General features: G+C 41.4%; 1 long non-coding RNA gene across 1 annotated transcript; it reads left to right on the plus strand.

The window, feature by feature from the left end:
- The first annotated feature begins 25,622 nt into the window (after window positions 1–25,622).
- On the plus strand, window positions 25,623–60,465 carry LOC139203296 (uncharacterized). The gene is made up of 3 exons (XR_011584384.1): window positions 25,623–25,728; window positions 39,346–39,435; window positions 59,949–60,465. It is a non-coding gene; the product is annotated as an uncharacterized lncRNA (long non-coding RNA).
- Window positions 60,466–70,943: the final 10,478 nt, after the last annotated feature.

Below are 70,943 nucleotides of genomic sequence, written 5' to 3' on the forward strand. Positions count from 1 at the left end.
CTCCACCCCACCATTGTAAACCATTGTCCATCATTTGCCAGTTATTTTGCGTGAGCGTGAAACTGACAATTACTCGCTCTGTCCCCCAGTCTTGCAGTGAATCATTTGCCTGTCATTTTCCCATATGCGCTTTTTGAAATATGAAACCGTGTGACACACTGTGGCTTCAGCCTTGCAACCCCGCCTCCCTATACACAAATGGACACCTAAAGAGAATCTCAGTGCTTCTTGAGTCCTGCAGCTTTTAAAGCCAGCTTAGACAGACTCGGCTGCTTCTGAAAGACCGTCTTCCACCGGAGCCGAGGACAGACACACTTGAGAGGAAAAAGGGGGTAGAAGAAAGAGCAGTGGCATGTCTGGGTACTTGCTTACAACATCCTCCACCTTTTTTCCTTTCTGTCTTCCCCAGACTCTGCTTGCATCATTTCACCATTTCCAAAAACAATGGGGTTGTGTATAGTTGTACAACTTCCATCAATCCCAGTTGGTGGATATAGTATAGTACATCCATCAAAAGAATGACGAAAGAAGAAACGCAAGGCATTTCTAACTCAAACTAGTTCAAAACCACTTCCATTTAAAAACAACTTTGCGTTGTCCTACTGGGGTGATTTGGACAGAGGTTTGAAATGTGAGCAATACCAAAAACTTGAAAGAGATTATTACTGGCATTAGACAATCCTTTGGAGAATAGTTTCCCAATGTTTTTAAAATGGTTGCTCAAAACCCTCCCCCAACCCCCCTAATCTCTTTCATCATCATCTCCTGTATTCTAAAATTATGGAATACCCTTTTTTTGGTAAAAGGATTGAGCCATGCAAAAGAAATGTATGTGTGTGTGTGCGGGGGGGGGGGGGGGGGGGGGGGGGCGTTGGGTGAAGGAGGCAGGGTTATGAACCTGTGGTCGCTCAAGAGAGACAGAACCGAAGGGAGTTGAAAATGTGACAAGATTGCATGGCTCAGGCAGACGGAAAATAAGTGAGCGAGACTGACATAAAGAGCTAGAAGAGAGAATTGAGTTCGACTGGACTCGGTTGATATGAAATGAGTTGAGTTGAACTGAAATGAGCTGAATTGAATTCGTTCTGTCTCCTGTAAAGTCATTGTGGGGTACAGTTCATGTTGTAGTATTGCGCTGAGAGGCGGACAGAGGAAAAAAAAAAAAAGGAGTGATGGAAAAAGGACATTTGTACTGGCAGGACATGCCAGCAAGGCAGTAAGTATTAGGTCATGTAATAGAAGAGTCACAGGTGTGTTTCCTCAGTGTTTCTGGAAAAGTGCCTTGAGCATTGAGCCCTATATTCTAATTTATTGTACATTCCTAGTTTGACCTTTTATGACCAACTGGTGTGTGGTGATAATATTTTAACCTACATCCACTGCATGGAAGTCTTTACATTTGGTGTTCAAAGGAAAGAAGGAAGGAACAACGTCAGCTTTCATAAACTCATAGAGTCTGCAACAACAACACAATATGAAGAATATACACTTATGGAAGAATTAGGGGGGTGAAGGAGGAATGACAGTAAGAGAGACTCGTCATTGTTGAGGATATGACAGGATCTGAGAAAAGCAACATCTTCTTTTCCTCTCATTGCCTCTCCTCTTTAACCATCCCCCTATCTATCTATGTACGATGGCAGCCATTCTGGCCATGCCTGCACAGTACAAAATGATTTACTGCTGCTTTTAGCCCCACGCAGAGAGAGGGACTCTCTGAGAAACTGCTCACTTTGGGAACAGCTGAAACACAGTTAAGACAATAATGTGGCTCTTTTCCCAGATTCACTCCTGTGTTTTACCTTTTGGCTATGCTGTTCTCCAAGGTAATGCTTTATTTTTGACTCCCTGTATCCCTGAAATGTTGAACGTGAAATTCTAGCAGATGCTAGAGAGAAAAGATCACATCCTCTCGCCATGAAATGGGTTCTCAGTGTTCTGACACTAAACAGGAACGGTTAAACATATGTGCAGTAATGATTAGGATATGGGTTCAATAAGATTAATACTGATCATCTTGTATGAAATACAAAGATTGAGTGTTATCCTTAGAATTTCCTCTCTTTTGATTTTTTATAGGTTTAATGGCTCCTTAATGCAAAGTGACGTTCATTACCTATTTAATATTAATGGAAACTAAGTAACATTCTTCATAAATTCAGAATTACAAGTATAAAACACCTAATTATTTCATTTGAATACTGACATGTGCAAAGAAATGTAATTTCTGACTGTCCTTCAGCAGCTGTGAGCAGTGAGAAAACCCTTATCTTACTGAAAGTGAAAACATCAGACCAGTGTATGATATTTAATAAAAGGTGTCATCCGTTTGTAAGCCACAGTCACACTTATTAGTCCCTGTTAACCAGTTACACTTCCTCAATTTCCAAGAGACCTAATCAAATAAAATAAGGAAATATCTCAACATACATAGAAATGAGAATTGCTGGTGGGTTCTTCGGCCGTACCGAGAAGTTGAATGTGTGTTAAACAGAGAAAAAGACTGAGACGTAAAAAAGAATAGAAAAAGTTGAGGATGCAGGAGATGCAGGAGGTGACTCGGACAAGGATGATCGTTCTTCACCTGGCAGTTGTGGCTCCATGCCAGGGACACGCACCAAAACAAGCACAGACACGCTCAAACACATAACAAAAACACACACACACATGCATGCAAACAGCGAAAACACCCCAGGTACACAGCTGACTCAGGCAATCAGGTGGAAGGGTAACAGAGGACAGACAGACACACACACGCACGAGACGATGTACACCCCTGGGGCAAACTGAGCTCTCTTACTTCTTTCATCCCTCTTGTCTTTTCCTCGTTGCGCTCTGCTTCCCTCTTCCCTTCCCTCTGCGGTTGAAGGCTAACGCTGCTAACGCTTGTTCTGCTTCTTCTTCTGCTTCTGCCAGCTACTTTCATGACCTGAAACCGAAAGAGACCGAAAGGGGAAACAAACCATTAAGAAACTGTTTGAGTGGAATAGGGATATCTCTACCAGCACTTCACGTCAAGAAAAATAAATTAAAAAAAAAAACTCCATTCACATGCTATGGGATTCCGTTTATTGCCTCTAAAACTCAGTTATTTTTCAAAGCAGTGTCTCGCTTGGTGTGTAGACAGAATGTATGAACTTGACAGGCGCAGAGATTACAAATCAATACCGTTCATGACCTAAAGAAGCAGTTTAAAGCATTCATTCAATGTTGAGTAACACACGGCTGAAACTCTGACAATGCTGAGATATCCTGAGTGACAATAACAGTGCTGTATTTGCAGAGTAGAGCGAGATTGCTTAAGGTTAAGGAGGAACGAGGTTCAAGCTGCGGTCAGGGAGCACTGACTGGCAACCAGTGACAGAGGAGCCATGGGATGATGATTATGTTCTTTCTATATGGCTGCATGATTGCCGTTTCTAGTTTGTATACCTGCGTTGGCTTGTTACTGTGACCGTTTCATCGTTCAATTTTTGTTTGCCGAGACTAAGTTAACGCATAATTGTGCTGCTCTGAGAATGATGTTATCGTGGCCATACTGTTTCGTAAAATGACAGGGTTTGTGTGTGTATGTGTGTGTGTGTGTACATGGAGTCTTACAGTGCACTAATGAAATTGCTAACAGCTGTGACAGCCGCCATCGCACACACACATACACACTCTTCTCCCATCTCATTTGTAGCATACAGCTGCACAGATAAAGCACCAGGGTTAAGCAAATATTGTACAATGGCCAGGAAACAATGAACCATCCCCATCCCTCCCGTATCTCTCACACTCACACACGGTCACACTATCTGCAGCAGTGTGTGGAAACTGTGTGTGTGTGTCTGGGTGCGTGCGAAAAAATGACTGGCACTGCTTGTCCTCTTTATTACTGTGAACAGAACAGACACCCCTACTCCCCTCCCATTCATTTTAATCTCCATTCTTAATGATAAACCTCCTCAGTCACACTCTCGCTCCGTCTGTACCACTCCACCCGCACCCCTCCAGCCTGGTGTCGACCCTCCCCAAAACCCCAGCGAGACAGCAACAGTGCTCCTTTGTTGTGTCACCCCCCCCCCGCCCCCCTCTTTTTGCCCCCTCGCCCTGCCTCGGACGATGCTGGTTGGCGGGGAGGGAGGCATGCCTTGACAGGAACGCCGGAGGAGAGGAAGGGAGGGGGACGAAGGATGGAAAGAGGGAGAGGGACAGGAGAAAAATATGTAGGTGGAGGGGAGGGGAGGAGGGGGGCTTACTTTGGGGGAAAAAAAGAGTAGGGGTCTTATAGTCACTCTGTCTCTCTTTTTCACTCCCGTACTTTTCTGTCCATTCAGCATTACATGTGAGGGGTTTCTCAGAGTATGTTTGTGCGGGCGGAGGGAGGTGTGTTTCAGGGGTCTACACCCTCATTGAACCCACCGACTCCAGTTGAAGTTGAAGAAAGCTGTTTGCTGACGACTATTTCTGGTTTGGACTGGGAAGCTAATTTTAAACACCAAAGCAAAGATGGAGAAGAAAAAAAAAAAAAAGTCTTTAAAAAAAGTTCTTATTTCTGCTCTGACAGAACAAACATAAAAAAGAGCTCTATTCCTTTGGCTTTTACATTTACATGGCTCAGAAAAAAATGTGCGTGATATGCCAACAGGCGATTTGTAAAAATAGCCTCTAAGTACACAACTTGTAATTTCTCATTTATGCAAAGAAAATAGTGGACCTGCCCATTGAGGTTAGTCAAGACATAATTTTAGCTGTTTGGTTCTGGTACCACTGCTAGCGCAGCAAACCCAGTTCTCTAATAGCATAAATACTGCTCTTGTAATGGTGCCTGGGGCATGTCTCATTTAGAAATGAGGGAGACAGCACAGTAGAGCAGTTCCTTTTCTCCTTAGCCAAAAACACACATGTGCACACAAACACACACGCCGAGCCGGCTCCGAGGCAATCGGATCATTAACCCCAACTAATCTACAAACATTATGTTTATAGAAAACGCCTGTCCAGCTTGGGCACCAGCACAGCCAAGCCATGCTAATTCATTCTGTCTGTGTGTGTGTGTGTGTGTGTGTGTGTGTGTGCATGTTTAAGTGTGTATGGTCTATTTGTGAGCTATGACAGCGTGTGTGTCAGCACTGCTGTGTGTGTCATGTCTCTCAGTATGCATGTGTGTGTATACTTGTGTGTCATGGCTGCCTGTGTCTACAGTGTCTTCTGTGACAGACATAGAGAGAACATGACAGAGACAGTGAAAGAGTGTGTGAGCGTGTCCGTGTGTGCGTGTGAGTGAATGTGTGAGCGTGTGTGTGTGTGTGTGAGCGAATGTGTGAGCATGTGTGTGTGTGTGGTGTGAGTCCCAGTGATGCAGCGCACAGCCTTGATCTAGACTTCTGCCTCTCTCGGACACCCCACTGAGCCTGCTTCATCAATCAATAGGACAGATGAAGACAGACTCCTGCCGTGTTGTGAGGAAAAACGGTAACTTACGTGCGTGTGCGCAAGTGTGTGTGTGTTTCTGCATGCAAGGAGGCTGGAATGCCCTCGGGGAGTGCGTGGCAGACATGATGCAAACCTCCGAAGCTTCCTGCCCACACAGAGATCATCCACGCCAGATTTGCTTTCTTGTACCAAACAGAAAAAAGCCAGACTCCATTTGATAGATGATTTGCATGGACTGATATATTTGCCAGTGTATTAACCCTAACCTCCTACAAGCTCTTCCACATCTCAAAAAGACCTAAGAAAGAAACCCATTGGAGTTTTTAAATGTTTGTTCAATTCAATAATCACCTCACCTTTAGAGGAATCTGGGTAGTGGCATTTGGTGCAACTAATTTCGGAGGCGGTTAATATCCACTAAAATCACACCGACATTAAACCTGCTTTGATACCACAACTATTCTCCCTTTTTTTTATAATCTAACACCAGGCTAAAAGAAAATTAGTAAATGAATAAGAAATGTACCAAGGAGCACATTTTCGCTGGTCAGAGGAGACTTTCACCCTGAATCCAGGAAAACTCAATTACACACAGCTGTAATTATTTGTAGTCTCACCCTCAACACACAAACAGCCACTGATGTGTCTATCTAGACTCCTTAAAACCCTGGCTATAAAAAAAATGTCTCAAGGGCTTATTCAAGAATCTTTATGAAAATGGTTTTAAATTACCTTCAGGCACAGTCAAATGAAGTGGAAAATACTTAGAGGCTAAAAAAAAAAAAAAGCACCTTCCACAAGCGAGGCAGATCAAGTGAATTGTTTGAAATATTTTCTGTCAGTTAAAAAGCCTGTGAGACTCTGAACGCAGCTATGCGAGAAACACCTGAAACTGCCACAGAGAGGATGTGAAGGCTAAAGTGATCAAAAATAGCTTGTTGGGTGCCATCAAAACTCATCTACCTAGTGTATTTACTCATCTGGAAAGTAGGAGGTTACGCCATTGGAGACTTTTATGAGCAGTAGCACGCTGTGACAAGGGAATGTGATACTATTAGTCTATTATTTGCAGTATGTGAATCAGAACTAGCTACAAGTTCAACTTGGAAAAAAGTTGAGACTAAAAAGTATAGTGTCCCATAAGTAACAACCCCACCCCAAAAAAGTTCTTAATAAACTCTTAAAATAAAAGTTTACAAGCCTTTTCATGAATATTGTTGACAAGGCTTTGTCTCAGTATGGATGTAATGAGTGTGTGCGTGTGTGTGTGTGTGTTTGATCAAGTATTCAGCAAACACTCTATGCCTAAATAATATGTGCATTTTATTTTTTTCATGACAAGTAATTAGAATGAACCACTGGCATGCTGTTGTTTAAGAAACCTTTAATTCTAATCAAATGGTCCAATGTATTTAAGGCCAGATTTTGATAAAAATCACAAATCAATTTCACGATATCTAGTGAAGTAACTAATATTGAAATTGTACATATAGTGAAGAAATAGTAGGAAGCTTGATTTTGGTTTATTTTGTTACTGGGAGGGAGGAATGCGTGTCATTTCCTGGTGCTACAAATGGCAAAGTGGCTTGAATGCAAAGCCACAGAACCCATTTCTCCTACAGCACCTAAATTCTCCAGAACTGCTATCAGTCATTGGGAGGTTTTGCCTCCTCAGTATGCAGCAAGACCATTTTGTTTGTTTTCTATGTAACTTGTGATATTTGGCCAGGGCTCAGTGCCCTCTTTGTTAGCCATTGTGTGGAGATGAATGAATCTTTCTTTCAAATTTCATACAAAGATGCACTGTGTGAAGCCATAGAAACACCTCTGAGACCATTAAACCAAATTAGACCGTGAAGACACCAGGAATTGGTCACTATATATAAAATGATGTAAAGCAATTATCAACCATTGATTGGGGCCAATTCTATCATACCTTCTTTATCAAGGCCATTTAGTTTAGTGTTGCAAATACTGTCATTTCTTCTTTTAGTGGTATTCTGCATGTTTCGAGATGCTTTTCAAGAGCCTTCACATATGGAGAAGAGTATATTCGTGATACCAGTGTGAGACTGGGGGACAGACAATGTCATAGAGCCGTTATTCAAATAGAAAAAAGCTGTTAAAGAGTTTGATAGAATTTCTCACACTAGTAATCAAAGATTAGCAAAGATGCAAGCTGTGGCTGCGAAGCATTCGGATTTATTGATACGTCTGTAGAGAAATGAGGATCGCTTCCCTTTGTCTGATTGATTTTTCTCTGCATGAGTGTTGAACATCAGTGCAAAATGGCAGAGCTCTTGTTAAGATTTTGAGTGACTCATAACAAAATCCATTGTAAAATCTGCATCTACCTTATAATGTTCTAGAGATTATGGCCATTCTTCGTCACATTTACGTCGCGCAAAGTAATTCGTGGAAATGATGGGATGTGACGCTGTAGCTGGTTTTATATAGCTCTAATCTGTATGTATGTTAGGATTAGGGTTAAAATATGCATAAATATGCAATTACCATCAAAATAAAACTTCCTCTAATAGCGTATGGGGTAAATTGGCTGCAGTAATTCTAAACCCTAAAATTAAGTTTTTGAAAAAAAAGGCAAATCCAGACATGAAATCCTGTGTCAGTTCCTAACCCGAGATGCCCTGATTGCATAGGAACATTGTGTGATTTGACATTGCACCGACGCCTGACGCTCAGACAAAGGAGCCGGTGCAGGCCTCGAGGGGGCAGATGACAAACACTCCTAAACCATGGCCAGACATAATCCCCCCCACCTCCCGTCAAACCCTACAACAAACGCACAGCGGAGGGGGACTTATTCAGAGCATATTAGGGAGGTGAAGGAGGCCAGGCACTGAGGGACTCTCCCCACTTGGCTGTCCTAATCATCTGAGACAACCCCTCCAGGAGCAGACCCCCGCCCCAATCCCCTTCCCGCCTGCAAACCCTACTCCACCCCCTAACGCATGACCCAGACACATCCAGGAGCGTTTACAAGGGCGGACGGCCATGAAGTGGGGAAGCTGACCAAAATGAACAGCCCCCCCGGGAGCTGTAGTTTAATTGTCCATCTTCTTGGTCCAAATTAAACAAGCTCGAGCGCATTCAAGTATCCATACAGACACACACCCCTCCCACCATCACCACCCCACTTTTAACAGACTGGCACGTTCCATAGAGCATGCCATTGATGCAGAATGATGAACGAGACCCCATTGTCTCATTATATTGTCTTCAATTAGGAAAGAGATGATGGGAGACAATGAGAAGAGCATTTGTAATCATGAGCCTCCCAAAACCATGCTGGGAAACAGAACTTCATTATGCCCAATGGTCCCTCATCGACAGTAAAAGCCAGAATATGTGTAGTTCATCCTTAGGAAGTTTTCAAGCATAAATGGCTCGGAAATAAGTGAGTCACCAGGAAATACTGTGGGGGGTTCTGAAACTGAAGACAACAGATATGGGTAGAAACAAATCTTCTATCTGCACTGCAAGTCGACAGCAGGTTTCAATGTGAGAAATCGCATTCGTGCTCTTGTTACATCTCCTGTGCACTTACCTGAGCTCTAATCCTATGCAAGTCTAACACCCTGGTATTTAAAGTTTTCAAAGTCAGAAACAGGAAGGTTTAAGAAAAGGGAAATGCGATGAAATTAGAAAAAAAAAATCACTGATAATACTTAAAGAACGGGAAACTCTTAAAGAAACTAGCTTTGCAGGGATGAATTTACAGGCGTAAAGTGTAGCCATGATGTCTTTTCATCTTCACCACATAAATGTTGTACAAGCTTAGCTCTGAGAACAGAAGCTCTGGCAGCGCTGGTGTCAGCTCAGAGCCATCTGTAGAAATTATACTTCTTTAAGAAAGAGAAAGAAAAACTCAAGAGCGCATTATCTGCATTTACCTGGAGAGCGTTCAGCTGAGAAATGACTCTAACCCGACATCTTGCCGGCTTTGTAGCTCACCCGTCATTTAAATCACGTTCCACCGTGGCTGTTAGGCTTTGATAGAACCATCCGACCGGACAAATACAGCTTTCATAAAATTGTGCAAATTATTTCTTTCAACTGGGATCACGGAGGTATTGTTCCCCCATCCCTGACCCCCCCACCCCACCTTTCTTCTCTCCTCACGGCACAAAGAGCTAATCTGAGACGAACACTCGCACCAGCTCTGACACATTGTCAAACCAAAACCAGGGTGATTTTATTTTCTTTAAATCATGTAAGTGAAGCATGAGGTAAAAGCCATCATCCATAGAGGACAACAGAAGGTTTAGAGAAATAGCTGCGTATTTTCTCCCCATACACGCTGTGGGGATTATATATTATGCTCTTTTTTACCCATCTATCCATTCAGCTGTTCCTCCACGTGTACATTATCAGAGAGGAACCAGATAGATGCAGAAATGTTTTGGTTCGTCCCATTTGCAGATGAAATCAGTCTGCAAAAGGTGCCAGTAGAAGGGATAACTGTCAAGTCGAGCAGCCCTGGGGCCGAACAACCTTTCCTGCAAGGCCCCGCTCCCTTATCTGATTCCAGCAGACAGGGCGAGATGACGGCCATGCAAGCCAGTGCCTTTGATTTTTTTTTAAGTATATCCCTCTGCTTTCACACTGCTTTATTGATCGCCCTCAGACCTCGTTGTGTTCCTCTGCTAAAACAGTGCTCCGAGAATGCCCTATTTGTAATGTGATCACCCAGATGAGGAAGGCAGAGAGGTGATAGACACTAATCCCCTTCTTCCTCCAGTCCTCAGCATCGTCCATGGCGATTCTTGTGGATCGCCCCTGTCAAGTTTCTCATTGTCTGAGGCGCAGATGACTCCCCTCTCCCTGGCATTTTTTATGTATTCTTTTAATGGGGTCAGGGCATAACACACTTGAGCATCACTTTCTGTTAAGAACAACAGCTAAGGCGAGAGACCTTCAGCGGCAGTCAGTTTGATAGCTACCACGTTTAATTTCATCAAACAGATCGTACAGAAGCAGTGCGGTTGTTTTTTGCTGAATTTCTTCAGGACTGTTCAGAAGCACCAATTTTCAGTTCATTCGTGGCTGTTTTTGCCCACAGGCTTAATGTAAAACGTGCTCAACGACCTCTGTGGACTGGACACATTCCTCTATGTTGAACAGCACAACGCAACAGTCCAGAATAGGGAGCATCTGCCTCGTCACTCCATCCAGATGGCAGCAGAAAGTATGTAAATTGGTTCATTAACCTTACAGTGCTTTAACCAGTGGGCCATGCAGAGGGCTCGTTCCATCCGGGTTTTCTTGAATTTTATTAACACCCATTAATAGCATCGGGAAACTTTCGCTAATGGCCTGAGGTGGTTTGCTATGGTACTATCAAACACTGTAGTAATTATACATGACATCCCTCTGATTAACACTCCTGTGATTATTGCACCATGTCAGATCATCTTTTTTCCCAGGTTTAAAGACAGTCATTCATTTTCTTGGCAAGAAAATATTTCAGGGGAAGAAAAAAAAAAAAAAAAAAGAGGCCAGATATTATCACAACACTCCCCCACCCCAGCGAGCAGGCTTGGATCTTTAACCCCTGACAATAGAATGGCATGAAGAAAGAGAAGCAGGGGGGTGAAAATGTGAAAAGGATCTGCGTTTTCATATGGCGTTTCCCCCCAGTGCTTACAGAGTGTGTGAAAAATTAGCTTGCAGTGTGTGTGTGTGTGTGTGTGTGTGTGTGTGTGAGCTGCTAGCAGTGAGGGCTTGCACCTGGAGCAGGGAGGAGCATGCAAGGGGTCAAGGGTCACCTTGCGGGCTAAACAGGATTGGAGTTCTCCCTCTTCCTAAGAGGGCAAGACGACCCCTGCGGCTGCATCGCACAACATGGGCCTTTCACACACACACACACACACACACACCCCTTCCTTCCCTTTCCTTCTCTCCTTCATCTCTCGTTCACCTCCTTTTCTTTTCTCCTTTGGAAAGGCACAGTAATCCATAATCCACTCAACTATCAGCGGCTCAATTATCCCTCCCGTTCGCCCATTTTCTCCCCTCAGATGGAGATTCAAAAAACAATTAACCTCTTCACGGCTGGGGACTTTTCCCAGGAAAGGGCATGGTGGTAATTGAATGACTCTGCCATTTACATTCCTGACCATGACTTCACTCCTTCACGCAGAAATCTGGTTACCGAAAATCCTAATCTGTGGCTTTGTGATTGTCCAATATCATTATCATGGATGTTGCATTATCACGCCATGAAAACAGTATTTTACTTCAAGCTGGATTTAACAGGACAATTTGTTAATGTTTACATAACACCCTTTTGACCTACTTAAACCATAATAGATTTACATACTTTGTACTCAAACATGTTGACAGATTAGTGATTTCGAATATTATGGCTACATAGAACCTAAAATAATCATTATTTCTGTGCCAAACTCAGTAGGCAGTGCTTAACCTGTAAACTGGTACAACTGGACTATTTCACACCAAGTGTCTATAAGCTATGGTTCATCCCCCCACATCCTCAGCCTTCAATAAAATGTTCTCTTCACCCCCTTCGTTATGGAGGGGCCTCCTATTCATCTCCAGGTAGAAAGCCTCAAAGTGTAGGAGAGAAGAACAGCTTGTTGCACCCATTGAGCTTTTTATTACTTCCTTCTTCAAAGGGTGGTGGCAGAGGAAGAGACATCCTCAATCTCCTTGATGCCATGATACACAGAGTCAGCTTTCAAAAAAAAAAACACACACACAAACAAGAGGCAGGATTCCGGCTGAAGCCCTGTGTACATTTTACCAACACTTGTTCTTCAAAACAACATATCTGAGAAGATTATATGGTTGAGGGTACAGAGAGAGACCGTTCCAGCTGTTGGGGGATAATCCTCTAACAAACAAGTTTATCAAAAAATGGACATCGTTGAGAAAAACAACTCAATGTGCACAATGAAAACGATAAGGCGCATTCGACTGGAGACAGAAAAACATTACGTGCCGCTCGACTTGTTCAGATTTTCACCGTGTTGTCAAGCAAAGATGCCAAACAAAGACTCCAGTCCAACCAGCCATTTTCCATAAAGCAAGCTAGCTTATTATCCAGCTAACCCAGCAGCAGCCAAATGATGTAACCCCCAACCAACACATCGAGAAAACAAAGACATGTTCTCCTCAAAAGGAAGGCGCTCTTGAAGACGAATATGTCTGTCAAAGAAATACACATATCGAAGCAACTCCCACCTTTAATGAGTGTTTTGTATTTCCTTTTGCTCAACTTCAAAAGCCACCTCGGCTTAAGCCCCAACTCAAAGACACCCGCCATCAGAGTCGAGATGTGACAGACAGCGTCTGAGGGCCTCATTTAAAACCTCTGGTACAAACAAAAAGGAATCTTCAAAATGGAATTGTATTTTGATTTTTGAACCTCAAAAGATCAAACTCCTGTTCATTAACAATGGGGTAATGTTTTATTGACTCTATCCTTTCGCACACTAAGATCAAGACTCCAAAAACAAGGAGAACATGAAGGTTCAGAGCCTCCTGCATATGGTACAGACAAAATCTAAACGCCGATATCGTACAATTAATTTAAAGATTTTAAAAAGAGCCGAGTATCACAGCGCATTCAACCGCAGGCACTTGAACAAAATAGAAAAAAAAAAAAAAAAAGAACTAACTACAGGCACCACACCATTCTTATATTCTTGCAGACGCGCGTCAGAAAAGCTGAAATCTCTCTCTCACACACACACTGACACACACACACACACACACACAGAAGAAGTCTTTGATGTTTCCTCATGATTGTGTGTATTGCAGCTGTGTGAGTCACCCACAGTCCATCCAAGATCCATATAGGCTACACAGCGCCAGCAACAGTAGCAGTAGCGATGAAACTGCAACCCTGTACCACACGCACACACACACACACACACACACACACACAAACTCACTAACAACATAACGCGTCTTGATTGTGGATGGAGGGAAAGGGAAAAGAGGCAGAGGCACCAGGAGGGCCAGCCAGGACAGCATGAGGACAAAAAGGGGAAGAAGTAGGAGGAGGAGACGGAGAAAAGAGGAAGAAAACCTAAAACAACTAGTTGTGCTCCAGACAGACAGGAACTTCTCTTGATCATTATGTCTAGTGTTCAGGTGTCTGGGCTCAGGTCGAATGTAGGCGGTAGTTAGGTTGAGGGTGGTGGTAGGATGGGGGGGGGGGGGTGAGTGTAGATAACACAGCAGCCAGACAAAGAGGGAATAAGAGGGCTGCCTACATACCACCAGCATCAAGGAAGGGAGGGTGGGAGGCAAGGGAGGGGGCAACGGGAAGAAAAAAAAGGAGGGTTATAAAATTTTGATTAGACAATCCTTTGCCGAAGTGACTTTCTGTATCGGTTTGCTTTTTCCTTCTCTATTTCTTTTCTTTTAGTCAGTTCCCCTCCCTTCTCGCTCCTCCAGAGCGCCGCCTCAGAGAGTGGGGCAGACAGATTTTATAGGTCCTAATTAAAGCCATCTGAAGCCTTTCAAAACATCAAATGGCCCTGGTCCCCGCTCTTTCCCTCTGATTGTGCAGAAATTACGGAAAATCAGAGGGCACCCATTTGTGCTTTGACTCTCAAATGTACGTACATTTTCATCACCACCACCCCCCCCACCACCACCACCACCTCCTGCCATCATCTTTCAACCCCCTAATTTCCAATCAATAAAAGGGTTCAGTGAATGACATGACCTCATGGCGTGTCTGTCAAATTCATTGGAACGCTTGTTTGGCGGAGCAACTCATTTCTGAAAAAATGAATGATGAATAAAACAAGGTTTTCAATTCAACCCACTTTCTCTGAATCTAAATTCAGACATTTTCTCTTCTTTCTTTCTTTTTTCTTTTTGTCATATCCTGCATTGGAAATGTCACATAAGGTTATTGGAGATCCACCCTTATCCTGCCTGGAGAGTTGAAGTGAAGTGCAGCTCTGTTTTAGTGCGCTTCAAGTACTCCATTTTCTCTCTCTCTCTCTCTCTCTCTCTCTCTCTCTCTCGCTCTCTCTCTCTCTGCACCCCCCTAATTGTCCTCATTGAGCCGTGTGGACCGGTTGCACAGGCTGCCTGGCTGGGGTCAGCGGGTTTACCGTGTGCTTTCTATCTATATTTCATGCTATGGCGCTGCACACGCAGACAGCCGCACATCCACGATGAGAAAATTCACAGAGACGCACAAAGACAGTCGACAGGACAAGATGAACTCAAGTCAAGCACCAAGTTAAGTCAAATTCTAGTAGCGATAAAAGCCTGTAAAGCTTTTTTTTTTTTTTTTTTTTTTTTTTTTAAATGTTTAATTCTCATTTGAGTGTAAACACAAAAGGAAAGAAAGCATACGGCGCAAAAGTGACACATGCAGTCGTACATTTAAAACTGAAGTCGTGGTAAAAAAAAAAAAATAATAATAGTCGCTAAATATGACGAGCGCTTTCCAGAATGGTTGCGTTAAATACGCGATTAGAAAGGAGGAAAAAAAAATAAAACGTAGAGCTACTTACGATTCAATTCAATAACTTCTGGGCGTTATTGTCTCGCCCCTGCGCCTCTCCGGCCGTTTGGAGACGGAAAAAAAAAGTCTGTTCCTCCGGCGAAGCTGGGTCATTCTGATCGACAGGGACGGTCAGACTCGTTTAATGGAGATGCGGTTTGCATATAAAATAACACCTGGTTAATTCTGCAGAGGACAGTGGACGTCCGATTCCGCCGGTGTCGGGTCTTCAGTGATGCCTGCACTCGCCGGGATTGAGCGCTGAGAGGAGAGGGAGCGTACAGAAAGGCGTCATGTGAGCCGGTGAGAGGTGCGCCATTGGCCAGCCGGGGATAAGTATGATAAGGCTGCTCCGTGCGCCATTGGTCCAGGACCGGAGCGGAGGCGCCTCCTCACTTGGCTGTGCGCAAGAATGTGAGTGCGGCTCACTGTTCATAATTTTCAGCAGCCAGAGGGGGGGGGGGTGGGGGGGGTAGGAGGTGGTGGTGGTGGTGGTGGTGGGGGGCAGTAAGTAACAAATTGTTCCAAAGATCCTCAGTTTTTTGTCATCTACAACACAGAGTTCCACACAAAGGAAGCTGGGAGAATTGCACACATTCTGTTTCCTTTCTGTTGACTAGAGGAGTGAGTGGAAATGTCTGGTGAGTCGAGTTGAACTTTTTAGTGGGTGTCAACCTGACGATATGGACACTTGAACCTAATTTAGGTGTGTGTGGGTGTGTGTGTGTGTGTGGGGGGGGGGTTCCAGCAATATAGTGAAGAGAAGAGAATATAAAATGAAAATAAAAAAAAAATAAAATCATCACATCAAAAAAAAAAGGCAACAAAGGAGCACTAACTACAATAACCATCAAGTTAACAGTTTGATACATGGTCCAGATGATAATATCTTGTCAGGCAGTTGACCGTCTACCCTTACATGCCATTGATAGAAAGCTCCTTTTAGTGGATTGATTTTCGACTGATGTTGCACTGACAAAGTGACAAAACACAGTTGTAGTGTTTTACAGTGACTTAAACACATCCCTGTATCTGACTTCAATGTGATGTAACAGACTTACAGCTGACGTTATGTACACGATCGCGAGAACAGCGACAATGAAATTGTCTCATTTGCGGCTGGTGTCGTTTGATTTGTTACACTGTGGTCCTGGATAATGTGCTGGATAATGAAGCGATGCAGGTGGATCAGGAACTGAATTAATAAGACACTTAACAAAGCAATCATCGTGGCTCAAATGCAAGGAATAGGAATCGTGTCATTTTCACACACTGATGATATCAAACCGATATAAAAAGAAAAGGAAGTGAAAATGCAAAAAGGGGAGAGAAAGCTCCACAAAACAGGGAAAACTATCTTTGGCATTAAAATGACTCTACTACGAGAACAACATATGCAGTGACTATATGTTTTTCTTGGTGTTTTCCTACAATAGTGTAGTTAGTGGGGCTTTGACCTAAACCAACCTTTACAACCATTTTTTTGATCCTAATAAGTTCTGAAGCTAATTCATTATTTAGTAGATGGAGCTTATTGAAAGGAAGGGGTACAATCTATAGCAGCTGTGGTGCAAGGTTACAGCAAAAAGCTCCCTTGATATTATCTTTTATCATATAGGGAGCATGATATGTTTTACATATTTATGCTGTCCTCCCTTCTTGATTCTCTACACAGTTGGACTTCGCAGAGGGCACATAGCACATAAAAGAACATCCTCTCTCTGTCTCTCTCTGGTTCTCTGGAGTATGGAGGCAGAGGAACTCAAGGTTCTGTATGGGTGGGAAATAGAGCGCATGTAATCTGGAGCGCGCATCTTCCCCTGCCCAGGCTGCGGCATTAAATCAATATTCCGCAAAGCTTTCTCTTGTTTTCACATTCACTTGACTGCTGCCGTGATGCGCCGCGAGGGTCGAGCAGCCGCTCCCCGATTTTTGTGGCACTTGTCCCCCTCCCTCTTCCTCCTCCTCCTCCTCCTCACTTCACTTCACTTCACTTCACGGCAGACACCCTCATTTGGATGGCTCTAAGGCGATGCGCCTATTCCATTTGTCTCGTGCGTTAACGGGAGGCGGCAGGAATAAGGCAACGCGTTATCTCGACACAAAACATTATCTCCGCCTCACTCCTCCAACACCGTGAAACAATGATTATTAACTGCTTGAGGAGCATGTTCAGGGGTTTCGAGGCTTGTCGCCACACTTAAGGAACATGAAATATATTTCACAACACACCCCCTGAACTAGATTTTTGATTTTTTTTTTTTTTGACACAAGATAACGCTTCCCCTTTTCTTGCCACTTGTGAGTACTTTCAGTACTGGTTTGCCTGTCGCCCCAGGGGAGTATGGCTAACGGCATTATGACTGGACGTGTGACAGAGGCATTTTTACCAGAAACCAGCCTAGCACTTCCTTTTCAAGATTTAAAAGCCTGTCGTGCTGCATCATCCCGGTGTAAGATACTGGTTATGCATTCATACGCACACACGCTCACTCACACCCCATCGTTATGAAAGTAAAACCCTGCCTCTGCAAAATGGGTCATACACTGCAGTCACTTTATCTCAGCAAATGTATTGTGCTTGTGTGAGTGGTAGACATGCGCATATGTGATTATACATCAAAGGCAAGACTTCAGTATTAGACCATGGGTGTCTTCGCTGAAACAGGACTTGAGCAAGTCTACCCATTCAGTGTTTTCAGGGGTTGCGCGCCTGTATGATATAGTTAGCCCCAAGAGCTGAAGTGTCAGTCTTTCTTTAATGCCTCTTAACAGCCCAGAGGAAGGTACTCTCGCTCTAAAATAAACTCTGGTAGCGTCATTTTCATTCTACCGCAGTGCCCTGCATGCCTTGTACGTAAGCGATTTCAAGCAAACATTTGAGCACATAGGATTTGCTCCACACACAGAAAAATCATTCACCTCTGCTTTCGTGTACGAGTATACGCAGACAAGCTAATAGGTTGACACACACACACGCACGCATACACACTTGTAGATATTTATCCACTGTGGGGTGAATTTGAGCAGTGGGGTTCAAAGCTGTGCCAGTCAAAAAGGGAAGACAGCTCTGTGCTGCCGTCTTATAGACCCATCACTGTGCAAGCTAATCTGCGGCGTGTTCCAGCCCTATATTTAGACCAATGTTGTGCGAACACTTAGCATAATTCGCTGAGACGAAAGGAGCTTTTCGAAGCTGTTAACCTCGTCTCTTTAAAATTCATTTCATTTTTCCGCCGCGCATTCCAAAAAACACCTGTTCCCGCCTTTGTCGTTCTATGAAATACTCTCCATTTCAACGAGGAAATAGTTTGTTATGAATGGAGGTTTTGCTGCTCTGTGACTGTGAGAACACGCTGGATGCGAGGAGGTGGTTGATTCTCTCAGTTGCTCACATGAGAATTGCTATTATCTGAAATTTGTTTAAAAATCATGTGAGGGTTTAAAAAGTGCCTTAATTGTCTGATACTGCATCGCCCGATTTATATCTGCGGTCTTCAGCTTTAGTACACTCATCTTCATCATCACATGATCTAACGCTACATCCCACTGATCATGTAAAGGAAGCAAATACTCCTGGAATAACAGTACACCTGGTTATAATTCAGTCCCATTTATTATTATCCAGGGAGTACAGCCGGTTTAAGTCCATGTGTGAAAGCGTGTGTGGGTGTGTGTGCACGTGTGTGTGTGTGTGTGTGTGTGTGTCAGACTACCAAATGCTCTGATCTGGTCCAGGTGGGCCAGAGGGGGTTGGTCATACTAAAAGCCTTTACCTCCATCTGCTGTGTGGCCTGCACAAACACTCACATTTACACACAAACATTCAGGCAAGATAGACTGTCTGGTTCAAAAGCCTGTCCCTTAAGCATTTAACGCTATACGCTTTGGCCACAGAAACACGCCACACTGGGGGCCTGCATGGCATCTGCCTCCCAGCTCCTGGAGCCAAGGCATGGGGCCGAGGGAGGGGCCTGGGGCCGAGATAAGCCCTTCCTCCCCTGGTCACCGCTACGCCGTGGGGACCGGACAGGCCTGGAGCCTCAGCTGAGCACCGCTGATAATATCCACATGAGTGTCTGTGTGTATGTGTGGTTGGACGGATGGGTGTGTGTTGAGAAGGAGAGGCTCGATTATGGGGATACGAGCGTGTGTGTGTGTGGGTGGAGTGGGAGCATGCAGGGATGCACACACTTGCTGGTTTGCCCAAATAGTCAAATATCACAACTCACTACTACAACAAAAATGCCTCTCCCTTAAGTATTAAAAGTTGAGCAGTTCGGTGCCAAATGTTCACAGACGTCCGTACAGATATGTTTCCTCATGAGCATGAGCAATTTGCTCTCAGGGATCATAAGTGGTACAACACAAAAACTAAACTTACAAAGACACAAATAAATTGCAATTCTGCAAAAACGTCTGCGTGACTAAATGATTTAATCAAGAACTGAACTCTGACATCTTGATTTTTCAAAGAAAGTAGCCCTGTTTGAAAAAACATATTGTAAAGTGAGTGACTTTATGCTAACTTAGCATCTGTCTCATTTTAGTGTTGATACTCTAACAAAAACCTGCACAATAACAAATGAATTTATCTTTATTCGCAGATTGTCGTACATCTTTTAAGGAAATACATGTTTAATACAACAGAGTATGAAACCCCTGTTAGGCAGAGTTAAAAAGTACAGCACATAACATTCACTACATTTGACAAAGACATGAAACAATGCTGCTTTCACAATGGTGCTGATTGTAGTTTTTTCATTCTTTGTATTTTTTTCGGTACCCTCATTTGCAGTGTAAGATTAATTGCCGTGCTGCTAACAGCAAATCAATCTGTTCTCGTTCACTCGCTCTAATTCATTGTTTATTTAACATGAGTGTAATCTAGTCCTTTGGCGAATGACAAAAAAAATGGTCCCTCTTTGTTCAGCAGCACTGACCTTATCATTTTAACTTGTCATATTGGAATACTCATTTACTCATCATGTTAAGAGTCGCCTCACGTAACGAGTCAGTGAGGCAAATTAAATTAATTCTGGGCTACTTTTAATCGGGTTGATGTTTCAAATAACAGTACATGACAAAAGGTCCAGATGATGATAGAAAGACTAATTGGTTAAAAAAAAAAAAAAGTTTTTTGAGATGGGAAGAATAATTTTTTATATTAGAATACAATAATATTACAATATTGCACAAGATGAGGACCAGGAGATGGTCTCATGCACCATGTGATATCTTGCAGTCTCTTTAACCACCACACCATATTAACTGTATCTTTTAAATGTGTTATGTGTTAGCAATCATTCAGTCACATAATCATTGATTTTGAGAGGTAAATCTACTTTCAGTTTATTAGCTACACCTAGTTAAAACCAATACAGTCTAATGCAACAGCTCTACAATAAATCCTCCCTTTATGAAGGTCTGTAATGTTTGTTGAAACTATTATGTAGATCCAACTGTGTGGTCATTTTTGAGGATGTACTTTGCGGTGATGCTGCACTGTACTATGTTATACTGGCAGGTGTTTCTATTATTTTGTCCATGCAGTTTAGTGAGGTGAGGGCCGGCTAAATGATAGAAACACTTCTCTTTGTGAAGCCAAAGGGACATAAACATCAACTGGGGAGGCTCTTTTCTCTTTGTGATAAGAAGCAACAACAGAGTTTATTGGAGATGTGGTTTTAATTTTGAGAAACCATCAATCAATACCAAAAAAAACAATCAATACCAGTGTTGTGAGAAATACAGAAGTATTAATTTAGTTTGTGGGTCCTCTATTAAACCTCACATCATGTTATTATCTATCAGGTTTATGTCTCGGCTGCAATTGCATGCAGCTGAATTCCTGCACATTGATTACATTCAGTGACTTCCTGGTGTCTAGTCTGGAGGGCCAAGTCATTTAATTACAATGTCCTGTCTGTGTGTGTGTGTGTGTGTGTGTGTGAATCCAGCCAAAGACCTTTTTCATGTCATCCTATATTTCCTGTTGCTCACCATTGTCAACCAAGGCAAAAATTAAAGGAAGTCTCTCTGTTTTTGCTCAGACGGTTGCTTTCACGAGCGAGACAGATCTAACCGCTGTAGAGGGCCCACTTTTCATTACTGTGGATGCTTGCTGCTGAGTTGTGTTTGATCTTTAGAGGAATTGCTTTGGTGAAAAAATAAAAAATGTTTTACTCACTTCCTCTTGTGGAAAGCTAACTGCCTTGTGAAGAGTCGCTGTACTCTGCTGTGCACCTCTACTGTCTATCAGTGAAGTGATGATAATTATCTGCTACAAGTTGTACGATGGATGCATGAAGACAGACTTTTCCAGTGTTTAGCAAAGGGTGCTAGTTTTTTAACTTTTGTGCGATGAGTTGTGGCTGTGCTGCAGCCTCGTTGGGAGACTTGCCATATGAAATGAAGAGCAGCGAACATGGTGTAACATGGCATAGCTTGTCGTGTGTGTAACCCTCCAAGTTAATGCATGTGTTTTGAAGGGGGGGGGAGTGAGAGAGAGACAGAGAGATGTAGAGAGAAGTATCCAGAGATCCAGGTCAGCTGTGAGGCCTCAGCTGGAGTGGAGGGCTACACCTGTCGGCGCCCGGGGGCCTCTCTCTCTCTCTCTTGCTCTCTCTGTCGTCTTTCTGACTCTCTCTTTCTGTCCAGCTGGACGTGCAGAAGCCTCTCAACCCCCCACCCAGCCTCCACCTCCCGGATCCAGGCCAGTTCAGCCCAGCCATGCGTGGCCATCTCTGGGAATTCATTCCGGATGCTTCCTGTTCATTGCATCCACTCCTCTCTCTTTCTCTATCTGTCACTCCACCCACACAACCCCCCATCTGCATGTCTACCTCTTTACTCTCTGCCTGTCCCATAAACCATCCCTGTTTTCTCACGCACATGCTGAAACACCTCATTTTCTCTCATATTTGACTAATTTTTAATATCTACGTCTGTCTGGAATTTAGCAGAACAAACTAAGTCCAAATTTAAAAACACAATTCAAATCAAAGTGTAAACACCATAAAAAAACATGGTGTATGATTTTCATGTGGTATTTAATCACATAAAATTCCCACTGCTAATGTCTGACCTGGATTGAAACACCTAGAGTGGAGTTATATCCCCCGTACCATTGATGAGGTAACACGTCTTTCCTGTCACTAGTTGGCACCTTACTTGTTGAGAAAGATGGTGGCACGAATATCCAAAGTTTTCAGATTCATTTTAAAGTTTCAGCGGGAACCACCGCAGAGTGCAGAACACATTCCCACCACCCCTGACTCCTGCTGTGCATCCAAAGCCTGCTTTCAACACAATCAGCGGAGACAGCAGCTGGAAATATTAAAATGCTACTACAGGCATCCTCTTTATTCTGATATTGTGTCTGTAACCTATTTTTCAAATAGTGCCTGTACTGTAAAATTGTAACAGTATAGTATTGCTACAGTGTTGACTGCGTTTACTCTGTCGGCTTAGCAAGCAGTTTATCCCTTGCATGTTCACTGACACCATCTGCGCATGAGAAGTTGTCACATGCAAGACCTTACTAAAGCCAAGGTATTGAACAACAGCAAACTAAACATTATTTGAAGGGGATGCGTGCTGCTATGGGTATATCAATAATAATTTGCATAAATATGTATCTACACCATTTGGGTCAAAGGTCATATCTGATTTCGTGTTTCTCTCAATAACTGTGCCTCAAATGTCCAAAAATCGGACAAATTATTAAATAGCTTTAGCTCAGACACATTGCTAAATGTTTAACAATTCATTCTTTCACTCAGTCAACTCATAGCAACTCAGAACCAGTTGCAACTGATGCAAACACATGAGATCATACTTTACTTCAAGTACAGGACTTCACAAAGAGTAACGAGTATGAAAATGAAAGAAACAGCTGTCTGTCCGGTCTAACTTGGGCACGCTGGTCAAAAACATTGGTTTTTAATTACAGTCCCTCTAAATACATTGTGTTTCTTATGTAATTGCCTGCCTTTCTTTTCATAAAATGTCTGTTCTCAATAATATTCATCGTCTTTCATGATATATAGAGGACGCACGGGGATTTGCAATTCCATTCAGGTCATTCCAGAGTCCATTAATTCCTGCTGTAAAGAGAAATTCAAAAATGAGTGTCGTCTCTCCCTCCTTGTAACCGCGCTAAGATCTCTTTTTATTTATAGCTCCACCTGCAATTTGCTTTCTCATAATGGGGCATGTGTAAAAATATATTGGGCACAGGATAATAGAAAGATAACACTAATGGGTTTGGTTGGACATGATAGCAATCCACTGCCAACTTGCAATAAACTGTGCCGTGTAAAAACGTGATTCTGGATTAATGCTCTCCAACTTGTTCTGCGTTACAATTGATTTTCAGATAAATGGCTTGCCAATGACTTACACGGGCGTTAAAAATAAAACAGCAGCAGCTAGCTGCTGTCAGTCTCTCGTAAACTATAACATTGGTATTTTTCTCTTTGATACCTAAAAGGTCTCTTGGCTGGTTTAAGCCTTGCACCGGCTTGTAAAAATCTGCCATTTAACCTCACTGAATCTCCATTTTGTCCCGCAGCAAGATGGAGCTGAGAGTTGAGTAACAGTAAGCTTATTCTCCTGCTGCACTCACACCACATCCTATCCTACACGCCGGCTACTGAATTATTCAACTGTTTGTACCTGTGAGGCAGGCAGGCCCTGTTAAGGGCTGCCCCGGTATGATCTATAATTAAATATAATGCTACATGAAAGTGCATAAGACATGAGACTAGGGTTTGGACAAGTCACTCAGTCTTCCTCCTAGTTATTCATTTTGTGTGGGTTCATATGCTGACTGCAGCTGTTTGAGCTTTTTTTTTTTTTTTGGAGTATTTTTTTAGAAGCTTTTTCAGCCTCGTGCACAATGTAATGTTTTCTCTTTTGCCTGGCTACTCACTGAGTCGTTGGACGTGAATGTTTGCTATCAGCAGTTGACATTTGAGGGGGCAATGAGATCATGTCATGTTTGATTATGCTCTTATTGTCTCATTGAGTACACAGTATTAGGCCCAATAGGGCCACTGTCTCTTGCAGTATGTTTGTTTTGTTCCCCCTTGCTGCTCCATCATAAAGCCTTTCAAAGCTCACACTGAGAAATAATCATGCTGTGGGTTTAGAAATATAGCCTTAGCAAAACCGTTTACAAGCAATCTAAATTGACCATTTGGGATAAGTAAAACCCAGCATCTGTCCATTCTTCCCTGCAAACATCTATCTCCCCCAGAGGTAGATGCAAACAGTTACCTCAACCACAACCGCACAGAAATTGACGTTCTTCCCAAAGTTCAGAACAAAGGACACGTCTTCAGATTTTCTTTGAATCAGTGCCAAAATCACGGTTGTCTTAGACTGTGAGTTGAAAAAGATGTTACGTAGCAAAAATCAAACTCAACATCATCTACTAAATGAGGAAATCTCAGTGACAGTTGCAGGCCTTAACCTTGTATACACACACAAATGCACACACACATACACACCACACTGGGATCCTCGCATCTGTCCAAATGTGAACGGTAATATCTCCACCTTGCAGGCGGCTGCGGGGTGGGAAGGCTTAGCGGCTCGCTCACTTTCTTCCTTCACTGGCTGTGAAGTGGAGTCTGAGGTGTCAGGAGTTTTTTTTTCCATCCCCCCTCTCTCTCTCGCTCTCTCTCTCTCTCTCTCTCTCTCTCTCTCTCTCTCTCTCGCTGTCTTTTCACAGTGAGTGCGACTCTATAGTGGTTGAGTCTGTGCTTTACAGGGAACACTGTGAGCGCCTGATAAGAGGCTGAAAGCAGATATATACATCCTGGAGTGAGCTGCAGATACACAGTCAGGGAGACAGTAAACAGATCACATACATTATGTTTCTAGGATTTACATGTGGCATATGATACAGAGGTGTTAGCGTAGGGTGATTTTAAAAGGCTGGCTAACTTCTATCTTTGCACCTAAAAGCATAGTGAATGTACACTGTGTTAACAAGGATACATTTTAGCATTTAACATTTTTGCTGCCTGCCAAATTGAATTGACCCTTCCGTCACTGTTGTGCCAGAAAAAAATTGTAAAAATAATTTCCGTCAACAGGCAATATAAACAGAGTGAGTGTTTATTCCCTTCAGCCATGTGCTGGGAGTATTTAGAGAGTTACACCCCCCAGACAAGCTTTTACCTCTTCCCCTTTATAAAGACCCAGCAATTACTCTGGTTTGCTGACACCCTGAATACCAACACAACAATACCTCTTCTTTCTCTGGCCCCCCACCAACCCCCCACTACACACACACACACATCTTGCTACCACCCTCCCCACATAAACACCCTTCTCACCCCCCTTATTCCCCTCCTCAAATACAAAGTTGCCCACGGTTGCCATGGCTACCTCAGGAGTTCATAAATCCAAGCGCTGAGGGACTCTTCATTCCTTGAAATTATCAGGAGGATTTTTTTTTTTTGGGAGGAGGGTGAGGGGTGGTGGTGAGGAGTGGAGGGGGGGGGTGATCTACGGGACATAAGATGAAGGATTTGGATGAGGGAAGTAGAGGGGATAGAGAGGGTGAGACAGGGAGGAAGCCCGTCCCTCTCCTCCACCACGTGCCCCGCTGAAGCAGATGGTGCCGTGTGGCTCAGCCATGCCATCGCGGTCGCCTTCTGAGGACTGCTGCCATAAGGAGGCAGGTTAGTAGGAGATTTGGGGTGACAGTGTTTGGCATGGGCTACAAAGTGAAGATGTAGGGAGGGAGAGAGCGCTCGGTGCCTTGGGCTGACACAAAGGTAAGCTGCTGTTATGTTCCTGTCTCTGTGATTTAGTGCCCATGTGGAGCAAGAAGTGGAAGGCAAAGGTAGCTTTCAGGTTTGGGGTTTCAGCACCATGCCGTGCTGCATCACACTGTGCATTTTAGTTTTGATGATAAACTACTTCAGTGGTTATGTCATTCAAGTGATCAAAGCCTGTGCATCCACAGTTTTACCCCTTACTATATTTTTCCACATGAACCAAAAATGCATCTTATAAATAGCTGTTTTACATCTGAGCTCAACTCTTGAACTCTGGAGTTAAATTTAGTCTCTGTTGCGTTTATGATCAAAAATGAATGCCTTGTCAAGGAGTCAGCTGTACATTGTGTGCATCTGAATCCCATTTGGTTGTAAATCAACTCCAGTGCTTTACAGCACATAGGCCAATTTGTTTGTGGCACAAAACACAAATGGAACTCAGCTTTTTTCCATTTCCGCCATGTTAGCATTATAGCTTCCCTGTGCAGTTACAAGAGGGAGTGTAATAGTTATCCTCTTATCAGAACTTGTTTTGCCTGAATCAAGAGTTCTTCTTCTGTATCATCAAAGTAATGCCAAGTCACAGTAATGAGATGTGTTTTCTCTTACGTTTTAGGAACACAAAATGTCACATTTAGTACCTACAACTCAAAATTAAAATTGTTATTTGACAAAGTGTATGTGTGTGAAACTGTGGGCATGTTTTTTTTTTTTTTTTATAATACACAATACACATTTCATATAGTTCACATTGCCACTATCCCTGTTCAAATCCAATCCCTCCATGTGAACTAATAAAGTTGTGTCATAATACTTTGTCATCATTCAGATTTATAGGTGAAAACATTATTTGAGACTGACCCTGACCAATGACATCCACTCTGCAATCCTATGCCAGTAGGTGACAGGCCAGCCTCAGTGAGAACATTGTACAGGCCTCAGCATGGCTGGGTGGAGATATGGGTGGGGTGGATGGGTTCGTGGGGGGGTAGTAACAGGGTGGAGGGATGGCGAGTTAGATTGGGGGGTGTAGGGGGTCATCTGCCTGAATACTCTGCACACATCCTGAGATGCTGTATCCATCTGTCTCCCTCCCTCATGCTGTCACATGCAAACACTCGTGCACACATTAGCCTCCCACATGCATTAAACCCATCTGCAGTCTGTGCCTTGTGCACACACGTTAACAGCATAACCGCTGCAAAAAACATGAAACACACACAACTGTAGCCTTTGATGCACGGCCTCACGCAAGCACACATATACACTGGCCTTCCAGCACACTCTATGCACTGTATGAACCAATACACATTTAAACACACACACAAATGCACACACAGACACACCAGCCCCCTGGAAGAATGGAGCCAGTGTGCAGCGAGGCAGCCAGCAGACAAGGGCAGGGCCGGGGTTTTGCAGGGGCATGTGTGTGTGTGTGTGTGTGTGTGTGTGTGTGTGTGTGTGTGTGTGTTGGGGATGCATAGGGCTTGGAAAAGTGGGTTTTGGGAGGTGCCCTGACATATACGTCTGAAATGCGTTCAGTAAATAGAGTCACAAATAGAATCTGAGATGTTCTGGCAGTCTAATTATGACAAACTAGGAGATCTGTGGTCGCATCTACTGTACAAAGCCCATGAAGAATGTGAGAGTTGATCTATACAGGCCAGTTTGCGAATACATTATTAAAATCATGGATGTTTCCATGCTAAATTTAGCAGCTTGTCTAAAAGCAGCACTCAGCGGACTCGAGCCAAAAACTGCCTTTAAAGAAATACTGAATGCAATATGAATATTCTGTCATTGTGGCTCACCTTCTTGTCGAACCAGCGAACCAGCGCACACGGCACGTTAATACCCACAGGTCTATCTCAGCTTTAGCGAAAATATAGGAAATGCATAATTATTGGATTTCTGGGCATATACTGCCTAAAACCTACTGTCTAGATCATCTGGACAATGTTACTTTGGATGACTGTACTCTTCTTTGGTAGCTGTACAAAGACGAACCCTTTAATAACATACTAAAGGAACAAAAGCAACTTATTGAAAGATATATATATATATATATATATATATATATATATATACACACATATATATATATATATATATAGTGATAGAGATTAGATTATAAAAGCTAATTGTATTGAAATCTTACAAACTTAAATTGAGTATATAATGAAATTTCAGTTTTGGTGAACTATGCCTTTAAAATCTCTTTTTTTCCCCTTTGCTCTAATTTTTGAAGGTACTTTAGAGTCAGCCTCTTAACCTGTCACAGTCATACTTCTACTCCAACATTTAACTGTGATTAAGATTATGAAACTAAATCTGACTTCACTATGTCAGTGTGCCTTTTAACTTTTAAGCCATTTAGCTGACATTCTTATCCGAAGCTGCTTACACTGAGTGAGCAGGTAGGATGTTACTGTGCTTCGCTCAACGATGCTTCAGCAGGACACTCTGCGCTTCGTATGGGTTAAAAATGTGATGTTTACAGGATTATATCTCTGACCCCTTTCCATCCAGGTGTCTGTATGTTATTTTTGACTCTATAGCTCTAATTCCTTCAGGCAATTTGTTGTATTTGGAATTTCTACGTTACATCTTCCTCTCTTCTGCATGAATGCATTATTGGAAAATTATTGCAGCCGTTGATCAAACCACAACAATGATGTTTTACAGGGTCGATGAAATGCAACCACACTACATTTTCCTGCATAGTAAAGTATAGTGGGGGTTTATACAGTGGGCTGTAGTACAAAGCTTCAAAGTTCATGAAACCCAGGTTTTAATTCAAGAAAGAAAACTACCAAACTGCAGGTGCTCTCTAGCTGTGTAGTTCAACATGTTTACAAATTCTAAGCTCGTTGAATTTTATCATCATCCATGTTCATATTTCATCGCTAGATCGAGATTTTACGAGGAATGAAGACACTCAAAGTCTGTGGAAGGCAGTTGTTTCCTCAAAGGGAAGGGGCAGGACTGTCTGTGTGGGAAAATTCTGGGTCAACCAATAAACCCTGATTTTCCAACTTGTACCAACCACTTGGAGAATGATGTGGTTAGTTTTTTTCCAAATAGTGTGTACCATCACTCCCATAGCAGCACGGCAGCATGTTGCCAGAAGAGTTTGTTGTTTGAAAGGATTTGACTAAAACTCGCAGATGTGTCTTTGTGTTACTTTCAGACAAAAGGAAAAGGAATAATGTTTATCCAGGGTAAAATTATTTTTACTGTGTGGTTAATGTGTCATTAACAGTGAATTTGTTTTTAGACATAAATATAAACTCCAGCGCTCCTTACTACTTATGTTTTATGACTTTGAATGCACACCTTTGTAAGAGGGCTGATGTCAGATCAATTTGCGCTGCGGCTTCCAATCATTCAGCCATTATGCCTCATCATTTCACTCACTGCTCTTTTCTCTTCTTCCTTTTCACTCACCATTTTCTTTTCAGAGAAGCAGATGTGAATGAGTCTTTGTGTGTGCATACCGTGTTTGCGGTTGAAAGCGTGTGTGTGTGTGCGCTCGCGCATGTGTGTTTGTGTGTGTGCATGTGTATGACACAGAGAGAGCGAGAGCGAGAGAGAGAGAGAGAGAGAGAGAGAGAGAGAGAGAGAGAGAGAGGGAAACTTAGCAAACTAGCCTTCCCTTTTGAAACCCAGAGGGCTTGACTGACTCCAGTCTCCAACATGGCTGCCGTAAATCAGTGAGAGAAGGAGCTAAGTTAATTGCACAGGCGTTTATGAAGGAGAAAGCTATGATTTACTCCAAAAGCTTTACATCTCCCCTGTGGATGTAGAGTGATGAAAGGAATGGAGCAAGGGAAGAGGGGAGGAGGGGTGTGGTGGTGGTGACAAGGATAGCACATGCATGGTTTGAACAAAGTTCACTTGCAGCATATTAGATAAGCTGATTGGTAAACTAGATTGTGGACAGATATGCATCTATTGCCCTGGGAATAATTATTAAAATTTGATAGAAGTCAGGATGACTTTGGTTTAGAAGGGAAATTTCCATTATGGAGCCAAATAAAGAAACAGCACAGAGAATTGCATGTAGAATATACAAATTAGCATATATCTAGATAATGTAAATACTGTGAAACAAACTCCAGGCATGTAACAGTTAGGTGAAGTGTATGTATCTAGCCCTCCAGCAGCACAAAGGTTTATGTTTGAACTGCTCAAGGAAAAGTAGATCCTCACGCACCAGAGGTGGACGGTATTGTACATTTTCTGATAATGGCACTAGTACTGGTATTACTACTTGTTGAGAGTTTGAACAATTTTAGTAGACTACATTTAAGAGGGACATTTTTCTTTTTTTCATGTAAAGCGACAGTAATCTTGCAATAAAACGATAACACAGTATACCAGTTTAATTCACAGAGCCCTAGTGCTGCCTGGTCCACCTGCATTATTGCAGTATGTCAGTCGGATTCTGTAAGGGCAGACATCTACACACTGATGATTTAAACTATAAACTCTGTCTACACAGGAGATATGTTGACATGACATCAAATTGATGGTGAGTTTTCAGCAGGAATAAGAAGAATCCACCATCAAACAACTCTCAGATGTAAGGTATCACCGAAAGCTGCAAATGTTTAGGGTATATGTTTTTTTTTAAGACTCTGGCTGTAACTTCATCTTTTTCTCTTTTGGTTGTACATATGCCTTGTGTGCATCCATCTTAGCTAATTAGTAGTGGTAACAAACTTTGGATAAGGACACGGTGCCATCCTGAAATCCACAAAGTAGCCACAGTGAAGCAGTTTGAAAAGTTCCCATGCTTTCTGAACATCTGTTTTATCCACAGCGAGACAGATTAGCACTTAACCCCACTTCTCCCCTTTCCTCCACTTTTAGCAGCGCCAGTTAGTGTTTAGCTCATGAACGTCTTTCCTGTTTGATGATGCTATCAAGTTTTTGACTGCTTTTTTGGCAGCTGTGTGCTGTGTGCCTACAGCTCTCTCTCATTCTCTGTCTCTGTCTCTCTCTCTGTCTGTCTGTCAGACACACACACACACAGTGAACGAGGAGGTGGAAGTGGTGAGGAACCGTTGAGGCCGTGGTTTTGAAGGTAGGGCTGTGTGGCTGATGATGGGAAACATTCGTTACAGTAGGGGAGAGGAGCTGTAGCCACCACATAGGAAGATAGAGAAAAGGAGAATCATGAAGACACTGGATATTTAGTGCAAAGACAGAGGAAGAAGAGCAAAAGAAGTTGTATTTTTAGCACGTTTAACTTGTGGTTTTTAAATCAACAACAAAGGATGGTTCAACGATTCAACATTATACATCATGAGTAAAATGAGTAACCTTACACGTGTTTCCTTTAGCATTCATATCACAATTCAGCCACATAAGCATATTTTACGTTTTACAGGGTTCACAAAAAGTTAGGGATATTCGACTTTCAGGTGAAATTTATGGAAAATGTAAAAAGTGAATGCTACAGTGATATTATATCATGAAAGTAGGACATTTAAGTATCAGCATGCAATGGTAGTTTCTTCATCTTAAACAATTTATTGAAAGAAAATCTAACAACAGTGGAGGGTAAACGAGGGTAAACGTAAAATTGGGACGTGGCCAAAGGACGTCCACTCCTCTCCTTTCTGTGACTCTTCCAGTCTCTGTATCTCTGTTACAACCTCCTGATGACACTCTGTGACCCTCTAAGCTCAGTGAAAACTTCTGTCTGAGGACCTGTTTGAAGCCTCCAGTGCTGAGGTGCTGCTGATCAATAGTTAGGTGTCGTCTTGGTCTCATGATGTCAGAATGTGAACAGCATGATGAGGAGGACTGTTTAAATACCAATTCTAACTGAACCAGGAAATATATTGGTGGTGGTTCATCCTGAAATTTCACCTGAAAGCTGAATATCCCTAACTTTTTGTGAGTAGAGTACATTGCGTGACACAGTACACTCATTTCTTATTAGCTGGAGCTCAACTTTATGAGAACGTCACTCATCAGCAGCCTTTACAGACAGTTTTAGCATTCACTATGACTGCAACAGTGCCCATTCTGCAGTTAGTAGTGTTCATCTAACTGAACTTGGAAAATATATTACAGAAAAAAATTAAACATTCTGTTTAAAAAGTAAGCACTTTTGATAGAGATTTTGGCTGATAATAGAGAAGTTAAAAATGCCAGCAAATAAACAATTGATGCTAACGCCAAAATGTGGAAAGAAACCCATCAACAAACCTGAAACACCCCACGTGAATGTATTTCTGCATTGGCCCTTAATATGTTGCCAATGCAACATATTAACATATTAAGAAGAGTAATCGTTCAGTTAAATTTTAGAGTGTTTAAAAATGTATCATTTATGAATTCATAATGCTGTTCCTCTCTGGAGTTTTTCTTTTCCATTTCACCACTGGTCTCCAGCAGTGTTGCCACACACGGTGAGCGGAAAAACCTATCGGGATCCAGCCTGCAGTCTGAATATAGACTCTATACATATAGGAGACCAACTGTATTTGTGAAGGCTTAAAACACCTTCCTCACTTAACTAATTAAACCCAACCAGTGACCTTCTCTGTGTCCAATGCACCAGAGGAAAATAAATCACATCTCTATTTGCAGAAAGCTACAGAAACTTTGAAATCCTGCAAATAAAGCATTTTAATATTTCAGAAAGCAATTCATTTTCAAGTTTTATTTTCCTATTTTTAAGTATTTCAAAAAATCTGATGACTGTTGAATGATTATTATTTTTGTCAAAGCAAAGTCTCACGTCACCTCAAATCATTTTAAAGGTAACTTGATTGGTTCTCATTATGCACAATCAATCACTCTATGGGAAGATGTGTCACTTTCTTGCCATGGTGAATATCTCATTGTGGAATAAAACTCTTCAAATGCCTCTTTTATACAGTGCTGTGACCTCAATAGAGAAATCTGGAATCCTTTCTCCTCCGCTAAGCGCTACATGTTCTCAGGTGCTTGAATCCCTTTAGTTTTACTCCAGAGGGGATTTGAACAGCATGAATATGGATGTGACGATGATGAACTCGATGATGAAGGTAGTTTGGTCTTCCTTCAGATAAGCGCTAATCGCATTTGGAGACCGTGGCGGCAGAGCTAGGTGTAAACTTGGCTGGCGGCATTATATGGATGGGGGGGGGGCAGGGTATGAGCGAAGGTGCTTTTGTGTGTGTGTGTGTGTGTGTGTGTGTGCGTGTTTGTGTGTGGAGATGGTAAGGGAATCACTGCATCAGTGCAGTCTTGAAACACTCACCCTGAAAGGAAGCGGTGGGTGGGGTGGAGGATGTTATCTGAGCACACGTAATCCCAAACTAGGGATTGATCTCTTGACTCCTCCCTCCTCTCTTCCTCTCTCATCTTCCTTCCTCCTCCTCCTCGTCTCATCCCTGAGTTTTTTTTTACTCCACTGAATGTCGCTTAGTGCTGACGAGGCAGGAGGATGGGGGGGGGGTTATAATTAGCCCAGATATCCTTGTTCATATTCAAATTTCACATCTAATCTCGCCACAGATTTCTAGCGAAGAAACAGGATTGGCTTGCCTTTCCCATCAAAAGATGTGAAAGGTCACATCACCCAGCAACAGAGAAAATCACATCTACCTCAATGTGTTTAATTCGATTGTTGGCGCTGTGGCTTCTGCATCAGTAAAGGTACTTCAACCTGCCCTGGTACACTCTTGGTGCTCCAAACTGATTCAAATATTTTCTCTGGCTTTATGTTATAGTACTTCACAGCCCACATTATTGTTATATTACGTTTAGAAAATTTTATTTCAAGTTGAGTGGTCCACTTTTTGGAGTTAGACCTGTGAGCCTTGCACTATGGTTAGCCACGGGTAAAACTGAACTGAGTTCTTCTACCCTGGTGTGTAAATGAATAAACACAATAATGATAATGTGGCTATGGTGCATATTTCAAAAGAAAATATAACTGTTTTAGACATATTTTTGGAAACATCCAAGTTTCGAGCCTCTGGATGAGTTTTTTTTTCCGATGCTGACAGGACAGACAGACTGTGGTGTGTTACTGACTGAAGCATCATTTTAACACAAGACTTCAACAAGCCCATATAGTGCTAAGTTAGTACACACCCCTGAAAGAGGAAGCCAGTTAGCTTTTCAGCTTTAGCACTGACTCACACTTAGGGTGACTAGATTTCAACAAACCAAATGTGTGACAAAGAATACATTTGTATGAGACAATGTTAGACACGATACCACTGCGGAGAGGTAGTGCACACTTTTGCTCAAGGTGTAGTATTCTAATTAGCATCTAGTCAAGATACAATAGTGATGATTAATGATGACGATATGGTAAATGTGTGCGAAATACACTCCAATGTGCATCATATTAATTAAAAGAGCTGTATAACAATATTCAGTATGTTTCGAGGTTACAGGGATGACTTTTTCTTGGACCGAGCCGCCTGATGGTGAGATAACAGCATGAGAAAGACACAATTAGCACCTTGATCTTGTACTGGCTTTCCTGTTGACAGTGGAAGGGCACAGAAGGCGTCAGGAGTGCATCGCACTCTGCTGAGGCTGCCATTTCCAAACGCTTCATGCTTCAGGATATCTAACAATTAAGTATACAGCAGCCTTCCCTGCTTTCTTCACAGCTGCTGGATAAGCATCAGGTTTTTAGAAAAGCATCTGTCCTGCAGTGGTTTTTGACTTTTGAACTCAAGAGCCAATCAGAATTTGGGACATTGTCTCCATATGTGGGATGAAGGATAAAGGATGAAAATGCTGTGTAGTCCTATATATAAAGCAGAAAATCTGGTCACCTTGTTCCCGCTAGACGTTACTGTTTTGTTAATGATAGTTGAACACCTGCTGATGCACCTCCTGCATACTCAGTGCCGTGATCGTCCTGTATTATACAATAGAGGTGGTCTCTAATTAGCGTTAGTTGTGGTGACTGTAAATGACTAGATGAAAACTCATAGGAACAGATTGTCCTGTAACCTCTGCACGTGCTGCACTTTCCATTACCACGTGATTTTAGTCACAGAGTAACGTAGTGGATGCTGAAAGAATAATTATTTATTTTTGATACCAGCCTTTAGCAACCAACCGTTATTTACACGGCAGTACATCTTTGTAGATAATAAGTCGTTTCCTACCATCCTACCATTTCACTCGTCAAAATTAGTGACCATGATTTCTGGAAGTTTTATCAAACACAGTTTTTGGCATATTGAATAAATCTACAACACTTCATCTGTTTCTCCAATGTCATGATTTGGCGTCACTGCTGGTGTGGTGTGGTCTCTAGTTTTAATTTAGGTGTGACTTTTATTATGATGGATCACATCTTATTTAACTCCTTGCTCTTCCCTTGTTGCAAGTCACTTCCACTAATACGCTGTGTAATGATGTCCTTGAATAATTTCACAAATATGTTTCAGAAAACAATGAAATCCCAACATAATCAATCATAAGTAGTTTCAAAATTGTCCACTAACGTACTTCAGGGTTATTTACGGACACATTGCACACTTGAAATTTGTCAAAATAAAATCATATCAGCACAAAGATCTCCACTTCTCAGTTTATCTTGATCCTAAACAATTCACCATATTCCGTGCTGTTATCAGGCCTACTTTATTCAGCACAGGGCTGACTCCTTTCTGAGGCAGGGGCTATGTCACAAGGATGCAGTGAAGCTTGCTTGACGTGTATATAAAAAAAAAACGCTCTGCTCCACTCACCTCAGGGTGTGTGGTGCATCCATGGCGTATGGCCTACATGCTCGCTCAAGCATAAGCCGATGTAGCCTCTGCCTCCCTGGCGCTGCAACTCAGAGTTTGTCATTTATCTCAGATGGGTTTTATAATGCGCTGGAAGAAAATTCAATGTTTTCAGACTGAGGGTCACACAGTGGCAGTCTCAACAGATATTTGTATGCATTACATGTATTGGAGTTAACCACTGTGTTATGCATTTAGATTCAACGACTTAAGTTGAGGCTGTTAACTAGAGCAACTTTGGATGAGTGCTACATTAGAATGAGCTTTATTTGTAGCTCTCCAACCCAACCGCCACTGAGGAGTGTCAGAGTCACAGGCAGCCAGACAATGAATTTAATTACACATCTGTGTTGCTTGAATTTCAATTTATAATACGGAAGTGGGAGGTAAGAAAAGAAAAGCTTTAAATAAAGGTAGGCAGGTGTATTTTTTAGTCCAACACGAGCAAGTAGGGAAGGAACATGTGGAGGAGAGGGGTGGGATTCAAGGGAGGAAAAGGGAGCACAGGGCATGAATTATTTCTTGAAAAGCTGAGGCTTCTGGTTGTGATGAAAAATAAGCAGTAAGAATTTTTAATTACCTTGTTGTCACTTGTTTAATTCTTTATTAGCATTTCTGTACACAAGACGTCTTTTTCTTTTTACTGCAATTGATTTTTTGATTAATTTTTTTTCACTTATTATACTTGGACACAAGATGGACAAAGATTTCCACAGAAGACAATTAAGTATGGGAAGATTTTACGAACATTGGTGTTCAGCTTTTAAGGTAAAAGGGGGCCATTTTTCCCCCTTGATCTGATTTTTAGAAGCATTTTTATCCCTTCTGAGGCTGTTCAAATACACCATGAAACAATATTAAATCTTCACATACTGACAAATATGCAGTTTATTTGAACAGCTAAGATCTATTTTGCTTTAATTTACCACACATCCCACACTTCTTTGCAGCACTGGGAAACTATTGCAGCAGACCAAAGAGAGGATGAAGGTGGTTGTCGCTCTGTCCCAATTTTATTAAATCAGCTTATGACTTACTAAATACAACTCTTAATACTCCAAACCATCAAGGATGATTTTCGCCTTCTCAGTTTTTTTTTTTTTTTTAATTCACAGCCATTGTTTATCAACATTCAATGCCATTTTTATTCTGTACCCATTTTCTGATCATGCTGTAGGCCATCAGGCTATCCTGATGCAAATCTCCACCCATCCAGTCCTCCAAGTAGGTCACACCATCCACTAAGAATGATTTACAAATGCTAATTGGCCAATGTGTGATGAAAGCCTGACAGCATGTTGGCATAGCTTAATTGGTATAGAAGTTTTTCTTTAATCACAAGGTCACGTGTTAATCTTTCATCATCAACTCCAGCTTATTTGCCCAAAAGAACCCTGCACCTGCACAAGCACCTACAAGTCACTTTGGAGAACAACATTACTTTAACTCCTTGCATACAAAAAGACACATCATACTGGCGTGATTCCTTTAACAGCATCTCATATATCTAGTGTGTCACGTTCACCAAAACAAATTTGAGCGATTGCTATTTGAACCCTATAGTCTGTCACAATGTTCACAATTTGTTCCTGTTTGGAGTAGCAGGATGAAAAGTCCACATAAACAGAAGCCACCTTGTGACATGGCCGATGCCAGCTTAGATCTTGTTCACCCACTGATTGACAGCAACGACATTTCATGGTTGTGAGGCATTCATTCTGAGCGCTTTGTCTCAAGCTTGACCTATCACCATGTCCTTCCCCCATGAAGTGTTTGAACATTTTTCTTGATGTTTTATGTCATCTGTGAGTTTAGATTTGAGACATTCTTTCTTTATGCCAATTTTTTGACTGTCCATCACTGGAATAGGTCAGAAAATACACAAAGGTAGTTGGCACCACAAACTGATATGTCAGTGGCTTTACTTCCAGTTGACCTTCAAGTCGTATAGCATCGCACACAGCCATTGTTTGTTGTGTCCTCTTGTTAGCTTGTTAGCTCACATTCTCAAACCATAAATGTGTCCCTTTTCAGTTATACGGTTACTTCAACCAAACCATCACTGATAGTAAGTGGTGAAAGTAGATTTAATTACTTGAAAGTTTTTCACCTTATTGACCATTCTTTGTCTCACAAACACAATGAGCAGCAGAGTCCACATAATCTATTGTCTAAAGTCATGTAACTTTCTTGGAAAGAAATAGCCTATTATTAATACTGTACTTCCTAGTTTTAAGATAGACATGTATTTTTCTAATGCTGAAAAAAGCAATCCTCGGTGGTAACAATTTAGTTGGTCATCAGCTTCGGTGTAACGCTGAGCTGTATACAGGTACTAAATGTCCTGATGATATGCAGTCTGTACTTTATGGCTTATTCTCAGATACGTCAATGATGTGACAGCTACTTGTGTCACAGCTCCATGGCTTCGTGGAGTCTTAAGCATGAATGGTCACAGTTGTAATTGACTGTTAAGTAACTGCTGATGCACTACAGTGGATTAAGTCACGTAAGCACGCACTTGTTGTCAGTGAATTCTTTTTCTGTGCTGAATTTTGTTGTGGCCTTTTAAAAAGGGATGCAAACAATTGCCCATCTTTATATATATATATATATATATATATATACATATATATATATATATATATATATATATATATATATATATATATATATTTGCTATTCTGCCAGTTGCGGTGCCCTATTTTATCCAAACAGTTTGACCTGCCAGCGTCACATCTGTGATTCATACCCGAGGCTTCCTGATTAGAGATTCGTTTTCAGGCAGCTCGTCAGATATTCTTGTACACGGATCACAGGATAATTGGGCACTGCCAATTATTTTGATGCATCGCATGTGATGAGGAAGAGGTTGATTCTGCCTCTGTCCCTCCTGCAAAATAGGAGAAATCAATATCCACACAGCTCTGGTCATTATTAAGATACTGTGTTTACTCCGGCGTGACAATATGAGTTCAAAACACACCAAGGAAACGGTGTCTGTGAAGTGGAAGGATTAGGAACTTATGTAGGTTAGATCAAATTTATATTTCTGTTCATTTATTTACATATTTAAAGGGTAAGAAAGGAGCTTTTGTCAACCTCATAGAAGTTTCGTGACAACAAAATGGCATGTAGTTTATTTAACTTTTTAACAGTGCACAGGCCACAATAATGCAATTAGCTACAGAGATGGGTGATGCCAAGCCTTCAGTCAGAATTAGAGGATAAATCTCATCACTTCACTCTAAGAAACCAAAATAAGCAACCAATGCTTCTACGCTGATGTGAAATATCGTTGGATTTCCTCATACTGTAGATAGAAGATTTTGTAACTGGCTGTCAGTGTTTGTCATAATGTTCAAATATGCAAATTTAAATGTAACATGTCTTCAGTAAGTCCTGGTCTTATGCATTTGAACTATTCTGGTGGAATACACAACTCAAAAAAGAATGGCTGCATTACTCTTTTCTTTTTCTCTCAACACATGCGGTACATCTTCTGTATTTGATACTCTGCATGCATACACACTCTCACACTCTCACACCTTCCCTGTCTGCCTGTCCATCAACAAGCCATACCTACCTTGTCATGATCTGTCTTTCCTCTGTATCGACAGTTCAGTACATATTGGCAGAGGCATCTGCACACTCACATACATTCATAGTGATAATTGAGTGTTGTGTTTAAGCTGTATATAAACACAGCACAAGTCCATATCAAAAAAGACAGTGTAGTGTATTTCCTTTGAGCTGGGTTTTTTCTCTCTCACTCTCTTTTTGTTTCTCGTCATGTATCTGAGCTGTGTCTGGGTCCTGTAGGAGACTTAATGGAGTGTGTCTTTTCCAGGCTTTGGGAGACGACTCCCTGCTGTTAATGCAGTGAGAGAGGAGCAGAGGAGCGACCGGGCGAGCAAAGACAGCCGCCGCCTCACACCAGGTGACTGACTGAACGAACTCCATCCTGTGCAGTAATAACACAGCATCAGCGGCTCTAGGTGCTGGGCTTGCAGAACGGTGGCATTTGTAATGCTATTTTGTGTTCAGAATCGTATTTCTAATCTGAAGAACTTGAATGTCCTATTTTATTACTCCTTTGCTTGCTTGAGCTATTGCTGCACTTTGCCTCTGTCTCTCGAGTGAATCTGTCTGCTTTGCTCTCTTTTCAGTGATGATTGTAAAGAATAGTTTGAAGTCTGTCTGGTTGAGATACAGTAAAGGTTTGTTATAAAATGCACTAGATTGGTTTAATTGTGTAACATTTCCTAAAGATGTGTCCACATACAGATGCAGAGGAATGTATAAAAGAGGGCATTGGTCTCCAGATTACTTTCCCAGTGTCTTAATATCAGTAAGATAAACATATACTCCAGATGATATATGTACATTTCTCTTGATAAAAGTCTTCGAATGTTATTTTTAGATTGGAAAGCAAAAATGATTTCAAATCTAATTGTCATGAAAAGAACTCAGGTTTTCGAATCAACTCGGACTAAACTGGTCTTCATTACAGTTATAATTAAAACGATAAGGAAACATGAAACATGCTCTTTACAAGGTGACGCTACATGTATTGACAGACAAGTCAGACTGTATAAAAAAGAATATCGATAATGTTGGTAACGCTGATAGATACAATCATATATTATTAGCTAAATTGTTAAATACAAGGCATACTGGTAAGCATACTGTAGCTCTAGGGAAAGACTGTCCTCACCAGGAAAACTTCAGCACTGGTCATTTGTTGAAGTGGCTTAAAGTGATTCGCTCATAATGTTTACCTTGTGGTCATGTGAATGAAGGCTGTACTCTGCAAAAAAACAACATAGGTAAATAGACATATGTCTGCATTCAGAAGCAAAGACGGCAGCACTGTGACCATTACACATGGGTTACTTTACTAGAAATGTTCTTGATGATAAGAAAATATAACCTCAGCTTCAGACACACAATGTGAGTCCCTAAGATGAAATTGGGTAGGACAAATATAATACATTAAAAAATCATTTAAAAAAATAAATGGGTGAAAAAAAAGATACATTCCTGTGTGTTTTCAAGAGCAAAATTTTGCATTATCTCACAAATTGTCTGCATTCTCTTGCATAACTTTTTGTTAAAGTCAATGTACTTCAGGATCAGGTCAGCACCATGGAAAGAGGGAACAACCACAACAAGACATTTGTGAAAGAACGCAAACATTTTGTGGGAGAACACAAAAGTTTATCTGGCAAATCTCAAAATTTTGCAAGAGAATGCAAAGGTTACTTGGCAGAATGCAAAAGTATTTTCCCCCCATTTCCCATTTAGTTCTTAGACTTAGAGACTTTGATGAATACAAAAATCAGAATTTAACCTACAGAGGAATAAAGAGTAAGAAATTGTTTTCCTAACACCAGCAAATGATAGAGCTTGCTCGAAGGGAGCTTTTTGACTTTGTTTTAAGTTTGTCAACAGTTACATTTTGGTTTGTGGCAAACAATGTTTGACTCTATGTGTTATTCCATAAACGCACGTCATCACATTGTTTGTCATTTTATGGTGGTCTTATTGGCTATAAGTAGACCAGTACAAGCTACTAAAACATTGTGTTTGAGGAAGATTGCCAATTTTGAGAAACCAACAAGATTTTTTTGGCTGAAATCCAAGCCTTGTTATAACTTTATGGAAACATCAAATGAAATTCTTTGCATGCTACGGTAAGCTCTGGCCACAGAAAATGTATGGAATTTATTTATAGTCTCAACCCGCTTTCCACACAAGCTGGGCTGTGCCTTGTCTTTCCAGATGTTTAACTAAAGCCCCATCAGTTCCCATGTAAAGTTTTTCATTTGAGTCGACAGTTTCAGGCTGTGGGAGCGAATTAAGGAAAAATAAAAATTGCCTACACATGAAGACTCTATCAAAGACGAGATATAGCACAACGCCTCTGGGATGATCACTGTCTGAATTAGACAGAGGTACATTCTCTGAAAACGCACAGCCTAATTCCAATCCAGTCCTCAGCCACCATTTCAAATCTCAAAGTTGATTTGATATCGCTGATTTCAAAAGGCTAGAAAGAGATGGGAGGACAAAACCAGTTAACCAAGAGGCTAAAAAAAAAAATAAACAATGGATTTAGCTCATCCAAACTCCAGCCCCTGCACAGCAATTGGAAGTCAACAAGGCCCAAGGGAAAAGAGTCTTGGGATCCATTTGGACGTGAGCCCACGGTACCTTTGTATCTCGTTGGCGGGGAGAAGTTGCCCTCCGGCTACGAGCGAAACCACTCTTGCCTTTCCTTTGAGATGCTGCCTGTTGTTGCTGTCTATTTGTGTGGGTAGGGGAGCATGCTAGTGACTCAGACAGACAGCTGTAATTAAGGCCAGCTTCTCAGCCGGATGAGCAGCAAGAGATAATACGAATGTGTACAAACTACCAAGCCCCCCTCCTTTACTTGTGCACACACCCATACCAAGCACGGACAACTTTTGTGACACACAAGGTTTGTAGTCACACACGGAGGCATGTGCACAAGATGAAAGCGTCAGAAAATCTCTGTAATGAACTGAACAAGTAGGACACTACTCATTAGAGATGCATTTGTGTACGTGAGGCATAGGCAATTCATTATTTTCAGCCTTACAAATTCTAGTGCAAGTCGGCAGAATCAGAAAGATATTTTAATATGTTCTCAGCTCAGAAAATCTGTTTAGCAGTTAGTCAGGATGGGTGCACACCCAAACTGGATAATAAACATTTGCTTTAAATGGCTTCTGCTGTCTTCATTTTTATTTTCATTTATATATATATATATATTTTTATTTATTTTTCTTGCAGTGGCACGCAAACATGAAAAGAACTTAAAATGTGTTGTGTTTAAATGTCAAGGATGAGGTTGAGGGCAGAAAAAATGCACATCTGTCCCTGTTGAGTTCAAAGTCAGAGGAGATATAAATGGCTCGTGGTGTAAATATGAATTATGACAGCAGAGAATAAAGTGAAACTGTGGTGCCAAATACGTATTTTGAATTTTTGAACGAATGTCAGTCTCAGCCATGTCCGATTCTGTATTCGTTTATATGTTTGTTTATATCTACTGTAAGCACACCGGTAAGAGTCAGACATTTGTAATGTTAATAGGTAGCCTAAACAAATGTGGGAGCACTTCAGTCAGCTGTACTCTAAAACAACCCCAAAAGCCTCTATGCTGTAAACCCGTCATAACTCAGTTCATCCTCTGCTGCCACCTTCCAGCTGCTAAAGCCCAGTCCACCCTAGTGCCCACATTGCATCGTTGCTTGGCTGCCTGAGGCTTCAATGAATAGACACTTCCTGTAGTTTAGGGCCATGATTAACCAGCCCCTTTATGCTCCCAAGCACCCGTCGCTTTTGTCATCAGTACGCCTCACTTCCCCCTCACCGGAAGAGCAGGAGAAAAGGCAACAGGGAGCTCCCAGGCCTAGTCAAACACACAAGCACAATCATGTTAACACACCATTGTTTCCCACTCTCCACCATTGTGGTTTTTAAAGACTAGTAGACTGACGACCTCATTGCAATAAAGCTCTCAACATGTTTAGAGCCCCATGGCCCCTTTCTGGACTGGGGCGTTGCCTCCAATTACGATGCTATTGAGACCCCTCTTCTGTAATTACGCACAAGCCTTCTTCCACATGGCTCTGAAAGAGGGCCTTCTGTTTTGCATGTGAATAACCCGTGCCACGTTGTTAAAGTAAGCTTTTGTTTAGCTATATGAACCAAATGAGCTGCGGTCCCTCTAAATATTAGATGAATGCAAAATAAATTGGCCACATTGCTTTTAGCTCCTTGAAGGCGCCTGTTCTAAGACTCAAGGACATGTAAATAAAGACCGCACAGCAGACATTTCTAATCTTGGTTTCAATTAATTTTTGTTAATATTATGATTTGCAGTTTTTTTCCATGTCACATTTGCAAGTTAGAATTTTTTTTTTACAGAAGCAGGACATCTTGTTCTCTTTTAAATACAGCTGGTTAACAAGAGAAGAATATAGATTACTGCATTGAATGAATGCATGTCCTATTTTGTGATTGCCAGGCATAATCGTGACAAAACAACCAACCACATAGAATTATCATAGATATCATACCATAGTCAGTGAAGGTGCCTTTCAAATAGTTATGCATTTTCATATAAACTTGAAAAGGTCGAATGGGTGTAAACTGCATTCTGTTTTACGCTTGTGAGTCAGTTTACACACAGTTTCTCAGAAGTGTTACGTAAGTTGATGTTACTCAACAAAAATGGTACATGCAGTTTCTGTGAAAGATCATGACAGTTTACATTCTGAGAACGACATCTACTGTATCTTGCATCAGCGTACTGTATATGGCGTCAGTGAGGCCCGATGCCATATTCGCAATCCAGTGACCGTACAGTAATATGAACTCTGGCCTCAACTTCTCCAACTGTGTTCAGTTTGCTTCAGCTGTTTTAGAAAACCTGTTGTTGACTTTGTATCACCCTGCCCTCTTAAAATTACTGTCCTGCCATGACGTTTAGGAGACAGGTGGGAGGCTCAAAGCTATTTTTCACATATTGTCTGGTTTCCTCTGCTTGGGGGGCATGACACACTCTACCCACCGCGCTACTATGTATGCCACAAGCACCCTCAGATGTGACTTCCAAAAGCTATAAAATGTCTGAGGGTGGACTGCAGTGGAAATAAGCCTCAGCTTTATTGTGTGTTTTATGGCTTTCAAAACTGTATGTGAGTAAAGTTTTCTCTCTGAATCATTGTCATTATCTTGATGATTATTCTATAAATAATTATCAATCTACTAAGCAAACCCTTATGCATATGAGTAGGAGTCACTGTAGTGTGTCCGTCTCTGTGGTTTAACTTTTAGTTGTACTGTATGACTCAAGTAGTGTGTCTTTGTGAAACCAGTGTGATTCATCAATCCCTTCTTTCTCAAAATACAACACTACTAATCCCATTGCTGTTTTACCTAATGCCTTAAATGGTTCACAAAGACATTCAGTTGAACACTAACCTCTGATATGACTTCCAGTGAAGTCTCGGCTCAGCAGGTGTGTCAGTGTGAAAGCCTCTTCTAAAAAAAAAAAAACACCACTCATGTTCTACCAAAAAAAAAAACTCCTGCTGTCTGGGAGGCTGGCGGTTTTGTGTTGGTTAAGGTTAGTCTCATGGTGAGTCTCATTTCCCAGAGGAGCTGCCTCAACAAAATTTCTGCTTTTCACATTTTTATGTTTAAATAGAATATTTTAGACGTCCGTTATTTTAAAAAAGAATGTTTCGAAATATCGAAAATAACATCATATCAAGGACCAAACCCCTTTGCATTTGTGGTCTCTATTCTAAGGCTGGTATGATCCATGCAAACTTTTAGCCAAAATCATATTTTAACTTTAAAAAAAATCCTTAGTTCTGCTTTAAGGAAGAAAAAAAATCCATTTTAAATGTATTTCTGGAGCCTTTCCCTCGATTTTCAGGAATGTCCAAATGTAGTATATCAATATGAAAATGCAGTGTTCACCCCAAAAGCCAGGGAGCCCCTAGTCAGCTCCCTTGGGCACCTCACTTGATGCTGCACACACACGCATGCACGCACACACACACAGACGCACAGACACACACAGTCACAAGAATGAAAAGGGTTTGAGCAAGGACAGAGAATCAGAAGAACAAAGATGATAGGAGGCGACTGGTGTGTATGTGTGTGTGTGTGTTTGTGTGTGTGCAAGGAGATGAGGGTGCTCCTTCCTCACACCTCCCTTTGTCTTGGACTAATTCCACAATCTTGTCCCCAAGAAAAGGGCTCCCACTCAGCATGTTTACAAAGGGCCCCTCAAGCGTGACCCCTCATTATGTACGGCCCCTCCCCTTACAACTGACAGGGCCCCTCGGGGCATCAAGCACCAGCAACAGAAAAAAAATTCACACAAACCACATTTGCATTTGATTTGATTATCCTTCATGGTTGATTCATGGACCTGTGAGCTTATTTTAAGGGACCGTTTAGACAAGCCGTCAGCCTGACACACTAACTTGCTCATCACTTTTTTTTTTTCTCTCTCTAAAGAACCCAAATTCCCTCAGTCTCAGCAAAGAAAGAGTGATTTTTTTTCAGCAGGTACTTTTTGAAAATACTTACTGAGTTCACTCTATTTTGTAGGGTAGAGAAAAATTACCTATAATCTAAAACCTACCTTATCCTCAGTTCCACTAGCTTTCAGTTCTTTGCCATCTATTTTCATACTTTGAAACAATGAAACATTGTACTGTACTGTATTTCTATCCACAGTCCAAGCTAAATAGTAATGGGCTGTAAAATTTGAAGACCATATCATTTTAATCAAGATAAAACAAGTTATTTTGTGTATCAAGACCTCAATTTATGTTTTATGCTGAAGCTATCTGAACTTCTCTTGCCCAATACCCCCCCCCCCCCCCCCCCCCCCCCCTCACCCCTTCCTTTGAATATGTGAGAAGGGAAAAATGAGAGAAAATAAATGGCTGAAGTTTGACTGAGTTTCAATCTAAACCACTTGAACACTGGTTATCATCCAATGTTTTAAATGACTATTAGAAATTGTTTCAGCCTTGAATAACAGTACTTTGGATAATTCTATGTTTTGTAATACAGTAGGAAGTACAATTATGATTTGAATGTGTTCACTCCAAGTTTCACATCCAAATTAGATGAAGTGAATTAACAGTTTAGACACTGTTTAAATATGTACCTTCTGTTCCTCCACCTTACCACAAAAGCCCCCCATGTACAGTACATGACACTTTGTATGAGACAGAACCCAATTTCACTCTGAGCCTTTCTCTATCAGATACATATTTAGACTGGAGTGTGTCTATTACTTTAATATTAGCATACTTAGTGACTGTTTTACAAAAACAATAGCTCACTCCAGGCCAGTGATATGTTGTGGTTATATCACAACGAAGGGGTGCCCCTTAGCTGTGATATAATCACAACGTACCACGGCCTGTCGTGAGCTATTACTTAAATCTTAGCTGCTTGGAATGATGGTGAAAACAAGTGACAAAGCCTTCTTGTGGCTGGAGTAATTATGGCGGGAGCAAAGAAGGAAGTCAGCAGATTGGGGTGAATGGGTCAGTCAATGAAACATCGGACTTTCACACAGGACATTGCTGCTCGTTTCCCATTTCCAATCGACAGTCAGGTTTTTTGAAACACCATAATGGTTCCATAACCTAAACAACATGTTCATCATTATTGTAACCGGGACAACATAGTTGTTATTTTAACCCAAACCACGATCTTTCCGTAAACCTAACCTAGTTGTTTTAAGCATGAACTTAACCAAACCTTAACCACAGCGATGTCACATAGACAGTAATGGAACAGTGACAGTTTGCACCAGCACAGACAAATGACGCCATCCTGCCGTCGGATGAGAAAAAAAAGCTTATGTGTGTTGTTTAATTTGGAGGACTAGTTTGGAGGATTAGTTTTAAGCTTACCCTCTCACCCAGTGGATGTGGACTGCAGGGATGATCCTAATTTGGCATTTTGCTTCATTTGCGTCTTCCCTCGGTTTCTTTTACCACAGACACAGTGTCTAATGAGAAAATGTGAACATTAGCCATCTAATTGAGACATTCTTGTATTTTGTCAACCTGTTATGGCAAGTGTTAGAGTAGTCATACTTTACGTCAAACGGACCTCAGTAACATTGCTCCTGTGTAAATATTTACAACATTAAGCCTTGCGGTTTCAGTTTATGAAATTCCAGCAACCCAAAACCTTTTTTTAATCGGTAAGAGAATGATGAAGGGATTTGCATAATCTCTCTGCTGCACTGGCATAGTGCAAAATTAGGCCTGGCATTTCAAGACTGTCTATAGCATGTGCATATATGAGAAATAGGGTATGCTCATAAGAGGCAACAATAAACCTGTTAAATTCTATTGTATTTGGTCGGTTTCAACTTTGCATGTTGAATTAGTTTCACCTGAACACAACATGAATCAATCAGAACCTCTAACCTGGTATCTGATCAGCGACAATAGCAACAAATGAGAGTTTGCTGTGTTTGTCTGGGGCCTATTGTTGCACTGACAAAATTCATTTTGAGTAAAATGCACAAACATTTGAAACATGCTGACGTGTTGGGAGTAAATTTAAAGACAAACAGACATTTTAAACGGATCACTTTAAATGATTCTCTCTCCTAAATCGAGCATTTTCATTGTCGTTTACAGTCCTTTGAAATCACTCCTTTTGAAACATCTACTACAATAAAATTGTATCAAGAACACATGGGGGAATAATGGGAAAATAAGCATTCTTTTGTTCTTTTACTGAAGCATCTTTTTGCAGATACATGTTTTTTGTCAGACAACAGAAATGTGGTCATATGTTTCTGCTCCGAGGCTGTTCAGATGCTCTGCTTTCCTGTTCCTGTTTGCCTGGTGCATGGGAGTGTGTGCGTGTGTGTACGTGTGTGTTTCTATGTGTGTGTGTGTGTGTGTGTATGTGTGAGAGAGAGAGCACATGTCTGCAGGGCAGCTGTGTCCCCAATATGTGGGGACCTGACCCAGCTGTCACTAACCATACTGTGGGAGGTCTCTCTGAAAGCATGGAAATAAAATGTATGTTCATGTCTCAGCAGGAACTGGCAGGGAATTGTCAGTAGTTAATATCAACAAATGAGTCTCTTCTGAGCAAAGTTCAACCTTAATTTCTTCCATTATATTGGTGACTTTAATTGAGAATGCATGCAGGACTGGGAAAAGCAACAAAATTTGGCTCTATAGCTCTTTGTACATGCGCTGCAGTGAGGCATGATGGTTGACAAAACATTGTTGTACATGAATGGTGAAAGGTCATAGGCTAATTTCCTACCTGCTCACCGATTACATTAACTGAGTAAAATGTAAATGGATGGCAATAAAGATGTTTTCAACCACGTTCTATGTTGTGAGCAGGATAGATTTGGTGGTTTATTGGAGGTTGAAAGATGCAATGTGGCACATTGTCGCAATGGTGTGCTCACTGTTACGTACTTTTGTTGCACATGCTGTTGTAATTACTGGGGGGTGCAGTGTTTACAAAGTCAGGTCACAAACAGTGTTAGCGTAATATTAAACATAAACATAATCAACCTTAGACCACGTCACACTCTGAAAGAATCTATTCTGTTTTCATACGAACTTCATGTTGTCTTCATGTAGAACTTGACTGCATAAATTGTGTATACTCTCTTTTTCCCCCTGTCGTTCACAGTGCACACAGTGCTCTGGGGTTAAATATAATGTGGACGAGCCCTTTAAAGCAAATGCGATCTGAAAGGCTGGCAAAGGCGAGGGGACGCAGCTGTCGGCGAAGCATGTCTTTTTTAAGGGCTGCCCCTAATGATTGGAGACAGTTGGCAATTACGTAAGTATTCACTTTTAGGCCACTGGGCTGTACACTGTGTCGAGCCCCCCGGACCCTGGCACACATGCAAAATGGGAAGAAGAAGAGGAGGAGGAAGGTGGGGGTGGGTGAACAAGAGCGAGAGCAGAGGAGTGGGGGAGCTGGCCAAGAACCAACAGGGGAACAACGATGCACGTGCCAACGTAGAGAGAGCAACATATACAGATGGACAAAAAGAGAGGGGGGGATGGAGGAATGGAACAAGGGGAAAAGAGAGACGTGAGCAAGAACAAACGAAGAATAATCACAGATGAAGAGGCCGACAAGAAGGGGGGGAAGTGATAGATGTGGCAAAATAAAAGCAGAAATAAAAAATGATGGCGAGAGGCAAAGTGCACCCTGCAACATTACGGTGGCACACAAGCGGTAAAAGTTTGATAGTTTTAGCTCGAGAGCTAAAATTTCACAAGACAACATTGAACTGTGTTAAAGAATTCATGCTCTTATTCTCTAAGAATTCATATTCTCTAATTCTTTTGAAATAGAAATAGCACCATCAACACATTTAGGCTTTGCATTATAAAATGAAAAGCTATGGACGACAGCAGATAGTGCTGCAATTTTTATTCTGTTGCCGTATTTACTCATGTGTCAGCATATGCACAGGGTGTTGTATAACTATCACCTTGTTTCAAAAACCATTAATTCAATGTCAAAATACACGCTGGGTAAAGAAGCAAGGCGAAAGAAGAAAGCCAGGCAATCACATGCAACCGCTGCATACATTAGGACTGCTAGAGTTTTACTCATGTGTAGCATGGCAGGAGATGAAATGTACAGTACACAAAACACACTAAATCACCTCATCAGGCAATGTTTAGTGCAGCATTAGCAACATGTCTGCTATTATACTGTTTTGGTGTTTCCTTCAAGCAAAGAGCATGTGTTTGGCCCCTCCACCTGTTTCTCATTCAAACCTTGGAGGTTAACAGCTGCCTGGGAAGAAGATTGATGTATACACACACAGGCATACACACACACACGTGCGCATACACGCATACGTGCACACACACACAAACACAAACACACGTTATTCATCACGTAAGTGAGGATTCCTTGCCTATCCACAGTGCGACCATCACAATGATACTTTATTTGCAACAATTTGTCTCAAGTGTAGCAGCAAATTGTTTGGAGGCACAGCATTCCTCATGCACAGTATTATCATTGAAATCACAGTCGGTCACAAAGCATCTAATTGCTTTTTCATTTGCTCTGCTATTGACTGGCACACACTGAACAGTCCCTCAGTAGCTCTCCTCACTTGTTGATCGTTTGCACTGACACGCAGAGCCGTGCACGTGCATACATATTTGTGTGTTAGGGTAGATATGTGTGTGTGGCTGAGTTTGCGCGAGGTAAGGGTGTTCACGAACGTGTGCATCAGCAGGGGTGTGCGTGTTTTATCTGCTATATCGACCATTGGCTATTGAGCGAGGTCTTCAACATAAGAACTGGTGTTGGCCTTTGGTTTATTAGCAGACTTGTCAGTGGTGCTTGGAGTGGCATCCCACGGAGCCCACTCATCTGTTGTCAAATATTTATAAATGTCACAGAGCTGAGGCCTCCAAATGATGCCAGCATATTCTGTGAGGGTCCCAGCTATAATAAGACGGGTGATTTATTGAAATCCTTTAGTGTGACTGTGGCTATTAAAACAATATTCAAAGCTATCTTGTTGCACATTCTCTTGCTCTACAAAACAAGTTAGCTGTATTTATATAAATCAATCTGATTTGATCAGATCATTATCACCTATTCTGTCACAGGTAGGTGAAAGTTTCCAGATTATTATCACAAAATATTCACTTTGGTCTTAATTCTGCAATTGAGTTGCTGTTTTGTATTGTCACTTAGTTTTTGGGTGCTTTAACGGCATGCGTTACTGACAACAACATTTGGAAGCTCATCATACCATATGAATCTGAATTTCGGCTAACAAAACATGATGCTGATGATCCCTGTGTCCTTCTTCTTTGTGTATTTTAGGAAACATAAAACGCTTCAAGTTTTCGATCATTCTGTTTATGTAATAAGCACCCTTTTAGTTTTACTTACATGAATTAAGACATCATCAGTTTTACTTTTAATCAAATGAAAGTTCAGCAAAAGCTCTACTTGAGTAGAATATTTTATGTGCATTGGCAAACATTATTCAAGACATTTCCTGTTAATTAGGTGTCACTGTGAGCTCGCATAGTAGTTTCTTCTGCGCACTATAAGCAACTGAACCCCACTGATTCTATTACAATCAGCATTTGCAGTAAGAGGTGCCAGTGGTGACTGGTATGCACTTGCACGCTTTGTTTGCCTGTTTAAAACACTGTCCCAGTGAGGAAGCTGCAACAAAGGAGCTGTGTTTATTCCCTCAGACAGTCCTTGTCACATTCTGTTTGTTTGAACAGAAAGATTATCTTAATAGATTAAGTCTCGGTTAGGAGAGAAAATGCAGAGTGTGTTCAATTTGACGCTGACGTTGTGAGTTGTTTTTTTTTTTTTTGTATTTGTACACTTTAATTTACTGGGACTTTTATGGTCACTACCCAGTCTTTATTGTACCTTTATTTTAATATCCAGTTAACATTAAAATGAACAGTCTTGTTGAATTTTAGTCTATATTTAGTTCCACATGTATATTTCTGAATGATATCATACCATACATGTAAAGAGCATCATATCAATTCACAATCAAAGATTGTGTGTAATCATAAACCATAATATTTGTACTCTTAATGGGCCCTGTAATGAAAGCCTCCATCTATCATAGGCAAACAATGCCAGAGAGCAGCAATCAAACAGACAGCTGCTTTAAAGCCTGCAGACCTCATTTGCATATTTTACTTCCTGCATCCTTGGTACTCTGTGACACGCTGGCGAGTTTGTCTCCTGTCTCATCACTCCTAAATTCCAAACGGATTACCCCCTGTCTCTGACATGTTGGTAAGAAACAGCTTCGATTTTCAAAAAAATTATATAAATAATAACTTGCAGGGCGGCTTGTCAAGCTGCGATTGCTAATCTATGAGGGAGGATTTGAATAAGTCCTCGGTGGCTCCGCGCTCTCTCTCCTCTCCTGAATCTCTCTCTCATCCCTCGCTCGGCGGCCAACTCAGAAGGAGGGCCCCTCTGCGAGAGCCCATCGCGCTAAGTGAGATTAATTTCAACATCATAAATAACTTGGAGCAGGTCGACGCAGCGAGCGCAGAGACTGTGCTGCGTTACAGAAACAAATGTACTTGAGGGTGGTTTACCATTCATGCTCTTAATCCTGTCTTTGTTTTAGCAAAGCATTAAAAAGCCAAGATAGAACCTATCACAATGACATGCTGCTTTGTCTCCCGTGCGCTCATCTAAATGGGTTCTTCAGAAACTGCGGATAGTGTTTAATGAATGGAGTTCTCATATATAACCTGTCCACCATTTTGAAAATCACCATTATCCTTGCGGCAATGTGGCATTATCCAAACCAAGACACCTCGTCCAACGGAGACAGACTGAAAAGTGTACAATGAACGTGTCAAATGACTTGTAAAAATACTGCTTTGTCTCTTCAATTCCGCCTTTGTATTGCATGGTTATGGGGACTGTCCAACTCCTTTGTATAATATAACATTTAAATGAGAATCCAAATGATTCAGATGAACATCTGTCCAACAATGGTGCAGGCAACTAATTTTTATGTGACTTTAATTAAGTACCATTGTAATACGTTTCAAGACAATAATTGTACTAGACTTGAAGCATTCTACTTAACTGCTTTATTGTGCTACAAGATACAAATGTGGCTGCTTCACCATATTGAGTCATAAGCAAATACGATTAGCTGAGAAAAGTATAAGTACAAGAAAACAGATCCATGATTACTGAATCACGGATCCAGCAGTCACTGAGTATCACCGGCATCTAGGTCTTTTGCGAGATGCTCCAATCTTTTCTTAGGCTTGATGACACTATGGTGTGCTGGGCAGGTAGCATGAACTCAGCCTGTTTGTGGATTCTGACTCAATCATTACAACAGCTTTGCTATTGTTAATGTAAGGTCAACTGACCCAGTCTGACCTCAGCCAAAGCTCAAATGGTTTAATCCATATCAAAAAATAGACACTCACTCTGAAGACTTGTGTATGACAGAACCAATTCTATCCACACATGTCCCCATAAATTTAGATATATAGTCCATTTTCACCCACGAGCCTCTGCCAGAATGCACCTCTATTTATATGTGAGGGCATCCACTGTACTGAATCCTTTGTACCTTCCCAACTCCAAAAACACACACACTTCACCATAAAAACCATCCCTAACGCAAGCAAACACAGTCACATTCATTACATCAGATTTCAGAATACATGAATACATGATTTGCCTCGCAGAAAAGCTCAACAAACAAAAAGCAAAAAAAAAATCGGCCTACGACCAATGCAATCTAAACAGGATTGACCTTAACTCAAACAACCCTCCGCTGCAGCTGAATTTGCGTGCGTTGGTCTCCATTTATTTGAGGGTGTCAGGGCCTGTTCCGCCTTGTTTACTGTTAAGAGGATGAAAATGAACAGCCAAATAGTGCTCCATTTATAAGCCTGTTTATACATGCTAATACCGGAGGCTGTTTTGCACCCACAGCAGCACTGCTGGATGTGACTCAATCAACACAACAGTGCCCCCCACACACACATCTTCATAAACAAGTATGAAAGTACATTTAAAGGCACAGCAAAATGCTGATAGTTACCGTGACCGACAAAATGGCTCCTTGGCATTGAGGTGGAAATCAGCTGCAGTGACCCTTTATTTGAAGACTTATATTTAATTTATATGGCCGTTTCAATACTTGTGTTGATGAACAAGTCTCTCCCATAGCCAGCACTTGCAAGTACTGTATGTCACACCGTCATAAGTCATTTAATCTGCTGCAGCAGCTTCTGTGAAGGCATATTTCTTAAATGAAAAAAAAAAAAACACTGGCTGATATGAGAGGAATGTTTCGTGCTTCGCTAGCTTTCATGAAAGTGAGCTTATTACAGCAACCGTTACCTATATAATATTCTACCTCCTCTCTGAGCATTTATTATATTAGCACTCTGTCATGAATGCTGTAACCTTCATCCATCAGCACTGTAAAACTACCGCAAACTATATAATAAACTATAGGACTATGTATGATTAAGTAAATACGTACATTAAGAAAGTACCCCCTAATATACTTTTATTTATTCATAATTATTATATATTATTATTCATGTTCTTCTGGATCACATTAGAGCCCGGGATCAGCTTCAGCAATAAATAAATAAATGAATAAAGAAACCCTTCTACAGATTTGGTTTGAGGCATTAGGTCAACATGTGAAACTCATGCTTGTTTTTGACAGGGGGATTCAGTCCTACTAATAAAAAAAAAATAACAGTAAAAAGTATCTTAGTGCCCTGAAAATATTGCTGTGGTGCTGGACTGATCATATTGGAGGGAAATGCAAGGAAAAGCAGAGACACTGAAGGGATTTTCTGTAATAACTATACAGCTGTCAGCAGAGGACATTTCTCTGCTGCACATTGTGGGGAAGGAGAAACTCCTCAGCTTCATTTCAAACTCTTAGCGATATGTGGAAACCTAAGATTCTATATATAATAGAGCGGAAAACGGTGTGTCACCAGGACGTTGTGAGAACATTTTGGCCATGGTTTGAGGGGTCGCAGCCATGGACGGCTGTGGATGCAGCTTCAGCTTTCGTTGCTGGTGCAAGCTGTTTCTTTTAAAAAGTGTTCAGTGTCAGAACCTTTGGTGGATATTGGCGAGATCCAGATGGACCTATCTCAAGGCACTGGAATATATCTGCATATTTCAAAGATGAAAGGCAGTATAAGCGCCAGAGAATTTGGTTAAACTGAATCCCTTCTTGGCCAGTCAAACATCATTTGCATCTGACATTATTGACATCGACAGCAATGTTGTGACCGGTAGGCGCTCTGGGTGTTGTGTGAGTGGGAAAAACTCCCTGGCTTCCTTTTACCACTCTCACTCCCTGGGACACATACAGAGAGTATTCAACACCTCCTGACAAGAAGAACACAAGTAAAAGGGATGACAAAATCAATGTTCCTACACCTGCCCTGAATCCCCTCCAGGAGATCTCCACACTTTGGTGACAAAGAGATGACAGAACGGCTCAGACAAACACTGGTCGACTGCATTGCCTAACTTGTTTACTAGGGTGACAGTCTGAAAGTTTGTTTTCAAATTTCTTTCTTTTTTTTTTCTTTTTACAAATACACACGCACATATATCTTGACATAGTGTATTACTGCCAGGTCCTATTAAAAACCTGATCATGACCATTTAAGTGCCAGTTGGCACCACAGAAACAAATTAACACATTTTTGAGGAGGAGGTGTTCCTCGGATGTCAGCAATGACATAACAGCAGATGTAGCTTTTTATTGATAAAACGTTGGCAGTATGTTTTACAGTATACAGACAGAACTGAAATGGCTCGTGCAATTGGCCTTAATCTACATGTGCCAATATTAAACAAAGTTATATATATCTCTTTAATCCATGGGGAAATCTTTGGAACTATTAAATCAACCACTGCTATTTCTTACCTACAGTATGTCCATGTATATTCGTATTTGGCTGGGAGGCAGGCTCTTGAGGTGCTCAGTGCATGTACAAACCAATTCTTATCAAAGAATTTTCAACATGAGCTGACTATACTGAATGACCATTGTCACTGACCAAAGCAGTAGCTTTAAGCAGTGGAGCTCCTCCCTGGGGACAGAGAGCGCTGTTGTCAGCTCAGCTATGATTCACAGCACATTACCTACTCCTTAAAAGTTTTAAAAGGTAAAAACAGGAACAGATTATTATACTCGTAACTAACAGGCTGCTGGGCTGGTAACCATCTGTACAGTGCTTATATAGGCTCTACTGGACTTATCATTTGCATTCAGCCAGCTTCAAACATTGTTTGACACATAACAGTAGCCGTCCAGATCTACACTATAATTCTTTAGTCAGGAAAATGAATCACGTCAGGAGTGACACGCTGAATTTCTTGGCTAAAGTTCTGGGAATAGACTGGTATGACAAATAAATCAAAGTCAAAAATTAATTTCTCTCTGGGCATCCAATATATCCTAAATTTAGTTGAGCTATTAACTGTATTTTTCTTGATTTTCATGCACCAACAAAGTCTGACTCATATTTGCTTGCAATCCTTTTTTATGTTTTTGAAAAATCTGAATCCATGGTAAGAAAAAAAAAAAAAAAAAACAACCCTTTCCCGAAAGGAGGTAATCCTTGATATAATATGGCTTCATACTTACCTCCACCAAATATGTAACCTTTTACCAATCCTGCTGTATACAGATTTAAAAATAGGACATTGCATTCCCTCCACATGAATGAATTCTGTCTCATAATGTTTCACACACTTCTAAGCAGCACAGTGCTGTGAACAAAACAGCTTCTCCAAACTGGGAGTAAATGTGAATGGATGGATGAAGCCAAAACTACCTCCAAAGCATGCATGCTGTCATTTTTTTTGTCATCCATCTTGATTTGCTGCCGAGTTTCATTCGTACACAGTCACTGCATTCTTCTGCTGATTCTGAGGGCTGCTACTGTCCCTCTGGGACAGACAGGTAGACAGACAGACAGGCAGACAGGCAGGCAGACAGACAGACAGACAGACAGACAGACAGACGGTTGAAGGAGAAACAGCCCAGCAGCCGCCCACTGCTCCCATTCAGATTTATTATTTGTGCAGTCGCTCAGGACATTTCACAGCTGTGTTTACCTTGGAGCCTGCCGTCAGTATTAGGTGGCAGGGCCTGGGATTGCAGATGTGATTACCCATTCACAGATCCACCACATTTTCGTCCGCGGACCCGCGCCCCATTTTTTAATACGTCCTCTGACACTATTAATCAAAAAAAAAAATCCCAATAGGCGCTTTCCTTAAGACCATAATTCACAGCACGATTCAAAGTCAAAGCCTTATTTAAGTGGGCTTTAGCTGTAATGTCAGGACAGTTTCCCAATTAGGTCGTCTCAGGCTGAAGTCATCACGAGTGGCCTCAACCTACCGTAAGTCTGGGACAGCTTCCAGGATTTCTCTGGATGGAAAGATCGACCAGGTTTGGAGTTTATGTACAGTCCTGCTGGCATTGCATAGACTAGCTTTGTCTGCTTAGTCTGGCCCATACATTCAAAGTAATGTATATAGGAAATAGGAACCATACCATACTAACCACACAAATGTCTGTTCTGGTGAAATCAGGCCTGAGGGAACCTTTGGGCTCACTCAATTCTAAGGATGTTATGGAGGATAAAGTCAGGGTAAAAACCCTGTCTTGGTCTGCATTAACATGAAGTGTTTTATGAATTACTTCCCCTTTTTTCCACCTTATAACGTTTATCAACCTATAATAGTTACATGTGCATTTACACAGTTGTTTTTAGAAATAACCTGCTTCACACCGAGTGCAATACACATTCTCACCAAGGAATTACCCAAAAGAGCCGCAGCCAGCCAGTGACAAATGCCAGCCATTTGATATTCATCACTGTCATCATCATTATCAGCACAAAACAAATATCATCCCATTTGTAAAACTGTCTTTCTCCCACCTTTTTTCTTGCTACTTGTTTCTCATTCCTTCTCCTCTTTCTCACCTCACTTTTAGATGGTCTATTACTCGTCGTCTGTCAGTCTCCAAATAAATGTGTTATCATTTGTAATAAAAAATCCTGATCTCAGTGGAAATTTCGGCACATGTAAACATTCAACAAATACACAATAATAATCACATTCTATCATTTCTCATTCACCTCCTTTAAAACTGTAGCGGCATCTTAACGTGCGGAGAGGCGGAAGTAAAATGGATGAAATAGTTAAATAAGGAAGCATCATGCTTACTCGTTCTAATGCTCTCTGTCATTCTCGCATTATAAAACCCACTCCATAATGATCCAATTTTGTGCACTCACTCACTGAAATAATCTGTGCTGAAAGCAAATAGCCTGGAACTGGTGATTGCCTTTGCCAGACATTTTCTCATTAAACTCCCAGTGTATCAGGCAATTACCAATTCACATACATAGCATTTGAGAGTAAGGGATAAAGAGAGAGCAAGAGAGAGAGAGAGAGACGGAGAAAGAAGAGGCCAGTTGCGACTGTGCGCTACCATAAATTCACACTCTCGTCCAACATAAGTCCACCCTGTTTATACTTATGCACTTTAGTCTGTGCCATATCCGACAGATAGTAATCCTATATGTATATTATCTCCTGGCTAGCTTCATCCTGTGCAGCTTAAATCCAGATTTACAACAGAGTTAAAACCATTCCTGACATACCACCACCACACAAAGTGCCATAAAATGTAACAGCATACGCTGTTCCCCTACAACTGGTTTTAAATAATTTTTATCACACAGAAAAAGAAAAAAAAAAAAGCATACATCTGGTTCAGCTCTTGTACTGGAGGCATTGAGGTGTTCTGCTCAGGCCCTAAATGGGGTGGGCTGGGGAGAGCCGAGCCTCTATCCGATCAGGACATATGTTGCAGGATGTTGCCCATCTCGTTATGGTTCACATGTTTTATTCACGCTCGGCTGCTTGTTAACTATGTAAATTATGTGTCAGTTCACATGCACAAGCACGACACGCACATATGGATCCACTTTTGCATGTTAATGAGGTCACATTAGAATAAAGCTGTGGATAAAACACTGTCGCAGTGAGGAACAGTGGTCTGATCATGAGGATGTCTCGGTCTTCGGTAGCCGAGGAAAATGTCGTAGGATTGTTGCGGTGGTGCTACAGGTTAGAGCCCCTAATTTACAAACTAACGATTCAAAGTGCAACATAACGCTTACAGCATCAAAAGACGTACCACCGGGGAGAGTGCAGAGCTCAGTGTGTAGGTACAGGAGGTCATGTGGGATCGACCATGCATGCATGCACACATGCTCACATGCTCACACATATGGAATGCCCATCCACTGACATGCATAAACACTGATTCAGACGCATGGATGCATTGGCATGCACAAACACACTTTTGAATAAATACTGTTCCTGCCAACTTAAGTGGGTTGATGGTCATGCAAAGTTTATCATATCACTGAACTGTTCTTTTTTTTCAATGTTGCTGTCAAAGAGGTTACAAACTGTTATAGAAACATCAAGCTCTCTCTAATGCCACAAAATTTCACTGCAAATTTTGACCCTGGTCTTAAAATTTGCTACTGATTCAGCTTGTTTAATGGACAAATGCCCATAATGTAATTGTATAAAGCTGCAATTGTGTAAGATTGATGGTTGGCATATTGACTAAGATGAATATACATTCAGACAAATTTTGGGGTAAATTATCATTAAAACAGACAGAATTCTGTGCGAACACTGTTAAAATGGCACACAACAGTGAGTCAGAGCTGGTCTTTCTGTTTGTGACATACAGTGCACATGCAACGGAATGAGTCACATCTGCGTTTCAGAAAAACAGGCGAAGCAGCCTTAGTAAATCCAGTCCTCGGTGTATGAATTTTAGATAAACAATGTCCGTAGATGTTGGCCGCTCCAAGGAAAGTGACACCCTTAACCCTTGCCCTGTGTTGGGAATTTTGCATTTTCATTTTGACTCTTGTTGTTTTTTCTACAACAATAAATGTATCATGATGTGACTGTCTTGACCCTGTCTCCTCGAATAAAAAGATCCCGTATCTCACTGGGACTACATGATTAAATAAAGGTTAAATTAAAACAAGACAAATACTGTTCTTCACCATTAAATAGCTTCCCACCAACTCAGACACAGATATCTGCATCATCCCTTGCCATCTGTTGTCCACATACCAAAAAAAAAAAGAAATACCCATCACAATCATCCTCTCAGGATCAAATCAGAAACTGGCTCAAGATGCAAACAGCGAAGGAGACCATGGCTCCAGCAGCCTGTCAGCTCTGCTCACGTCTTTATCTTTTCTCCGTGTCTTTCTACAGAGGAGACAAGTGGGAGAGGGCCCTGCCTGTGGCGTATGGAAGAAGGAAACGTCCATTCTAATATCCTGTCTGGGGCGTACACTCTCTCCGTCAGCCTCACGTCTATCAGTGGATCTGGCTGGATCTGGTGTAGGGAGGACACAGCCGCACTGATATCTGATGTTCTCCTTGTTCTCTTTTTACATTCATCATGGCAAGGACATGCAGTAAATTACTGGGGAAATGAGACACACATCTTACATGGTTTATGAGGTGTGTGTAGAAATAAAGTCATAGAGAGCGTAAGGTCTTTTAATGAAAAGTGTTTAGCAAGTGAAGATTTTTATTTTTTTAAACCTCTAATGTAGCAATGTTGATAAATTAACGATGAAAGGGACACATAAGCAACCTTGGACATGTAGCTTCCAACAAATGATGGGCCCGTCTATCGTTAGCCTTGGAACAAATCTGCGATCATGTATTATTTACTCAGATCAATGCATCTGGTCCGACTTCCATTCAAACTGATTTTCAGCTGACCTGGCTGGCCCAATCGGGCCAATCACAACCATTTGCCTAATAAATATGAGGTCGTTTTAATACAATGACTGGGTCTGCTTCATTTCAGTTCACCTGTGCACTGCTTAACACATAACAGCGATGGATGGGAAAACTGTTTAAATGGAGTGTAATCTGTCAGCTGGCAGAAGCAGCTGTGTAATTGTCAGTTTACAAAAGAAACAACATTGTTGGCCTTCAGGGCAAAAGCCACAGTAGCTTTCCAAGTTGACAAGTAATTGCCAGTATGGATAGTAAGGTTCACAGCATGATTTTACGTAATCCTGAATGGCATTCATCAATTCACTGCCTTATCAATCTCTCTTAACTTGTGTTTTCATTTGTATGGGCAAAGTGACGTAAAAGCTGCTTTCTGCGGGTACTGTAACTGTGAAATGTTGTGCAGATTCCACCTATTCAGCACACCACAGGCGTACGTCGACGTGGTAATGGTCCAGAATCACTGTACAGAGGAGCGTTGTTGAAGCATTTTTGCGAACAACAAACTTGGCTGTCACTGACATTGAACGTTCTTTTGAATCTGCTAACAACAAACTGAATGCAATATTTTCTGGAACAGAGGAACAATCAACTGCATCTAAAGCAGCGGTGTCCAAACTTTTTTCCTTGAGGGCCACATACAGAAAAACATACAAAGGGCTCGGCCACTCACTAGAAGTGAGCTATATTGCTAACTTTAATCCACTAGAGGTGATGTATATCGCCTCACCTCTAGTGGATTAAAGTTGGCAAAATCAATCAAATGTAGGTAAATTCTGCTTGATAACTGAATATGATTCAAGAAAAAAAACAGCCTTTCCATTAGTGGGCTTCCATCAGTGGACAAGCTGGTCTTTGCCTTGTAGGCTCTTGTTCAGTGTGTTAAGGTGATCAGTGAGATCCACTAAAAATGCCAACCATCAGCATCAGCATCAGAGAGGGAAGCTTGAAATAGTCTGTGCTAGAGCCCTGGTGCTCGAATTAACAGCCTTACCTCCACTTTCTTGCCCCTCGGCGGACACCGTAGAGGCCATTCCTTTGCGCTCACCTGTCCCAGCTGGAGCCCCATCCGTCCTACCTCCACACAGCTCGTCCCATTTAAGTCCCATCATGCACACTGCATCTGGCACAGCTTCAAACACATCCTCACCCGTCGTGGTGCTCTTTAGACTGCTAACATCAAGCAGCTCCTTCGTAATGCAAAAGTGATCGTCATTAGTTATTAGCTGTGCTGTCATCGCACACTGCGTCTGAAATTTTCTATACTCACTTGCTCTCTTACGTTTCCTTAATTCTGCCATTTTGGGTCACCTGTAGCACATTTCTTCTTCGGTGACTCATTTTATAGAGAAGCTGCCTCGTTCAAGACAGTTACTCCACCTAGCGGTGAGACTAAGAAGTACAATACAGTCCAGCGCAAGTTCCATGTGTGGGCCGTATTACAATACATAAGTTCCTGCGGGCCAATGAAAATTGCAGCAGTTGGCCCGCGGGCCGTAGTTTGGACACCCCTGATCTAAAGCTCATATTTGATAATAAAGTTGTGTTTGCTGTACTTCCAACAGGACTTGGTAAAAGTTTAATTTAAGCTCAGCAGTACGTCAAATGTTTCTTTGCTCTGATTGGTCTATCCAATTTTTATGCATTTTAGTTTGCAGCCGACCAAAAGGGAAAATTAAAAACTAACTGAGAGATTGACTAATACATATTTACAAATTGGTCTGCTGATATCAGGCTTATCTATTGTGTGAACCATCCTGAAACAAGGACATGAGCACATTGTTCCACTTTTTGTAGAAATAAGTCTTGACAACAGAATTCTTCTGTCAGCATTCTGAAGATGATCTTGACACCACTGACACAAGAATTCAGCACAGAATAACTCATTTGTCTCAAGGTCTCTGCACACTGAAAGATTATACAAACATTATTTGCTTACTTTCTCCTACTATTGGCACACAGTGGCAACCACTAAAGCAATATTGACTCAGAACACCAGAGAGCAAACATCACATCTCCCATTTGTACGTTCATTTTTTGCCAAAAATTTGCCAATACAGCGAAGAGTGTAGAGCATTTTGTGACAGGTTGCTGAAAACATTGTCATATATTCCTGAAGAGTTCAAAGTGCTATTAATGCAAATGATTTTATTTCAAGATTAGAACTCATCAGTTTTAGCTATCTCATAAGCAATTAATCCACACATACGCAGTGGGGGAAGACGGTAAGGGAAGGGAGTGCAGAAACACACCAGCAGTCCCTGAAACAAAACGGAGGAAGTGAGCAAACAGAAGGAGAAAAAGAGACAAAACGGCACATCTGCCAGAACCTCATTCATGGCACGTCTCCATCTTGCCTTGCATGACCTTCTCTTAAAGTACAGGCTGTGAGGTTTTTTCCCAGTTTAAAAATAGTCCCTGCTAAATTCTACACTACGCTGAATTATTTCGACAGTGAGGGATTTTTTTTTCATTTTCTTTCCTGCTAACTCTGGCACTTTTACCTAACCCTTTCATTGCATATTGTAGAGACAGAGTGCCAGAAATATGCCCAAAGGTGTGTACCAACCACCTAGCATGTTTACCCTTACCATGCTTGTGCACTTCTAGAGTTTGTGTCTGTGCCTATACAAAGCTCCCATAGTGCAAAAGCAAGCTTCAGGGAGTACAAAGTTCTCACTCTGAGATTTATCTTTCCACAAAAATCCATGAAAAGGGAACTGGCTGAATGCTCTGAGACAAGGTGTGAAATTATTATTTTCACACACCTTCTTTTCTTATCGAGTTCTGGCATCGCTATCATTGGTGTCCAGCTGGAAACTAGTGATATGGTGTAAAAATAGTCAAACATAACAGCAGGGTAGTAGTTACAGTTTTAGTTAAAGAGTTTAGCTGTTTCTTTGTTATAAATAAGTATTTAGAAAAAAAAAACAAGTGCAAAAAGTATCATAGTTTAATTTGTGGGACAGTGTGGAGAGGATATATGGTGTGTCAGAGCAGCCTATAATCATTCAAGGACTATTAAGATGTTATTCCGTCGGTTTTAACTATCATTATGTATTACTATGATATTTCTTTCGGGGGAGAAGAATGGGCTTGATGGTTGCTGGTGAATAAACTACACTCTTTTGAAATGAAACTAATTTTGACTAATCTAAATGAAAACCAGCCTGTCAGCGCCTCGCTGGGAATATTTCTGTTTTAACATATTTTTGGAATAAGGAAATCAGAAAAATAAAACTGATGACTGCAGAATGACTGCACTCAGTATCCTCTTTCCCCTGGAAACTGTCGTCCTTTCGCGTGACTTATTTCTGTTTAGGTATGTGAGAAAACTGCATATGTTTATCATTATAATACTACAGGGGGTGCTTTCACTAACTTTATGGGTGCAGCTTTAATTCAGTGAGCACATACCTTATGAATAAAATCCCCAAAATAACAGATCACAAGCAGTTGGCATAACTGCAACTGCTGCCACTGCATTATGGGAATCCTCACAGATGGAACAACAACTGAGGCCTAAATTACAACAACATGAATATAATTAACTGGATATTTATTTGCATATGTTATCTGCACCCTGACAATAACAAAAAAAACATCATATCTTCTTTAGTTTTTACCAATTACAGTTATATTATGTGTACTTAAGTGATGATTATTATGGTATACCAATCAGGTCATCTATTTGACTCAGGTGAATTTAAAATTGATTTATTGTAAGCTGACAATGATGACCAATTCCAGTTTAGGTATTCAAGTACAAGACGCACACTTTTTACTGTTCACACTGATTATAAAACATCACATCTGTGTTTCCTCTGAAGGGAAAAATCAGACGGTGCAGTGTAATTGTCTTCTTTGCCCGGGTGTTTGCCATTGATCGTGCCACAATGTCTTTTTGGGGATTGATGGTGGGGAAGGAGGTGGCTCGGGGGGGGGGGTAAGGTTTCTTCTTGGGCCTTCAGTTCAAAAAAACCAAAACAAAAAGAGAGCCCCAATCACCAGCTTGGGGTACAAAGTGCAGCTGCCCTGCTAATGAGATTTTAAAATGGGCCATAATGCCCCCTTAAACGGCCCCTACATGGAGAATTATATGCTTCATGTGTTGATTTATTCAAAGGGGGAGAAGGATTCGGCATATGTATGTGTGCATCTGTGTGTTTGTGTGTGTCCGTTATGAGACAACAATAGCCTGCAGCTAGGTCGACTGTCAGAACTGTATGCTCATAGTACAACTGTCCTTCACATTCCTTATCTGACAATATGCACAATGAAACATCATTTTAACTACAAGTCTATTTTAAAACGAATACATTACCTTGCATAACTGAATATATCCAAAAGAGTGTTTAACAGATGTTAATAGATGTTTGATTTTGTCATATTTGGCAAATAGGAGCAAAGGGTGGATACCTCAGTTTGTAATACAACACATTAAATACTAATCAAGACATTAAACAGCACTAAGATCAACATGAAATGCAAACATATTACTGCTTCACTCGTGCAGAACGTGCATATGATTGTACTCTATTCCCAATACCAGCAGATTCCCAAACCTCACTTACTTGGTTCAGCAATTTTGCAAGTGAGCCTTACACAGTGTTAATTGTTGAGATAATGTTTTAATGTATCGACTGTGTACTCACGGTGGAAAGAACAAATCCAAGCTGGGATGAATGGGTAAATGTTGTTTGTTCGAAGGAGGAGGGAAGAGAGCGAGAGAAAGAGACATAATGAAAATACAAAAAAGACATTTATCTCTTGATTGGGCTGCTTTGTTAACATGCTGAGAGGATGTGGTTATTTAGGGATTGAACAAGGACAGCCAGCTGAGAGAGAAGAGAAAGCAAGAAAGAAAGAAAGAAAAAAAAGGTTGATAGTGACAGAATTGGATTTGGAGAGGCCTTTTTATGCTGTACTATATATATGTGTGTGTGTGTGTGTGTGTGTGTGTACACATAAGTACCAGTGATAAGATCCACTTGCTCGCATTCAGAGAGGCGACCAGCTGTGAGGATGAGTACAAGCGTGTGCATTTGTGCATTAGTGTGTTTTTCTCTGAGATTGTAGAACCGCATGCAGGGTCCTGTTTCTTTGTGTACGTGCGACCCTGCGAGTGTGTGTCTCACAAAGTCTGCGCGTGAATCTCAATGCGTCAGTGTGTGCACCAGACAAGAAATGACTGTATCTGGCCACTGAAACGGGACTCTGTCAGAGTGTGTGTAGTGTGAGTGTGTTTGAGAGAGAGAGAGACAGAGACAGAGTTACGGGTCTGTCTGAAGCCATCTTTTGTATGAGCTATGTATGCTCTTTGTGGGGGGAAACTGAAAAACATTAGCATGATAAAGGCTGGCTAGGGCTGCCTTGCTGATCATGTGACACGTTACTGAAAAAGCGCATAGATAGAAAATGACAGCCAGCTCATTCACGCACACAGAAACCAATGGGTGTGCCAATAATATCTGGGAGAGGCAGCATTCATGGCATTCTGTGCACAAGCGGCATCAATTCGCCATAAAAAATATAAAAAAAAACAGCTCTTGGTGCTTGTCATTTTTTTGGAAGGGGTGTTGTAAATACACAAACTACTGTACTGTGTTCTTTTCTTTGATCTCTCTGGTCGTTCTCTAATTTGTGCGTGTTTGCATGTGTGCATGTGCGGTTTCTATGTGTGTGTATGTGTGTGTGGGAGCATGCAGGCATCTGTGGGCCTCTCTAATTAGAGAGTGTGGCTGGGCCAAGCTCTTGTTTTTAAGATCCCATTTCAAAGCCGGAGACATAGAGTGCTTATTTTTGGGCCGGGAACGTGTTGGTTTCTCCACAAACCTCGCTTGCTTGACGACTGACAAAACAGGTTGACGGTAAGGCAGCAGAAGTGATTTGTAAGCTAGAATTGTGTCGTTGAATGGTGGAATGCAGACAAAGGCCTTGCACTCATCTGTCGCTGTGTTACTCTTTAAATGCTGACAGTAACTGATTTGGTGTGACGGTTGTGTGAGGTTTTATTTAATGAAGTGATGATTTAGGGGAGGAAAAAAAAAAAAAAAGTCACAAATTTCCAAACTGAGGCCAACATCTCTCCCTTGTGGAAGGATGGTGAATTACACAGACAGCTCATTATTGCCATAATGCACTCAGATATTAGGCCTGTTTCAGAATGAGGTCAACTGAGATGAGATATGAGAGATGTGCTTTGTGCTGGTGCTTCAATACAATTATCCATCCATGATTTGTGTGTAAATGTACATGGTTTACCTTTTATAACCAACATAACTACAACATTATCACCCTCCTTTGTGTCTTTGGACATCAAAGCTATTTTTTTTCATGTCGGTGCTTCATCCCAGTTTAGTGGCACAAAAGGATAATTACATCAGATGTGCACTCATAAAGAAAAGCCTGCAAAGCCGATGGTTTCATCTTACCTTTTTACTCAACAAATAGGAGTGTTACTACAACAACTCATTATTCACATTTATTTTTCTGACTGTGACACACCTTGATTTTGCACAACCCATGAGTGAACATCAGCATCATGACGCAGTGACTGGAAACCTCTTTTACCACCATGCAATTGTGATTTTATTTGTTTTATAACGGCTCATTAGACCTTGTTGTGTCCATGTCCACGAGCAAGGCACTAATCCCCTGGCGACTCATTCTAACGCACCCCAAGATAGAGCATCATCTATGTCTTTTTTTTTTTTTTAAAAAGAGATCAAAATGTAGCATATTTGGATTGAGGATGTGTCTCAGCTCCTGTTTAAAATGGAAATATCCACTCAGAGGCAGTGTGCAAAAGACGAAAACTGTCCAATGGCCTCTGACTGTAAGGGCGTTTCCTTTGGTCTGGTGAATGTTATTAAAGAGGAAGATGCTGTCCTCTAGTGACACATTTCGTCATAGCAGCTTAACTCTTCGATTCTTCAGTCCGATGGGAATAAATCCAATGTTGGAAAACATTGTGGCTCAACATGAGTCTGTTTTGCAAGCAAAGGTCTTAGGATGACACCAAACTTTGACAGTAAGACATGATGTTTATGACCTGCGTATAATGTCTACCTGCACTACAAAGTTACTGTCACTGGAACAATAATTTGCATTGATAGGAACGACAAACACTGAAAACATACATGTTACTGAGTAACAAGAAAAACAAGGGAACTTAAGTTGTTACCTGACTTCTTTGAATTCCTTGTTTTCATGTTATTTTTCAGTACATTACATTTCTATTTACACTATTGTCTTTTAGAGACATTTACTATAGACATTATAGGGATAGTTAATGTAATAATTAACTATTAAATTTATAAATGTTTTAAAATTCCACCTTAATAGAGAACATTACATTATATTGTACATATATGTTGCCTTACCTTAAAGATATAGTCAGGGCATTTCTCAGAAAATTTGGTGTACAGATTTTTTTTTGGTTAAATACCAAACTGGGACATAAACAAGAGGTGACAGACAGAGACTGCAACATAACAAAGACAGATAGAAATATTTGTCCCGTCGTCAGTGATGAACAGGAGAGGTTAATCACTGACTCTGTGTCTGTCACCACCGAAATGTAAGTAATTTTCTTTCTTTTCTTTTCTTTTTTCATTGTAAGTTAAAACGCCTGAAATTTAAAGTTGCAGGATTGATTCCAATCGCAATCACTCGTCTTGTCAAAGGATCCTTGAGCAAGGCACTGAAGCCCTACCTGCTCGCTCACTGTAAGGAATAAGTCAGTCAGTGAAGTGTCTCGAAGGTAAAATGACACAGAACAATGCTCAGCTACAACAAAATAGATATACCTCACTGAAGCTGTAATATCTTCTATAGTACCCATCCTCCCACGCACCAGCCACCAGTCAGCCAGCCAGCCATTGTCTATGATAGGTGGGGGTGGGGGGAGAGACAGATGAAACCAGGGCGCGCCACGCCACTTCACCTTCCCTCTCCTTCAGTCTGACAGGGCCTGAATTACAGTAAATGATAGCCCTCCTCGGCCACAAAGCTATTTGACCTGCCGCTGCCTCTCTCCTTGCTCTCCCACCCACCCCACACCCCCTAATGGGTCCCCAATGGGTGGCCAAGCTCCCTTAGGACCCAACTGCAAGCAGGGGACAGTCTCTTTGGAGAAAAGAGGGATGGAGGTGAGAGGATTGAGATGGAGGCTGGGGGATGAGTTGCAGAAGTGTAGGAGAGCTGCAGCAAGCATACAGATAACAGCTGCACCTAAGAGCCACAAGTTATACTCAGGGGATTTTCAGGCCAATAGGAAATACAGTAACTTCACATCAGCAATTCTACCTCATACACAAAACAGAAAACTACAAAAACAAAACAATTTTACTGACAGTAGTATTCAAAATGCAATAAGGAATAAAACATATTTCATAGTGGAACAATTGGGAAAACATTTGGTTGAATTTTGAACATCTAAATAGCAGTAAATGTAAAAGAAATACGATACTTGAGTAAACATAGTGAGTCATAACACATGAAGATGGGGATGAGTGGCTGACATTAATGTGTTTTATGACCTTCTTGATATTTTTTTTTAAAGCACAGGTCCATTCATGTTTTTTATCACCTCATGACCTGCCTTTTTATTACCGCAAATTTACATTTAATCATAGTGCAAATAAAAATGGAAGGATTTGATGAAAGGGATGAGGAGATGAGCGCGAAGAGGAGGACGGTCTAGCGAGTGGCTGACCGGACAGCGACCCGCGGCTCGGGGTCAGCTGTGTCTCTTTTCTCATTTGTTATTAACAGCTAAGCATTCACAGAGCACGGGGTGATGTGGTCGGGGAGTTTTTGCCTTTATGTATGTGTCTATCTACATTGGCCTGGGTGTGCTTGTGCACCCAAGTGTCCTGTAAATTTAGAATTTGCATGAATATAGTTGTTAGCAGTGAAACAGACACAGAGGAATCAACTCTTTAGCCCGTCTCCATGTTTCTTTACCTGGGCCAGTAGAGGGTTTAGGTTTCTGCCTTACCAGTGACCTTTGCCAGCTCTGAATGGCTCATCTTCTCCTTGCTCTCTCAGCAGCTGTCCTTCCACCTGCTCTCTGCTGTCTAACCTTCCACCTGCAGCTCCACACACCGTAACACAGGAGGGAAGTGAGTTAGGAAGTGGTCTATGTCATACTGTCCTCTGGCCCCTCTATCCCAACAAGCCCTATATTTTCATTCAATCGCCATGTTTCTAATGTATGCCTCAATGGATAAAATGGGCCTTTTGCATTTTTTAGGTTGACGTGGCAGCTTGAAATTGTTGGTGTGAATGAGTTTGACCGCTCAGATTTTAAAAAGTGGATCATTCTCATTGTTACTTATTATTTAGTGCAAGAAAACGCAAGGGAGCGTGAGTCCTTGTTGGCCACCGTAGATTCTCCTACACGCCTCTAAAGGAACGGGTGAGCCAAATCTGCAGCCTCACCACTATATGCCACAAAATCCTACACACTGCATCTTTAACGTGCCTTATTGTCAAACAGTGCAATGTCTAATCAAAATTTTCTATGCCACATTATCAACTGTTTCATAATCCTTAAATCACAGTAGTGCTGTAAGTCAACCTACAGAGTGAGGAGCAGCAAGAAGACACCATGGCAAATAACCAGAATGCAGCCAGATCCACAGAAATTCAAACTTCAATGACACAAAATCCAAAGAACAGCAGCAGCCTGATAGCTGCTGTGGAGCTTTCATCTTTGAATCTCATGGGAAGGAGGCTGGATCGAGAGAAAAGAGGAAGGGTGAACTCAGATCATTGCAACTGTGTGTGTTTGGGTTTGTGTGTGTGTGTGTGTGTGTGTGTGTAGTCAGTTGGGATGACACATGTGTTTCGCTAATGGCCTGAACTGCACCACTGACTCCCAGATGTGATCAAAATACAGAGGGGCTCAGCTAACTCCTCTCTGAGGATTATATTTGGGGAACAGCGCCTTTTGTTGCCAGTGGGATCCAGGGGAATATAGAGGAGACTCCACTTTAAAATTTGAAGCAGCAATAACTTCACCACAGTAAAGGTCATGCTGTAAGAAGAGGAATATTTAAAAATGGGAGAATTATGGCCTTTTGCTCAAAAGGATTAGTTTTACATGAAAGGTCATTATGTCCATACACTTCAGATATCTAAAATATAAAACAAACTATAATAACTATATAAAAATATATAAATAAACTGTCATACATTGATTTGAAGGTCACCCTGTGCCTCAGTTTAATGCCTTGAGTTACTATTACTTCTACTAGTTTCAGCTAAACACATAAACCTGGTGCATCTATCACAGTTTACCATATCATTAGTCGCTGGTATATAGATTTTGGAGGTATTTTGCAATGAGAATGAAATGACGAAGGGTTGTGTTGGCCTGTATTTATAGTTACTAAACAAAATATGTTTTAAATGTCAGAGTGTAATGTTACAATTATGAATAAAGAAATT

This window comes from Pempheris klunzingeri, chromosome 6 (genome assembly GCF_042242105.1).
Source record: "Pempheris klunzingeri isolate RE-2024b chromosome 6, fPemKlu1.hap1, whole genome shotgun sequence".
NCBI lineage: Eukaryota > Metazoa > Chordata > Actinopteri > Acropomatiformes > Pempheridae > Pempheris > Pempheris klunzingeri.